The sequence below is a fragment of the Sphaerodactylus townsendi genome, linkage group LG06, assembly GCF_021028975.2.
Source record: "Sphaerodactylus townsendi isolate TG3544 linkage group LG06, MPM_Stown_v2.3, whole genome shotgun sequence".
NCBI classification, from domain to species: Eukaryota; Metazoa; Chordata; class Lepidosauria; order Squamata; family Sphaerodactylidae; genus Sphaerodactylus; species Sphaerodactylus townsendi.
This window is the reverse complement of record NC_059430.1, coordinates 5,393,704-5,464,045: the sequence shown is the minus strand read 5'-3', so window position 1 is coordinate 5,464,045 and position 70,342 is coordinate 5,393,704. Positions and strand designations below refer to the sequence as shown.

General features: G+C 48.5%; 4 protein-coding genes across 4 annotated transcripts; 2 read left to right on the top strand and 2 right to left on the bottom strand.

Moving 5' to 3' along the window:
- The first annotated feature begins 19,223 nt into the window (after positions 1-19,223).
- ATP6V1F (ATPase H+ transporting V1 subunit F) lies at positions 19,224-27,139 on the top strand. The gene is made up of 2 exons (XM_048502469.1): positions 19,224-19,455; positions 26,349-27,139. The coding sequence occupies exons 1-2, from the start codon at positions 19,250-19,252 to the stop codon at positions 26,548-26,550; spliced, it is 408 nt and encodes a 135-aa protein (XP_048358426.1). The 5' UTR covers positions 19,224-19,249; the 3' UTR covers positions 26,551-27,139.
- Positions 27,140-30,436: 3,297 nt separating this feature from the next.
- Positions 30,437-32,460, top strand: ATP6V1FNB (ATP6V1F neighbor). The gene is made up of 2 exons (XM_048502467.1): positions 30,437-30,912; positions 32,094-32,460. The coding sequence occupies exons 1-2, from the start codon at positions 30,456-30,458 to the stop codon at positions 32,201-32,203; spliced, it is 567 nt and encodes a 188-aa protein (XP_048358424.1). The 5' UTR covers positions 30,437-30,455; the 3' UTR covers positions 32,204-32,460.
- A 7,886-nt stretch (positions 32,461-40,346) lies between these two features.
- LOC125435936 lies at positions 40,347-53,698 on the bottom strand. The gene is made up of 5 exons (XM_048502463.1): positions 52,769-53,698; positions 49,531-49,614; positions 47,436-47,582; positions 45,731-45,835; positions 40,347-40,759 (listed from the first exon to the last, which is right to left on the bottom strand). The coding sequence occupies exons 1-5, from the start codon at positions 53,696-53,698 to the stop codon at positions 40,697-40,699; spliced, it is 1,329 nt and encodes a 442-aa protein (XP_048358420.1). The 3' UTR covers positions 40,347-40,696.
- On the bottom strand, positions 53,679-55,722 carry LOC125435933. Its single transcript, XM_048502457.1, has one exon. It carries the CDS (start codon positions 55,713-55,715, stop codon positions 53,679-53,681), a length of 2,037 nt encoding a protein of 678 aa, XP_048358414.1. The 5' UTR covers positions 55,716-55,722.
- Positions 55,723-70,342: the final 14,620 nt, after the last annotated feature.

The following is a 70,342-nucleotide window of genomic DNA, read 5'->3' as shown; positions in this document are numbered from 1 at the left end:
CTATATCCCAAACCACAGGGTCCACCACCTGCAGGACCGATTCAGGGATCGCGGCTGTAGGCGGTGGAGCGACCAGGGCCATGACCCCTTCCATTTTGGGATCTAAGACTAATGAGCAAATGGTGTCTGTGAAAGAGATGGAAGCATTCAATTTGGAGAGGAGGTCCCGACCAAGGAGACAGGGCAATCTTCCATACTAAGAAATGAGTGCACTGTCTAAACGGGACCCACTGAAACCATCGTGGGGGCCAGACATGGGACGAGCTGTGACTGACTGCTCGCCCCAACCACCCGCACCCGCTCCCCCATAGGTGGGAGCATGATTTTAGAGTTAAGGACAAGAACCCAGCATCCGCGAGGCACCCATGTCCACTAGCATTGGGACGGAAAGTCCTCCCACTGACACTGGGAGTACCGAGTCAGAAGAGGAGAGGGACAGGCAATACCGGGGCCACCATGGCGACCTCAGTCGAATCTTCAACGGGCCACGCTGCCTCCCCCAGATCTAGTGGCAAGGGGGCTGCAGGGGCGGAGGGCTCCACCTGTGGGGATATGGGAGGGGAGTTCGGAGGAGCCGAAGCCCCAAACTCCTCCTGCAGCCATGGGACATCCACCAGTGATGGGATGGTCTCCAGCTCTGGCTGTGGGGAAGCGGGTGGGTGTGGGGTGTCGACGTCCCCTCCGTTGCCCTGGGTCGGAGAACCAGGTGGAAGGGATCACGGTGCTGGAGATGCCAGTGGGACAGAAAGGGGACACACTCTCAGCAGTTGGTCGGGACCACCCGACTGGCCGGGCGAATCGGGGGCCCCGGGCTCAGCCAAAGTAAAGTGGACCTTCTACCCCCATGGCTTCGGCCTAGGCGGGGAAGAGAAAGGGGAAGATGTGGCGCCCCCCGCGCCTCCAGCCGTAAGCTGACTTGTAAGGCGGCAGGCATCCAAGTGATCCTGAAGGCTACGGGTGTGCAGACACAAATTCTTAATTTCAGCGTTTCTGCGGCGGAGAAGGTTCTGGAGGTCCTGCACCTGGACCTGCAGGCGGCCGACCGGGTGTTGGAGGGGAAGCGGGGGAGAGGATCCGCCCAAGGGGCGATTGCTGGAGCTGCCAGGGAAGGGACTACCATGGGTCGTGAGAGAGAGGGTCCTCACGTTTTCTACCCACATTTAACAGAGTCTGATATAACTCTCGGAGGAGGGGCCATTCAAAGGATCCTTCCTTCGGCCACTCTGCTGCGACCAGGTTGTAATTGACCCACTCATCCGGACACCAAGCGCAAAACTGTTCTTGGCTAACCTTAGGATTTTTCTCAAATTTTTCCCAGTTAAATAGGACACACGTGAGAGGGGCATCTATGGGCAAGGATTGTGACTCTAGGGATCTCGACTCAGTGACACCCATTTCATTCCTAGAACCACAAAAAACCTAATAATTCTAGTCTTAGGGGATTCTGATCCTGGCCTGAGACCCAAGTCAGATGCAAAACTCTCGGACCAGAGCTTCAGAGGACTTTAACCTCAAGCGAAGCCCAAATCCGATGCAAACCCCAAGAACCACAGTGTTAGGGCCTCTAACCCCAAGCAGAACCTGGATCCAATGTTAACTTAAGCCCCAGAGGACTCCAACCTCGAGCAGACCTGGACTCACAGCCACTTCCCAAGGTTCCCAATTTCCTCTCCTAACCTAAGATTCACGGGGATCTCACCTGTCTTCAAAGTTCAAACGTCGTTCCCCGGGCGATCCTTTCTGTTCACAGACTTCTGGCCTCCGACTCCAGGCCGTAGCTCGTTCCTCCTTGCTCCTTGCTTCTGCGCCTGGTGGTAACAGCTGCCTCTTGCATCAGTCAGGTGAGCTGTCAGTTAGATCACACTGATCTGCTCCAGCACACAATAAGCTCAGTGAGGTATTGCTGTACCCCAGTGGTGGCAAACCACGGCTATACCCTGACAGGTTATCCCCAGACTGCTAGTTGATCCTGACCCTTCTCACATATATAGATGTATAGGCATTTGTATTAATAAAGGATTTGTTTATGTTTCCCATGAAGCCAGCCCATGCATCTGCCAGGGATTATGTGTTTAGATATAGAAATAAGAATATTATTCAAGTAACTCCTTTCTTGTCTTTATTTTTTATGTAGGCATACCTTTAGATACGTTGTAGATTTCTTAGTATTACATTGATAATGCTTTATTTATTTATTTATTTATTATATTTATATACCGCCCTCCCCCGAAGGGCTCAGGGCGGTGAACAACAGAACATACAAATAGAGCACAAAATAAAATCAATAATATCAGAGTTGATTGAATAAGTCATTAAATAAATGGCTCTATATATTAAAACCAAACCCCATTTAAAATGCAGCATCCTAATACCAATTGCAACAGGTGGTGTCCTACTAACAAATCCCCTAAGAGAGAGCGGGGGGGGGGGGACGGCAGGATCCACGGATGTTATAATGGGGCGGGCCGTCAGCGGCTGGCCTCCCCAAAGGATTTTGCTTGCAATGTTACCCATGAACATCCAGAAAATTAATATTCCTACTAATCTCATGTGTGTATAATGAATATTGTGTCCAGATTACTAGTGAAACTATCCCCTTACTTTTATTATACAGAAGAGTGTATGAGATTCTTAATTGTTGTATTGTCACTTATGAACCCAAAAAAACTCATATTCATATATATCCTGTGTGTGTGTGTATTAAATGTACTACTAGTGTTATTGTCTCCCCATATAGGAATAAACTGAGTATTTTGTTACAAGAGTCAGAGATTCTTTGGAGAAAGAAAGACAGAGAGAGAATCAATTTTAAATATTCCTTTTGCTGTATTAATAGAATAAGTTCCTTGGGGTTACATTAGTTTCTATTTTAGCTGATATTAAGTCTCCAGGAAGTAAGCTAGAAAATGCAAAAGGAGCCGACACCCTCTTGCAACCAGATAAACCCATCAATTTAAACAAAGGACCTTTGGGCTTACAGAATAATGGAATAATGGGTGTGCTGCGGCTGTTGGAAGATGCCACTCGACTTCCCATTGGATTATTTGAACTCTCCACTAACAGGATCTCAAGACCCATTGGACATTTCGAATTTTCCTTAGACAGAATCCCAAGGAACTAGTCTCAGGCAAGAAGGTGCAGCCTTTTCTTTTGGGACTTAATCCCATCAGCAAAAGCAAAAGACTGTCTTCCTTCTCTTTGTTTTGGATTGTTTCTGTATTATATGGCAGGGGACTGCCCTCTTCCTTGTTTGTACTGTGGGGATGGGGACTGCCCCCTTTCCCCTCTGATTGGGTGAAAAACTGTATAAAAGCACAGGAGCAGCAGTGGCGTAGGAGGTTAAGAGCTCGTGTATCTAATCTGGAGGAACCGGGTTTGATTCCCAGCTCTGCCGCCTGAGCTGTGGAGGCTTATCTGGGGAATTCAGATTAGCCTGTACACTCCCACAGATGCCAGCTGGGTGACCTTGGGCTAGTCACAGCTTCTTGGAGCTCTCTCAGCCCCACCTACCTCACAGGGTGTTTGTTGTGAGGGGGGAAGGGCAAGGAGATTGTAAGCCCCTTTGAGTCTCCTGCAGGAGAGAAAGGGGGGATATAAATCCAAACTCTTCTTCTTCTTTGTTCTGTGCAGGGCAGTCTGGCCTGGAAAGAGCTTGAAATCACAATAAAGAACCTCTGCTCTAAAGGCAGCCTGTCTCTGCGTTCGCTCATTGCCGCCAAAGCTGAAATCACTCTGAAATCACTATAAAAGTTACCGGGGTGGCCGGTTACACTAACTGACGAGGCCAGGTATGTAAAGTTTTGCCATCTAGCACAGGCAAACTAAAGTTGGCTCCAGACATAGGAAGACTACGAAAGAGAATTTTCAGGGGAAAAGCGAAGAGATTAATCTATAAGTATAACTTTACAAAAGGGTGACAGATATTTCTTTATCTAAACTTATGTTCCCTAAAGCCTGAAAAGAAAAGTTCGCGTATTTTTAATATTTTACTGGAGAGATTTCAATATTATATTTGTTTGATTGGTAAATTGTCCAAGGTAGCCAGATCTGTTTGTAGTCTTCAGCTGGTAGCCCCTTAACCTGAAAAGAAAGTCTATCCATTATGTATAGAGTTTGAACTTTCTCCCTCCATTCTTCCATTGTTGGTAGCTGATCTGTTCTCCAATGTCTCGCTACCACAATCCTCGCCAAGTGAGACGCCATGATGGCCCCATCACAGCTGGAACTGGAAGAATCCGTCTCTTTGCTTTCAATTATTGTTCTGAAGATATAAGAAAACATATTTTTAAATAAGGTTATAGCCAATTTGAAACTCTGTTGTATCTTTTTTTTTTAAAAAAAACCCTATTGTATAGCCGGAATAATTCCATACATACATATACAATATTTTATGTTATATCCAATGGAAAGGAAGAATGAGGGCAAGACTAAACCAAGAGACAAGGAACAAGATTGGCCAACCCCCCCCCCAAAAAAAAACCTTGCCACACAACAGGAATTGCACAAGGAAGTGTTAATACCAACAATGGCTAAAGTGCATATATGCAATATTCACAAAATAACAATCAAGAATGAAATCATTCCATGAGTCCATAAGGTTCTCCCGACCGTAATTCTATAAATATTTCATTCACAGTCCAATGGGAAAAAGGCGGAATCTGGTGGAATCGCGGTCCACTCACCACACCGCCAAATGGCACCGGTTCAAGACACAGCAACCTGCCGCCAAATTGTACAAGTTCAAAGGAGCAGCAGCAAAACGCCTGCGCGCTGAAGTGCGTTTTCGCTAATCTTCTTCAGTGCATGTGCGTCCTCTTCAGTGCATATGTATAGTATTAGTACTTATTTCCATCATTCAAAAATTGCTATAAGCTACCTATGTCCTATGATAATAAATAATGAGATTAATATTGCTAATATTACAATACAAATCATAGTTATTAATACATATTTATTAAATAAATATTACACAAAATGTCTGTTGGCATTAATTTTGTTAAAAATGTTAGAAATACATACATCAATAATTAATAGACAATAAAGTCTGAATAGACATTAGATTATAAATACAAGATTTTAAATTTTAAATATTAAATATAAATATAAAATACAAAATACAACTACACCCCAGGATATATTAAACGTAATTCACAATTCCTATACCATTGAGAAATATCCTCTTACCAAAGTATTTATTTATTTATTTATTAAATTTATAGGCTGCCTCATCCCCGAAGGGCTCGAGGCGGCTCACAACATAACTGTTTCCAGAACAGTAAATCAATATAACATAAAATCTAACTCATTAAAATTCAGCAGCAATTAAAACAATAAATACAGATTAAACAACAAGGTTGTGTAAAAACACACACACACAGGCGCCCGGTCTAAAGGCCAAAGGAGGGAAGGGAGGAGAGGCCAGGGCCCAGGATGTTTGGAATCAGGGCAGGAGCCTGACCAAGGCCGGAAAAAGAGCAGCTTAGTTCCAGTTTCCCTAAGTGGGGGGCAATAGAACCATGACCAGCCCCTCCAAAAGCCGATTGGAATAGCTCCATCTTACAGGCCCTCTTGAATTCACCGAGGTCCACTTGGGAACCTGGACAGCCTGGAGGTAGGAGCAGTGCCACCAGGCAGGAGGCCAGAGCCGTGGGCCCTGGCCAGTGTCGAGGCCAACCGCATCGTCGCCCAGGGCTGGGGATGCCGGCGATTCTGCCGCCAGTAGAGCCATAGCTGACCTATGTGGTTGACATAAGAGTGTCACGCGGTCCACGTAGGTATGAGGGAGACCCCCCCATGTTGCGTGAGGCCTTACAGAGTCAATACCAGCACCTTGAAAGCGATCAGCGGAACTCCCACTGGGAGCCAATTGAAGCGGCATAGCAAAGGGGTGATCCTAGATAATCACCACCCTGTCAACAGCGAGGGCCGCCCACATTCTGGACTCCAACTTCAGCTTCTGGATCAGTCTCAAGGGAAGGCCTAAACTGAGAGCCGAGTTACAGTAATCCAACCTTGAGGTGACTGTCGCATGGATCACAGTGGCCCAGGAGCGGACTGGGAGAGATGGGGAGCCAACCATGCCCGTTGCCTGGCCGAAGATGAAAAGAATACAACCTGGAGTACTTGGCAGGGCCACCTAGGCTTCCATTGATAATAGAGAGTCCAAAGCGGACCCCCAGGCTGCCTGGCTCGGAGACATTAGGGCCAACGCATAGCCCCCCCTCCAAAACAAGCGGCTACTGAATTCCCTGGGTCTCACTCCCCCGGCCAAGCCAGAAGGGACCTCCCGTCTTACGTTGGATTAAGTTTTAACCTACTCTGCCTCCAACCAACCTGTGACTGACTCCAAACAGTGCTGCAGAGGCTGCAAGGGAACTGAAGCTGCACACTACTCCATAAAAACAGAATAGGCTGGGTGTCATCAGCATATTGGTGACAAACCAGCCCAAAACTCCGCACCAGCTGAGCAAGAAGTAGCATGCTTAGATGGTAAAATAAAGCCCGAGGGAAAGCAGAGGCCCCCTGAGGGACCCCACAACTAAGTGGGGCCCCTATGGCAGGCCTCATCCCCCAGCACCACACCTGCTGACCCCGACCCTGGAGAAAGCGAGGCAATCCACTGAAGGACAATGCCCCCGAATCCAAGAGGCAGCCATGCGGTGGATCAAAGGAGTAAGTGATGGAGCCATATCAAGGCACTGCTGTGAGATCCAAACAGCACCAGCAGCGCCGATCACTTCTCAGTCTAGCTGCATCTCAGAATTAGCTATCTGTGATAGCAGTGAGGGCGGTCTCCGTCCCTTTTAGCCACGAGGAAGCTGGACTGGAAGGGATCCGAGCACAGATGCATCCTCCAGGAAGCCACAAAGCTGCTCCCAGCACCACTCTCAGTGCAATTACCTTCCCCAGAAACAACAAATTCTGAAGCGGGGGCGATAATTGGCTGGGTCTTTCAGGATCTAAAGATGGTCTTTTCAAGAGTGGTGAGGACCCATAGCTTGGCCATCAACCCACCTGGAAACACTCCCACTCCGGGAGCAGTTAACTATATTCAACAGGTGCAGGAATTTGTGCTCCTCCCGGTAAAGAGCTTTTATCCAATGGGAGGGGCACGGATCCAGAAGGACGGGTAGTAGGCCTAACCCAGCGGCTATGACCCTGTCAGCATCAGGCACAAGAGTAGGGAAAACCGGTCCAATCACCTTGGACCCGTTGAAGGCCTTGAGGGAGCCTCGGGTTCCCTTACTGTATCAGCATGGCTGGAAGGTCGAAGCGGAGTGACGTGACTTTATCCACAAAAAAGCTCTGAAATGCCTCCCCGGCCAATAGCCTTAATTGGGGAATTTGTAGACTCCTCCTACAGAGAGGAGTGAGAGTTGGAGCCATCCCGAAATAGTTGTGCCGGTGGGAGCTGTGATCTGAGAGAGAGGGGCAGAAATAGGCGCTCTTAGGTCACTCTTTATCGCCAACTCGCAGGCATGCTTAGCGTCCTATAAGTTGTTCACGCCTACTTCATCGTAGGGCTTGCTCCTACGCTCGCTCTAGCCATCCCCACAGGTTCCCTGTTCATTTAGCGTAACTCCTCAGTATACCAAAGGGGCCTGTGGTGAGCAGAGGCACAGAGGGCGCTTGGAAGCAATTTCCTCTGATGGCGCGCCAGAGTCTGGAGTTCCAGTCTATCACCTGCTCATCAGCGAGGGTGCCAGAAGGAGCCTGGGGTCCCGCAGAGCATTCAGGAGACCCTCAACTGTGGTTCCATAAGTCTCCGCGGGCGGACATAAATAAGTCCGTCGCCTAGACAGGGTTGGCGTGGCGAATCCACCCGGACCTTCAGGGCAAAATGGTCGGACCATGGCGCTCTGCTAACAGAGGATACGACCATATTCACTCCTGTATGTTGCAAATCATTCACTAGGTGTTCTTTCTAGGATTCTTAGTAACGTAATGATGCATGAAGCATGAGTCACGTTATAAGTAAGGGTGTAAAATGAGTCACACCTGAGAATAATTACTTCACCTGTGGAGCACTAGAGATAGCACTAAAATCAATATCCCTATTTAAGCCTTTTTTAAAACTATTAAGTAAATATGTCCAGCGTGATTCTTGCTGCAATAAAACTCTTCTGACATTAATCTTATCATACTGTCGAGCCTGTGCAACATATAGGACAACAAATTTAAACTCCCTAGGAGAATGATTGTGTGTTAAGAAATGTTCCGTTAAAGGGGCCTCAACACGCTGAGTTTTAATTGAACTGATATGTTCAGAAAGCCTCTCCCTCAATGAGCAGGTGGTCATGCCCACATATGCTAGACTGAAATGTGAAAATGAAGAAAACTTGTACCAACAGGATACAATGATGACTTCAAAAAATTAGTTCTCCCACTGGAGTAGTCACAAGCCTTTATTGGCATAAAATAAACATACAAAATCCGCACACAAAATTTGCCCATTATTGCTCACAATTATAGACACTGGTACTAAAATACTAAATACTAAAATATATACATGGTCCTTCTGTAACTACAGGACATTCCTTCAGCTAAGTTAACCAACCCAAACGTCATCGGACACTGACAGAAGCCAGCAAAATCACTGCTGGCTATATGCGGTCATAATACATAGACATTGGTTGGTATTCATCTAGACTTACGTCTATTATTGTCTCCCACTGGAGTAGCAATTTACTTTTAAGTAACCAAAATAATTTTATAATTTTACAAACAGTAACCAAATGTTTTGGAAAAATTGTTTACATTCTCCCATTGGAGTAATATATATAAACACAAGTTAGAACAGCACAGCAATGTAATCTAAATATAAATATAACAATGGTGGCTAGGCTGACACCAGTTTGGCTTTAGAAAGGCAGGAAGACGTTTGTACATTTGTGACGGTTTGACATGAAGGCCTTTAAAATAGGTCAAGGTTTTTCAAAGTACAATAATGGTTACAATCTACAAAAAATAAGTAAATAGTTGTAATTATAGACCAAGCGAAGCAACCCAGTTTGATTATTTATAAAGGAGAAAAAATGTCTCCGAAATGTAAGAGGACAAACGTCTGCGAACTGGTTTATTATGTTGTAGAGCTTTCCGGCGGGAATCATGGGTGCTGTGTGGTTTCCGGGCTGTATGGCGTGTTCTAGCAGCATTCTCGGCCCTCAAGTTTAAGCCTTCAATCGCGGCATGTTCTGAAAAGAAAACAAAATAAAGACTTGTTACAAAGAAATTCGGCTAATTTACATGTGAAACTGATTTCCAAAACATAAAAATACTTTACAAAGGCAGGCCCAGAGTTTTCAAAGCACACATGGTTACACCTACAAAAAAATAAGTAAATAGTTGTAATTATAGCGTTCAACCAGTAACAGTTTGATTATTTTATAAAGGAGAAAAAATGCCAAAATAACAGGGAGGACAACGCTCTGCAATTGGTTTATTGTATTGTCGGCGGCTTTCTTAATGCCGATCATTTAAGGGCTGTTAGGCAGAAGCTATCTGTGGCTGGCATCTTCAGAGGAATCCTCTGAAGATGCCAGCCACAGATGCAGGCGAAACGTCAGGAGAGAATGCTGCTAGAACACGGCCATACAGCCCGGAAACCACACAGCACCCAATTGGTTTATTCTTATGCCTCTCGAAATGTCCTTGACCACAAGACAGAAGCAACCTAATTTATACAGAAAGTCAAGGGAGACAGGTGCAGTTAATTAAGGAATCACAGGAAAGGTCTGAAGTCAATGTTTGAATTAAGTCCAGCAGGCTGCATAGTATCCAATCTGAAAATAAAAAAGCTCTCAAACCTGTTGGTACAAGTTTTCTTCATTTTCACTTTGGCGTGTACTTTCCCCTTTTGCTTAGCATGGAGGAATCACATATGCTAGATGGCATGGACATTCTAGCATATACACACATTGTCTGGTGTTGCATGAAGAAAAATGATGAATTTCCCAATAATGAAGTCTATCAGATGGATCTACTATTCTCCTGGTGTTATAGGTCAAATTGCAAAATTACAATGACTGCATTTAAAATGTCCCTTTAAGGAACGGGGTGAATCTGTACATAGCCTAATATCTGTTCTTACTAATTGATTTCTGATATTACTGGTACGTTTGAAGGCTATTCTAGGTGGTAGGCTACAGTCTGCAATATGAGATACTATATGCCAATGCCTCAAAATAATAGATTTAATGGCTACTGCATTAGGTGTAAAGGTAAGAGCCCAGTGGATCCTATTATCCTTATTTCTCTCTTTATATTGCAACAACTGTTGCCGTGGTACATTGTCAGCTCTATCAATTGCTCTTTTTATTATGCCATCCGGATAACCCCATTTCTTAAATTTCTGCACAGTATTTTTTATCTCTGCATGGAAAGTTCCTTGTCTAGAAGAATTGCGCTTTTGACATAATAAATAACTGTATGGCAAATTTTGTACCAAATGAGGATGATAAGAGGTGCAGAATAACGCTCTATTTTTTTCAACGGGCTTATGAAAAGGGGAAAATACTACTCTATGTTCTTCATCAAAATGTATTCTTACATCCAAAAAATTAATAGATGTGCTACTACATTGTCCAGTGAAAGATAAACCCATTAAGCCATTCTAAAAATGGAGAAAACTCAAATCCAGGTCTCATTAGAAACAGAAGTTCATCTATGTACCTTCTGTAGAACATCAAATATTGACTATATGGATTGTCACTATAAATGAATTTGGTTTCAAAAGATTGCATGTATAAATTTGCACAACTGGGTCCTAATGGGGACCCCATACTCAAACCAGATGTTTGTAAGTAAAGATCATTATCAAATCTGAAAAAAACTGTTTTCAAAAATGATATCAAGGAGAGAAATCAAAGAATGTGTAGGAGGGGTCAAATCAGCTCTTGTTTCCAGTATATCAAATAAGATCTTTCTAGTTTCGTCCAGTGGAACATAAGAACAAGCCAGCTGGATCAGACCAGAGTCCATCTAGTCCAGCTCTCTGCTACTCACAGTGGCCCACCAGGGACATTAGTATATAAGGCGGCCACATCCACTGTAATAAGCCAGGAACCTGAGAGGCAAACAAAACCTTCCAAAATATTAATAAGGTGAACCGTATCTTGTATAAATGAGGGCATAATCTTAACAAAGGGTTGAAGGTAGAAATCTATGTATGAAGCCAGGGGTTCTAGAATGGAGAAAGAGGCAGAGACGATATATATCCAAACCATACATTTCCCCCCTTTTTATCCCCTCCAAAAAGTTGATTTCTTCTTCTTTTCTAAACTTAGCAGCAGCAGGTTCATTCTTTCCAGTCTCTTCACCCATCTTCCTTCGATGACTCCGACTTCTCTCGTCCAGTCCTCATAGCCAGTCCATATCTTTATCATATCAGTCTGTCTGTCTTTCCATAATTGATTTCTAGACATTATTTCAAAAATTTCTAACTGTACTTGTTCCTAAACATATTCTTGCCATTTCTGTATTGTCCATATTTTCTTGTCTTTCCAGCCCAACACTATAACTGCATGTACAGCTCTTATCACTATTTTATACATTATTTGTTGTCTTAGTTCTACTCTACTATCCTCCAAAGTACCCATGAACAATAAATCTTTATTTAATGCTATTTTAACTTTCACTAATTTCTCTATATACCTCAATACCTGTTCCCAAGATTGCTCTATCTCCTTACATTCCAACCACATATGCATGTAAATTGCATCTTTCCCCCCACAATGCCAGCATTTTGGACTGAATCCCCTTATCATATATGCCCATTGCTTTGGAGTTCTATACCATTTTAATATTACTCTTCTTTCCAGTTCTAAATATTTTTGTATCATTTTTTTCCAGGATTGCCACTGTCTGCTGATTTATTGGGGCTCTGAATATCGTCAAAAGTAAAATCAGGCCCGATCTCACTGTGGAGTTCCCATCAATTGTAGGGGAAATCCACAGTACTTAGCTAAAAGTAATTAACAGTGAGATTAGACAGGCCTGTCTTTTAAACATAGCAATAGAGAAGACATGACTGTATTCCTAATTCACTGGTTATAAAAGTACATATTTACCAAATCAAAGATTACTGCTGTTAGACCAGTATTTGCCTACACTTGGCGGGTTCCGCCTGGGCCCAAAACAGTGGTGTGAAAACGGTGTAAAATGGTTTAAAATGCTGTAAAAGGGTTTACACCTTTTTCACACCGCTGTTTTTAGCCCATGCAGAATCTTCTCTTGTTAGGGTAGGAATTACAGAGTACACAACACAACACAATACAAGCCTTTATTGGCATATAAAACAGGACAAATTTTAAAACAAAACAAGGTTAAGAAATACAGTTAAAATTACTAATTTCCAGTATAAAATTTGCAACAGTTTCACAAAAGAGAGCACATCGAAGACATTCTTGGAGATTGAGTCATGCTATAACTGCTCACTGCCACTGGAGGTGATTGCGAGAAAATGGAACTCGTGTATTCCATGCGTATCTTATTGTATTTAGGGCATCGAAACAGAGAATGGTCAAGTGTTTCCACCGTAGTCATATCACATGAACAAACTCTTCTAGAACGTTCCATATTCTTACATCTTCCCCCCAGCAGAGCTGATGGCAGCACATTACATCTTGCAGTAGCCAAGGCTCTCCTCTGGGTGGGATTAACCAGCGGAATTACAGAGTAATTTCGGGCCAATATCTTGCTCTAAGGGGGATGTGACGAACCAAAAGTGAAAGCGACCATATGTTTGGATAAATAAGATTAATTTTTAAACTTTCTTTGGCAGATTCCAGGGCTTTCCTCTGAAATATGTACTTCTTGTGTAGCTTATGTATTCTCAAATGTCTGTGTAACACCGTTGATATCCTGATATCCTAAGGTCTGAGGACCTCTCCCCTTGTTTTCCGGAATACAGTAAATGTAGGAAGATATCTGTCTGTGTCCTATTGGTGTGTTTCAGTCCTGGCTGCAGTTGAGACTCTGAGGTTTTGGAATTCCCCAACACAACCGCTTAAATAAATGTAGTGCAACTATGCTGTGCCAAACAGAATTTTTAAAGATGGCATTGACCTGAAAAAAACATAAGCTTTGCTACATTTACGGAGCTTTTCATTGGATATGCTCTCACGCATAATTATATAGTGTATCCCCTTCCAGTGCCCTTATTATCTCAGTTTGCCCATTCAAAGATGCTGTTGGCTGAACAACTTCCAGGGGGTATCTGGGTATGAACCTGTTCAATAACATTTGAATAAGGTCCCAATCTAAATAATCTAAAATAAGCCTCCGAGGTAGTGAACAGGTGACATAATTCCTCTGAGAAATATATTAATCAGTGAAGTAGCGGGAGAGGGGCAGAGGTGGGATCCAGCAGGTTCTCTTTAGGTTCCCGAGAGTAGGTTACTAATTATTTGTGGGTGCCGAGAGGGGGTTACTAATGGGTGATTTTGCCACGTGATTTTGGCCTCAGTTACGCCCCTCCTCTCAGCAGTAGCGCGCAGAACTTGAAACAGTCTAGCAGGAGGTGCGCCGGCGTGCGTGGCAGCCTGCGTGCATTTGTTTCCCACCCAAGGACCGGTGCAGCAGCTGCGTCCTTGCCACAGCCCCGCCCAGGAATGCCCCACCCCTGGAATGCTCAGTCACGCCCCCATCATGCCCCGCCCAGCCCCATTGGCGCTACACCACAGTTTGAATCCCACCACCATGGGAACCTGTTACTAAAAATTTTGGATCCCACCACTGGAGAGAGGGGGTTGATGGGGGTGGGGGCAGGGAAATTGAATGAAATATCTCAGTCTGAGGATATTTAATCAACAATCCAGAAACGCAAAAGATACCATCAGCAGACCACCATCAAACTTACATGACATTTAACTGAAAGTCCAGTTAATTTCCTCATTCAGTCCTTAAGGCATCAACGTTTCCAGTGTGAAAATCCAGAAGGTTGCTCTCATTGCAGCTGTTGGAATAGTTGAAGGGAAGATGTCTGTAACATGACTCAGGAGTGGAAGTCCTTATCAGCATGATTGAAGGCCCCAAAGTGCTGTATGGGAAAAGCTGAAAGTTTCCTTCATCCAATATAGCTTCTGGGCTCACAGATTCAGGTGTTGACGGGTCTGAAAGTATTTATCTGAATGCGTAAGTTAACAAGGGCTCCAGATCACATTGTATCAAAGGGATTGTATCTAGGTGATTAAGAAGCATTCCTAACTTAATGTAATTGCTACAAGATATATGTAACCAGCTTGCTACAAGATATATGTAACCAACCTGCTATATGTTGTCACTGTCGTTCTGGGACGTTTCTTTCCTTGATCTTTGCTTTATGGCTTCACATGCTCTCTAGCTAACTGGGCTCTCCCCCGACACTTTGTCTCATGGGAAATTGAGTTGTTTCTGTTGTCCTGTGGAGGCAGGATGCCAGGTGGCTTTATCTCTATCCATCGCTAGGCCTCCGAGCTAACTCTTTCTCACATTCCTTGGGAAAATAGGATAAAACAAATGGCAAAAGCCAGGTCTTCCAAAACTGGCTTTGTCGAGCTGGGTGCTTTGATGCCTGTCAATAAATGTATTTTAATTAAATTATATATTAAATTATATATACGATGTTTTAAACTTTTGTTCTTGTTGGAAACTGCCCTGAGCCTTCGGGGAGGGCAGTATATAAATGTAACAAATAAATAAAAATAAATAAATGCTGCTGATCAACCACATAGAGTCCGTTTATTGCTTCAGAGTCCAGGACCTAACACATTGATAATAACGTCAGAATTACAATTCACAGAAGAACTGATGGAAAAATGTTCTACCCTTGAATGAGTTACGAAAACACATCGAAAATGAGTTCAACAACACATCGACAACACAGAGTTACGAAAAGTTTGTGTTTCTACAGAGGCAGCACACGCAGAGCAGTGACCACAGTGGAAATTCCCTTTAAGAATAACTCTCACATCAATAGGCTTACTCAATCTGCTTCTAGCTAGCATATCTCTGAGATGTGGGGGTGAAACTATACCAGAAGATCCCAGATAAAAAGGTGCTAGTTTTCTGTATTATATCCCTTACCTGAATGTATAGGTTCTGTTGGACATATTATTATTTTATCAGGGTTCTGTCTGTTCCCCTTGGGAGAGAATAAGGATAGTCTTGAGGGAGTTTTGGCCTTATAAAAGGTTTCTTTTACCATTCTTGTTGCATATACTCTGTCAACAGAGAGAAATGTTTCTCTTTCTCACAATACTAGAACCAGGGGGCTTACATTGAAAATGCTGAGGGGAAGAATTAGGACAAATAAAAGGAAACATTTTTTCACGCAACATGTGATTGGTGTTTGGAATATGCTGCCACAGGAGGTGGTGATGGCCACTAACCTGGATAGCTTTAAAAGGGGCTTGGACAGATTTATGGAGGAGAAATCGATCTATGGCTACCAATCTTGATATTCCTTGATCTGAGATTGCAAATGCCTTAGCAGACCAGGTGCTCGGGAGCAACAGCAGCAGAAGGCCATTGTTTTCACACCCTGCAAGTGAGCTCCCAAAGGTACTTGTGGGCCACTGTGAGTAGCAGAGTGCTGGACTAGATGGACTTTGGTCTGATCCAGTAGTCTTTCTTATTTTCTTGTCCAACAATTCATGTTGGAATCTGTACTTCAAAGGGGAACATAGTACAAGAATAAACAAATATCATGACACAAAACTGTATGCAAACTACAGCCTGGCAGTTGTGAGTTTTCTAGGCTGTGGGGCCGTGGTCTGGAAGTGTTTTGCTCCTAACATTTTGCCCGAATCCATGGCCAGTATCTTCAGAGGCACGTCATGGAAAGAAACCCAACCCAACCTACCTGCCTCTGAAGATTCCAGCCAATGAATCTGGTGAAATGTTAGAACTACCAGACCACGGCCGCACAGTCCAGAAAACCCACAAAAGCCAGTTGATTCTGGCTGTGAAAGCCTTCGACAAGACATTCAAACTACAGTGAATGTCAAATATATACACAGGTTACTCTTACATAAAGATTGGTATTATAAAGTAAATAATATAGAAGAAGAAGAGTTTGTATTTATATCCCCCCTTTCTCTCCTGCAGGAGACTCAAAGGGGCTGACAATCTCCTTGCCCTTCCCCCCTCACAACAAACACCCTGTGAGGTAGGTGGGGCTGAGAGAGCTCCAAAAAGCTGTGACTAGCCCAAGGTCACCCAGCTGGCGTGTGTGGGAGTGCACAGGCTAATCTGAATTCCTCAGATAAACCTCCACAACTCAAGCGGCAGAGCTGGGAATCAAACCCGTTTCCTCCAGATCAGAGTGCACCTGGTCTTAGCCACTGCTCTTAGCCACTACGCCACTGCTGAACATAAGCTCAGCCACAAATAATTACAATCAAACTGTATGTTATGTAGAAAAATTGCAAAGCCCCAGTGATAGAAGAATGGGAGAGGGAGAGACAGCAGATACCCCTATCCGCCATGGAGTAAAGCAGGGATGCCCATCCTATTTAATCTTGCCATGGAAACTATCATGAAAGCAAGCCTGGGAAAGCCAATGCTTGTTTCAGTAAAGACCTGGGTTCTTTTCTCCAAGAACTCTAACCAGCTGAGGTCTCAACAATTTTTATTGAAAAACAGAAATCAAAGAAACAAAACTTAAATGCACGGAGGTTGCTCAGCTGGTTACATTCCTTTTGGGTCTTTGTCCTCATTCCGGGAACCCATGGTCCCCAGATGCTTCCCTGACCATGTCTCAAGATGGAATTCAAAAACCTTTGCTTTCCCCTTCTCCGGAAAACTCTCTTCAGGCCACGAGGTATATTAGGCCTTTGAAGTTTCATCCTGGCACCTCTGCATGGCTTCCTGTCCTCCCTCCAGGAGATCAAAAGGCAAAGATGCTTTTCACAGTCATATGTGACTTCCCCTTGCTGTAGCGATAGCATCATTCCATGACACGCCCCTTTTTGAGATTAAGTCAGAGGTGGGATCCAGCAGGTTCTCACAGGTTCCCGAGAGTAGGTTACTAATGATTTGTGTGTGCCGAGAGGGGGTTACTAACTGGTGATTTTGCCACGTGATGTTTGCCTTAGTTACGCCCCTCCTCTCAGCAGTAGCACACAGAACTTGAAGCAGTGTAGCAGGAGGTGCACTGGCGTGCGTGGCAGCCACAATAGCATAATGTGCATTTGTTTTCCTTGGGTGAGCCTTTTGGCTGCATCATACCACAGCCCCGCTGAGGGTACTACATTACGCTACCGTTGTGTCCCACCCAGCCCCATTGGCGCTACGCCACTGTTTGAATCCCACCACCATGGGAACCTGTTACTAAAATTTTTGGATCCCACCACGGATGAAGTCTGTAAACTCCATGTTCACATGCTTCAGCTTCCTAATAATACTGGCTGCATAATATCACATGTTTCTAGCTAATAGTTCAGCTAACTAATAATAGTTCAGCTAACTATTTTCCATCACAGAAACATCTTCTGTTACATCTTCAATGGCCCAGGTGGGTTCTGGCTACACAATCAAAAGGTGAGTGACTTTGCCTACGCGGAAACCTGGTGCTGGTTGCTGAGAACCCCAGGGAGCTACAAGGATGCTGGACGCTGCCTCTGCTGATGCCGTTGCCTAGATGGGCCTGTGCTTCAATGCTGGGAAGCTCGACTGGTTGCTGTTGGCCCCCTGGCAGAAGATCAGAGCCCTGAATATTGTTTTGCTGCCCTGGATCTCTTTTGCCCTGAGGATCTCTTTTGCCACTGTGGCAAAGATGCCTCTACACGGGGTCGACTGTTCCATCACCGCCCTGCTAAAGAAGCGTCTATTCTTGCTGCCTATTCTTGCTGTTTAAGCGTGGGGAAACATAAATCCTTTTTGATATGTGCAGCATTTAAACACTGGATGGGAATGTCCTGCTGAACTTGCTTGCAAGTGAGTGTAACACACGCCAGCTGGGTGACCTTGGGCTAGTCACAGCTTCTTGGAGCTCTCTCAGCCCCACCTACCTCACAGGGTGTTTGTTGTGAGGGGGGAAGGGCAAGGAGATTGTAAGCCCCTTTGAGTCTCCTATAGGAGAGAAAGGGGGGGGGATATAAATCCAAACTCCTCTTCTTCTTCTTCTTCTATCTGTGGGTTCTGTGGGGCAGAACTTGGAATGAGTTTGCAACAACAAATTAAAAAAAAAACAAAATGCTTTACTTTCTTAACATATAACATCAACATTTAACATCACACTTCAAGGTCCTGTTCAGGTTGCATTTTCAAGTCCTTCTATTTACAGTCCACTGATACTGCCAAGTCCAATTCTTCTTTGCAAGTGGGTTGGCTCCTGAAGACTCCAAGGGCTTGGTGGACAGGATTCAACATGATGAAGGTTTCCAGGAGAACTCTCACCCGTTACAAACATAAAAAGAAGCCCTGAAACAATAAACTCCAACATTTACAACATAGCAAAAATAAACAACTCCCTTCCCACTAGTTCCCAACAACATTGCGGTTACCTTAACAAGGTGTTCAGGGCTTATACAAACCAAGGTCCGAGTCTGGTAGCCTCGTCTCCTCCAAACTACATGAGCTCTGCACCCCTTTCTGGGTCAACCCATTCTGAACATGGGGGTTACATGAGCATGGTTAGGATTGAATTCAGGGGACCTCCGAGCGGCATTGCTTCAGTTTATTGCTACATAGTTTACCTGTTAATCCATTTTTAATCTTGTCCTTTCCCCCAGGATCGTAAATGTAGTGACTCTCCTCTCCTAGATGTTAACGGGCAGGGTTTTTTAATTGGTATACATGAAGTCTATATTTTTGTATGTTTTATATTTTGTTTAGCCACCCTGAGCTCATTTTTGGATGGGAAAGGGTGGTATTTGATTGATTTGATTGATTGGATTTATATCCCACCCTTTCTTTCCCCAAGATAGGCTCAGAGTGGTTAAAACACATAAAAGTATACAAAACAGGAGAAGATTAAAATGTTACAGTACATCTAAGAAAAGAAACAAGCAACGAATCCCATAATTTTACATTCACTGAATTCCAAGATTGACCTCCCACCGCCCTGTTCCAGTTTTCTCTGCCTCCAGCTTGATAAAGCATTTAAAAATAATTAAAAATAGGTCCCAAGTGAAGCGCGCATGCTCCGATAGCTGCCCGGTTTAAGCCTGTCCATTTGGGAGTCATGGCGCGGTGTGCGCATGCTCATTAACCGGGAGGCGGCCTCATGCCCTTTTAAAAGCGCGCCTGCGCGGTCGTCTGCCCTTGAATGTTTGCATTGGACGGTGGCCGCGCAGGGTCCTCCGTCGTTCCCGTGATGGCTGGCCGGGGGAAGCTGATCGCCGTGGTGGGCGACGAGGACACCGTGACCGGCTTCTTGCTGGGCGGCGTCGGGGAGCTGGACAAGCATCGGCGGCCGAACTTCTTGGTGGTGGAGAAGGACACGGGCCTGACGGAGATTGAGGAGGCCTTCAGGTGCGGGAGGGAGGCCGGGGAGGGGGCTGCAGGGGGCTGGTTGTCGTGGCAACGGAGGACGAGTCCACTTCCCCGGAGGAGGGGGCTCTTAGTCGCGTTGATGGGGGACGTACCATCTGGCTTTTCCCACGGGGGGGGGAGTAGGGACGTTGCTTAACATCCTATCGGAGAGTCCATTTCTCTATACGGGGGGAAAGACTCGTTGGGACAAACCAGTGCAATAGTGGGGGGGAATTAATTAAAATGGAATTAGTGTCAATGGGGGGCTACCTTGCTGGGGAGTCCATTGTCACGGCGTGGGGGGAGGGGAGTGGGAGGCAGGAATGACCCGGCCCCTGGTGGAGGGCGGAAGAGCCCATTCTTGGCCAGCTGGGGGAGTCCATTGTCACGGCGTGGGGGGGGGGAGGAATTAGGAGGCGGGCCGGCCTCGTGAGAAGGTGGAGGGCGGAAGAGCCCATTCTTGGGAGGGGGGACAAAATAGGGGGGTGGGGCTCCAGCAGTGGGGAACAGGGGAGAAAGGGGATCTGGCATTCTTTTCTAAGTTTTCTTTATGTTTTCCTTTGTGTAGTTCAGTTCTTCCCTCGTTCCCTTCCATTTCATCCTAACAACAGCCCTGCTGGGTAGGGGAGGCTAGGAAGGTGGCCCAAGTGCACCTGTCAACCTTCTATGGCATAGGTGTCAATCCCGAACCTCCAGATGTGGGACAGCCTCCCCGATCATCCCAGTGCCAGCATCATGCTGGCAGGACTTAGATGGTCTGGAGGAGCTGCCATATATGGTTGAGGGGCAAGTATTTTTTGGGGGGGGGATTATGCCTTGATTCCGAAGGGTCCCCCCCTTGTTGGTTCATCCACCTTTCCCCTTGTTAGACAGACCATTTGTGTGACTTTTGAAGGGTTCCTGGACAAGCAAGTTGTTTGGGGTCCCGTCTTTGGTGGCTCAGGGTAACTGGGTTCTGGGATGGCTGGGGTGTGACGCTGGTGATAAGGAGGGTTTTTGCTGGGTGGGCAGAAGTTCAAAAGAACAGGGGCTTCCTGCAGTCCTGTTTTGGCCGGCCTCTCCTTGCTGGTAGGTCGGTTGGGTGGGGGCTTGGGACAGGGGTGTGTGTGAGCAGATCTAACTTTTATGGGATCTCCTGCTAGTAATGTCCAGGAGGAGGGGGGGTCAGTTCAGTGGGCTGAATCTGGACGTTCCCTTTAGATCAGGGGTGCCAAGCTCATTTGTGACATCAATTGGATATGAAGAAGAAGAAGAGTTTGGATTCATATCCCCCCATTCTCTCCTGCAGGAGACTCAAAAGGAGACTGGCTAATCTCCTAAGCCAGCCCTCTAACAACAAGCACCCTGTGAGGTGGGTGAGGCTGAGAGAGCTCCGAGAAGCATGGCAGACTAGCCCAGGGGCTCTTGGCTGAAGCGTGTGTACCAGGAGTAGCCACCTGGCTAATCCTGAATCCCCCAGATCAGCCTCCACAGCTCAGGCGGCAGAGCTGGGAATCAAACCCGGTTCCTCCAGATTAGATACACGAGCTCTTAACCTCCTACGCCACGGCTGCCTTGGTTGGAACTGAAGGGAGGGTAGTGGCTGCCTTGGCTACTGAGCCCCCCTTGCAGGTTCACCAGCCCAGATCAGCACTTGGGGGGGGGGGGGTGTAGCTGCCTCACCTGGTGAGCCCCCTCTTCACGCTTTCCAGCACTGGAGGGGGGTGGGAATGGCTCACCAGGTCAGATTGAGAGTGAGGGCATATGTGTGTGTGTGAAGCTGTGACAGGCTTGCCAGCCCAGAATGGCACAAGAAGAAGGATTTGGATTTATACCCCCTCCCCTTTCTCTCCCGAAAGGAGATTCAAAGGGGCTTATAATCTCCCCCCCCCCACTCCCCCACAACAAACACCCTGTGAGGTGGGAGGGGCTGAGAGCGCTCCAAAGAACTGTGACTAGCCCAGGGTCACCCAGCTGGCGTGTGTGGGAGTGCACAAGCTAATCTAGCTCACCGGATAAGCCTCCACAGCTCGAGTGGCAGAGTGGGGAATCAAACCCGGTTCTCCAGATTAGAGTTAACTTGCTCTTAACCCTTACCTGCACGCTGGCTTTAGGAGAGGTGGTCAATGCTGGGGGTGGGGGGGACGGCTGCCATGGCTGGCAAGCCCGCAACAGGCTCGGCAGGCCCGATTGGACCTGAGCAGGATTGTCGCAGCCGGCTTCTGGGCCTGCGACAACCTCCGAAGGAGCTAAATCTGGCCCACCTGCTTTAGATACCCTGGCTGGTAGACAACGATAGACCTGCCCTCTGTGACTGTGGGCTGCTGCCTCTGCAGATAAGTTTGCGAAGCTTCTTAATTTGGGGAAGGAAGAGACGGCGCTGGGTTTCTGCATGCAGGCAAAGGGCCAATCGCTGCCACTGGTGTTTTGCTTTCCCCACCCACCCTCCTCCCTCCCTAAGAAAGAAGAGGGATGCAGTTGCTCCCCAAAGCCTTTAATCCTAAAATTAGCAACTTTTTAATTTCTAATTAGCAAATTAGAAATGTTTCTCTCTTTCTCACAATACTAGAACCAGGGGGCATCCATTGAAAATGCTGGGGGGAAGAATTAGGACTAATAAAAGGAAACACTTCTTCACGCCAACGTGTGATTGGTGTTTGGAATCTGCTGCCACAGGAGGTGGTGATGGCCACTCACCTGGATGACTTACAAAGGGGCTTGGAGGCAGATTTATGGAGAAGTCAACCTCTGGCTCCCAATCTTGATCCTCCTTGATCTGAGGTTGCAAATGCCTTAACAGTCCAGGTGCTCGGGAGCAGCAGCAGCAGAAGGCCATTGCTTTCACCTCCCTGCATGCTGAGCTCCCAAAGGCACCCTGAGTTGGAGCCCACTCACGAGTAGCAGAGAGCTGGACTAGATGGACTCTGGTCTGATCCAGCAGGCTTGTTCTTATGTTCTTATGTTTTATTTCTGCAAGTCACCCTGATGTTCTTTGTACTGCTACTCTGTGCAAATCAGAAAAATCGGAGCGTGCTTAATTTCTGTGGTCGTGTACAAGTGGGGTGGAGGTTGTATTGGAGCCCCGTTGATTTTGCAGCTTCAGTTACGCAGCTAATACTCCTTTTGCAAGTCTCCTGGCTGTAGCATTCTCAGTTTCAGAATACGTGAGTCAGAATTGGCACCACAGCTCCACGGAAAAATGAAGCTTCTTTCACAATAGCGCTTCCTGTGTCCGGAACAACCTGGGTCCGGCCAGGTTTGTGTTTATGCCCAAACAGCCAGGCCTGCCCGGGCCCCAGCCCCACTGGCCTCAGCTGCCTTCCACCAGCTTCCGCATGACTTTCAAAGGAGGCTTCTGCTTTCGCGGTGACCTTGGGGGAGCTTCTCAGAAGGTCGGAGCTTTGAATTGCTGGTAGAGGATATGATCTGCCGGTGGTGTTTCCGCTATCTCCAGGAGGGCAGAAACTGGTCCCAGGAATTTATGGGGGGGGGGGGGGGGCTTGCAGGATGTGCCCCGGTTGAGTGCTGTGGCCCCTTCCTTCCAGAGAGCCAGCGTGGTGTAGTGATTAAGAGCAGGTGCACTCTAATCTGGAGGAACTGGGTTTGATGCCCTGCTCTGCCACTTGAGCTGTGGAGGCTTATCTGGCCAGACTAGGTTGGCTTGTGCACTGCCCTGACACCTTCCAGCTGGATGACCTTGGGCTAGTCAGTTCTTCTGAGCTCTCTCAGCCACAGCCACCTCACAGGGCTGTTGTGAGGGGGGGAGGGAAAGGAGTTTGTAAGCCCCTTTGAGTCTCCTTACAGGAAAGAAAGCGGAGGATTGACTTCTTTTTGATTCTTCCGTGCCTCTGTCCTCGAAGTCAACAGCAGGTGATCTGAATGGAGGCGGTATTCAGAGCCCGATTATGCTTAGACGTTCACCTTTACCTCTCTGTGCTGTTAGTTGGATGTCAGAGGAACCAAGTTAGAGCAGACAAGAGTTGACGTTCTAGGACTGATGAGCAAAATTTAAAAGTCCTGTGGTCCATCGGCTCCAGCATCCTGTACCACACAGTGGCCGACCACTTCCTCTGGAGGTTGTTAGGAAATATCCAGGCCCTCTTGGAGTCTTGGGAGAGTTCACTTGGGGCCTGTAAGACCGAATTGTTCCCACGGGCTTTTAGGGAGGGCAGGCAGCTGATAAGGCATGCCCCTTCCCCCCTTTCCCTTCCCCCTTGTACTCTGAGTCATAATACTTCTGGGGGGCCCTCCACTCTCTCACATCTTGTTTCCTTCCAGGGTAGGTTTATGAGAGTTTTTTATGCTGGGCCTTCAATGTAATTTTGTTAATTTGTGCTGTTTAATGGGGGTTTTAATGGAAATTGTTGTTTTATTGTGCTGTTCACACTTTAGAGCCACAGCCGGGGAGGGGCGGTATGTAAAATTAATTAATTATAAATAAATAAATAAATAAAAATAGCCAGTGACCAGATTTAGGGGGCTTCCTCTCCACCACCCCGGGGGTACTTAAATCAGCTGTGAAATTTAGCTAACGTTGGCCTCTCAGAAGACTGGAAGGTATGAGAGATTAGTCGCGCCACTTTGTAGTGGGTTCCAGAGGCAGTGGTGACCCAGGCCAGCTTGGCTGGCATGTGGTGGGGGATGGTGAGGGGGAAATCCATTTATTAAGCGAGTGAAGGAGGGAGCGAAGCAGCAGTGGGGTGCCTGTAAAGGGAAATTCTTGGCTAGCAGATCATCGTTTGAACGGCAGACAAAGAAGCATGTGAGCATGAGCGGTCTGGTAGACAGCATGGACTTCCCGAAAAGCTCTTGACTAAGTCTGACAAGACAGGTGCCTGTGTAAATTTTACAGTTGTGGGATAAAAGGGCGGGTGCTCTGAAACAACACATAGCTCACTTTAAATGGTGGTGGGAGACTTCCTCATGAGGAGAGGCTGCAGCATTTGGTGAGCAGGAGGTTTGGAGACTGGGACGCCTGAGAGGGGACAGGGATTGGAGTTCTGGCGATAAAATGATGCCTGGAGTGGAAAGTCTGTGGGCAGAGAGAACATTCTGCTCTGTGCTGGAGAACCAGGGGGCATCCACTGAAAATGCTGGGGGGAAGAATTAGGACTAATAAAAGGAAACACTTCTTCATAAGAACATAAGAACAAGCCAGCTGGATCAGACCAGAGTCCATCTAGTCCAGCACTCTGCTACTCGCAGTGGCCCACCAGGTGCCTTTGGGAGCTCACCTGCAGGAGGTGAAAGCAATGGCCTTCTGCTGCTGCTGCTCCCGAGCACCTGGTCTGTTAAGGCCTTTGCAATCTCAGATCAAAGAGGATCAAGATTGGTAGCCAGAGATCGACTTCTCCTCCATAAATCTGTCCAAGCCCCTTTTAAAGCTATCCAGGTTAGTGGCCGTCACCACCTCCCGTGGCAGCATATTCCAAACATCAATCACACATTGCGTGAAGAAGTGTTTCCTTTGATTAGTCCTAATTCTTCCCCCCAGCATTTTCAATGGATGCCCCCTGGTTCTAGTATTGTGAGAAAGAGAGAAAAATTTCCCTGTTGACATTTTCTACCCCACGCATAATTTTATAGACTTCAATCATATCCCCCCTCAGACGTCTCCTCTCCAAACTAAAGAATCTCAAACGCTGCAGCCTCTCCTCATAAGGAAGGTGCTCAAGTCCCTCAATCATCCTCGTTGCCTTCATGCAACGTGTGATTGGTGTTTGGAAGATGCTGCCACAGGAGGTGGTGATGGCCACTCACCTGGATAGCTTTAAAAAGGGCTTGGACAGATTTATGGAGGAGAAGTCGATCTCTGGCTACCAATCTGGATCCTCCTTGATCTGAGATTGCAAATACCTTAACAGACCAGGTGCTCAGGAGCAGCAGCAGAAGGCCATTGCTTTCCCATCCTGCATGTGAGCTCCCAAAGGCATCTGGTGGACCACTGTGAGCAGCAGAGAGCTGGACTAGATGGACTCTGGTCTGATCCAGCTGGCTTGTTCTTATGTTCTTAAGCCAAAGAGGAGGAGCAGGTGGGCCTATTCTCACCGTGGGGGGAAGGACTGGATGGCCAGTAGATTCTGGGGAGACAGCAGGCAGTTCTTCCCTTGAAAAGTTATCCCCCTGTGGACTTTGCTGTGGCTGGATGGATGCAGCAACGGCCAGCTGACTTTCGAAGAGGAAAGGGCTGGTCTTATCAATAGCTTACATTTTCGAGGGCAGAATATTTCTAAATGCCAGGTCCTGGCGGGCATCAATAGGGTGCCGTTTGCTATGGTATATCCCCCGCTATGCACCCCCTCCCTCGAAGAGCCAGCGTAGTGTAGTGGTTAAGAGCAGGTGGACTCTAATCTGGAGAACGGGGTTTGATTCCCCACTCCTCCACCCGAGTGGCAGAGGTTAATCCAGTAAACCAGATGTGTTTCCGCACTCCGACATTCCTGCTGGGTGACCTTGGGCTAGTCACAGTTCTTTGGAACTCTGTCAGCCCCACCTGCCTCACAAAGTCTGTTGTGGGGAGAGGAAGAGAAGGAACTTGTAAGCCACCTTGAGTCTCCTTACAGGAGGGAAAGGTGGGATATGAATCCAAAGTTGTTGTTGTTGTTGTTCTCCTCCTTCTTCTCCTCCTTCTTCTCCTCCTCCTTCTCCTCCTTCTTCTCCTCCTTCTTCTTCTCATTCTTCTCCTTCTCCTCCTCCTCCTTCTCCTCCTCCTCCTCCTTCTTCTCATTCTCCTCCTCCTCCTCCTTCTCCTTCTTCCCCTTCTTCTTCTTCTTCTCCTTCTCCTCCTCCTCCTTCTCCTCCTCCTTCTTCTCCTCCTCCTCCTTCTCCTCCTCCTCCTCCTCCTCCTCCTCCTTCTTCTTCTTCTTCGGTTTTCAGTGCTGGCAAGTACCCAACCTGTTGGTCTCTGTCCTCAGGGGTTTCTTGAACCGCGACGACATCGGCATCATCCTCATCAACCAGTTTGTGGCAGAGATGATCCGGCACGCCATTGACGCGCACACCAAGTCTATCCCGGCTGTGCTGGAGATCCCCTCCAAGGAGCACCCCTACGATGCCTCCAAAGACTCCATCTTGCGCCGGGCCAAAGGCATGTTCACCGCGGAGGACTTGCGATAGACGGAGCGCAGGCGGCGCGCTTTGGGTCAGCTGCTGACGCATCTCCCCTCTCCTGTAAAGACTTTGTGTCTGCTTTCCGTGTCATATATTACTTCGAGAATTTTCTCCAATTACTTCGATAATTAGTACCCTTCTGGCTGTGCTTTAAGGATAGTGCGCTATTTCACCCTGGACTTTTGTTACCCTGAGAATTGACCGGGTTCTTCTGCATTCCCAAAATTTGGCATTATTTGTTCAGCATCTGTTGTGTTTTCCATGGGGGGTGGGGGGGAACACCTCATGTTCATCCCATGCTCCCAGTTCACTCCAGTCGGTAGCATTAACTGGCCCCCTCCTGCCCAACCGTAGCCAGGTCTGTGTTGGCTTCCTCCCGTTGCTGAGATTGGGAATAGCTGGCTGTTCGCCATATTCTGCCACGATTCTTGTGCCCGTTTGTCACACCATTAGGTGATAAAAGTGATCTTTTTGGCCAGTCAGCTCTGTATCCGTTGGTCCTTGGTACTTGTGCTTGGTTTGGTGGTGTGTGGCATACACCCCCTCCCGTCTATCTTGTGTTCCAGAATCCTGGATGATAAATTAATCCAACTGACACAGTTTCGGCTGATGTGTTTTTGTGACCAGGGGCAGTGATGTTGCTCACGTTTGAGGTACTTGCATCTTCAAGATGCCAGCCACAGATGCAGGTGAAACGTCAGGAGAAAATGCTACTGGGACACGGCCATACTACCTGGAAAACCCACAGCACCCTGGTGATTCCAGCCATGAGAGCCTTCGACAATAAATTGCTGGGACTTACGGGGACAAACATCCACACACTCGGGCTGCATTCAGGAGGGGGATTGGGCAATCCGTGCGTCAGAGGGAAAGTTAGTGGGAGCCGTTCTTCTATATAAGTGATAGTGACCACTGTTTTGTAGAACCTGTCTGGGGCCTTCATGGTTCCTCCACCGACCCTTTCTGCCTTCTGGAGCCTTCAGTTCAGGAGCAAATCTTGAATTGTTGGAGTGAAAAGCTGCTGGGCCACATGCTAGGAAGCTTTGGTGTGCAGGTTGGTATGAGCAGATGCCAGTGGTATGCCCCTGACGGTCAGGAAGTTCTTCCTGATGTTTAGGTGGAATCTCCTTTCCTTCACCTTGAACCCATGACTCCTGGTCCTAGTCTCTGGAGCAGCAGAAAACAAGCTTGCTCCCTCACCAACATGACATCCCTTCAAATATCTAAACATGGCTATCATGTCACCCAGAGGTCTTCAAACTATGGCCCTCCAGATGTTTAGGAACTACAATTCCCATCAGCCTCTGCCAGCAGGGCCAAGTGTCACCTCTTGACCTTCTCTTCACCAAACGAAACATCCCCAGCTCCCTAAGCCTTTCCACATGGGTCAGTGATGGCGAACCTATGGCACGGGTGCCAGAGGTGGCACTCAGAGCCCTTTCTGTGGGCACACGTGCACAGAGTTCATCATGGAGGGGGTGGAAAATCACCCCCCCCTACTCACATCTAGGCTAGCCTGGGCACGATCCTTTACCTGGGAGTAAGTTCGTTGCTGGCAATGGGGCTTCTGAGTAAACCCTCCTAGGGTTGTGATTCACCCATTTGAAGCATTGCACGGTTGCTTCACCAAGCTTACTCCCGAGTAACGTGCGCCTCGGAGCCAACCATTTTTTCTCAACTAAAACCTCAGCATTCGGGTTAAATTGCCGTGTCAGCACTTTGCGATAAATAAGTGGGTTTTGGGTTGCAGTTTGGGCACTCGGTCTCGAAAAGGTTTGCCATCACTTTCATAGGTCATGGATTCCAGACCTTTTGCCATTTTGGTTGCCCTCCTCTAGACCCATTCCAGCTTGTCAATATCCTTCTTGAATTGTGGTGCCCAGAACTGCATGCGATGTTCCAGGTAAGGTCTATAACCAGTGCAGGTTAGGTACAATTACACCCCTCGATCTTGACTCCATACTCCTATTGATACAGCCTAGAATCGAATTGGCTTTCTTGGCCAATGTTTCTTGGAGAATGAGCAGGTGGATGCTTCCGATGTGCTAAACTACCCTGTTTCCCCGAATATAAGACATCCCCTGAAAATAAGTCGTAGTCGAGGTTTTGCTGAAGTGCGAAATATAAGGCATCCCCCGAAAGTAAGACGTAGCAAAGTTTTTGTTTGGAAGCATGCCCGACAAACAGAACACAGAAAAATAAGACATCCCCTGAAAATAAGACAGCATATCCTTGGGAGCAAAAATTAATATAAGACACTGTCTTATTTTCGGGGAAACACGGTAGATCAAAGATTCATTTAATGCACGAGGTTGGAAAATGAAGAGTTGTTCAATGGGGTTGCCAGCCTCCAAGGTGGGGTCTGGAGTTCTTTGCAGTTACAGCTGGTGCTGGATTTAGATGAAGAGAAGTCCTTGGGTATTCCTTTTGGGAGGCCCCTCCCAAACCCCTGCCCTCACGGCTAGAGGAAGATGGAAGAGAGTTTCAAACACAATTGAGTAAAGCCGAGGATGATGACGGGCGTTTAAAAATCCGCAGTTCACAAAATCAATACGGAAATTGATGCTAGTGTCGAGTAATGAGCTTCAGACAGTGTTATTAAGAACATAAGAACGAGCCTGCTGGATCAGACCAGAGTCCATCTAGTCCAGCACTCTGCTACTCGCAGTGGCCCACCAGGTGCCTTTAGGAGCTCACGTGCAGGAGGTGAAAGCAATGTGAAAGCACTTTATTCTAAAGTGGAGTGCAAGGAAAATTACCGAAGGTTGTTTCAGAGACTACGGTGTGTTATGGCAGCATGTGTAAGAAAGGCCTATGGCGGTGTCAAAAATATTACGCGCCTCGGTCGAAGGCTAGATTTTGAGGCCCTCGACTTCAGTTGGCCAAGCCTATAGGGAAATCCAGCAGTGGTACTTCAGACAACAGGTTAATTGTCTGAAATGATTAGGATTCATTAGATTAATTCCCCTGGAGGAAATAGCAGCTCCGCTAAGCAGACTCGTATGGCGCACATCCCAGCTGAGATTCCTCACCAAACTGCCTAGAAGAAGAAGAAGAGTTTGGATTGATATCCCCCCTTTCTCTCCTGCCGGAGACTCAAAGGGGCTGACAATCTCCTTGCCCTTCCCCCCTCACAACAAACACCCTGTGAGGTAGGTGGGGCTGAGAGAGCTCCGAGAAGCTGTGACTAGCCCAAGGTCACCCAGCTGGCGTGTGTGGGAGGGCACAGGCTAATCTGAATTCCCCAGATAAGCCTCTACAGCTCAGGCGGCAGAGCGGGGAATCAGACCTGGTTCCTCCAGATTAGATGAGCTCTTAACCTCATACGCCTACCTCTCACCTCTGGGCTGGGGAACTCCTGGAGGTACGTGGGTAGAATTTGGGACAGAGAGGGACTTCACCAGGGTGTGATGCCATCCACGGCCCACCCTCCAAAGCAGGCGAGTGGATCTGTGGACCTGTGCCATGCCATACTGGCAGGGGCTGGTGGGAATTGTAGTCCATGAACTTCTGGAGCGCCATGAATTGTAGTCCATGAACTTCTGGAACGCCATAAGTTGGCCACCCCTGGGTAGGCAAATGCCCGCCCTCATCCATGGCTCAAGGGGGTGGGTCAAGTTGCCCACTCTCCCCATTTGCCCCAAGCTCCTATGCCCTCTCCAAGCACGACCTTATGAGCTCACAAGGGGCTGCCCCGGTGGCCACCAGAGGACCTTGGCCAGCTCAAAGGTCACACCTGAAGCAGGTGAGGGAAGAGCAGCAGGGCTTCTCTTGGGGTCTTCGGGTGTCTCTTCCTTGGCAACAGGCCGGTCGGGGCAGGGTGCCCGGGGAACAGAAAGGCCCGTGGACAGCTGCTGTTGGTGCTGTAGCTTCAGGTTTCGGATAGGAGCGAGGCCCGTCTCCGTCCAACCATGGCCCGGCCACTGAACATGGATGCCTTACAGCAGAACTTCTGGAAAGAGGAGTACAACAAGGAGCTAATGCTGCGTTTCGGCTGGCACCAGAAGTACGGGGCCCTCGTCAAGGCCAAGCAGGAGCGCCAGCGGGAGCGGCGCAAGAAGGCCGTGGAGACGACCCTCAAGCTCCCCTCCATGAAGCCCCCGTTGCTCCAGAAGCCCAAGAGTCCTCCCCCCTCTCCGCCTCCTCCTCCGAAGCCACCCAAGGAAGACGAGCTGTTGGGGATTGATGTGCGGGTGCTGGAGGCCGAGATGAAGCCAGCCTTTCGGGAGGTGCGCGCCCTGCTGTACCAGGGCACCTCCCACGAGGACGAGGGGCGCTATCGCTACCTGCAGACTCGGGCGCTCCTCCGGCCGGAGGACAAGTACACCTTGCCCATCACCACCAACTTCAACTACGGCTGGCAGATGGGTAAGTGGACGCCCCAAAGCGAGGGAGCCTGTTGGGCTTGCCAACTTCCAGGTGGCGCCTGGAGATGTCCCAGAGCTAGAATTGACCCCCAGAGAATAGCGATCCCATTAGAAGAAGAAGAGTTTGGATTTATACCCCCCTTTCTCTCTTTAGCTTGGAGAGGAGACGTCTGAGGGGGGATATGATTGAAGTCTATAAAATTATGCATGGGATAGAAAATGTTGACAGAGAGAAATTGTTCTCTCTTTCTCACAATACTAGAACCAGGGGGACTCCATTGAAAATGCTGGGGGGAAGAATTAGGACTAATAAAAGGAAACACTTCTTCACGCCAACGTGTGATTGGTGTTTGGAATCTGCTGCCACAGGAGGTGGTGATGGCCACTCACCTGGATAGCTTTAAAAGGGGCTTGGACAGATTTATGGAGGAGAAGTCGATCTATGGCTCCCAATCTTGATCCTCCTTGATCTGAGATTGCAAATGCCTTAACAGTCCAGGTGATTGGGAGCATCAGTCGCAGAAGGCCATTGCTTTCACCTCCTGCACGTGAGCTCCCAAAGGCACCTGGTGGGCCACTGTGAGTAGCAGAGAGCTGGACTAGATGGACTCTGGTCTGATGTACGGAGTTCTTATGTATGGAGACACAAAGGCTTGTTCTTATGTACGGAGACACAAAGGGACTTACAAACTCCTTTCCCTTTCCCCCCCACAACAAACACCCTGTGAGGTGGGTGGGGTTGAGAGAGCTCCGAAAGGCCCAAGGTCACCCAGCTGGCATGTGTTGGAGCGCACAAGCTAATCTAGCTCGCCAGATAAACCTCCACAGCTGAAGTGGCCGAGCGGGGAATCAAACCCAGTTCTCTGGGTTAGAGAGCGCCTGCTCTTAACCATTACGCCACTGCTGCGTTACCATGCGGAAAATGGCTTTTTGGGAGGGTGGGCTTTATCGCATTACAGCCCACTGAAGTCCCCACCCAAATTCTGACCTCTTTTGGCTGCCCCTTCAAATCCTGAAGCTGCAGGTGATACTGAGGGGAGCTCTGAGGAATCCCCCCGATTAGTCCCCAATGTGTGGGACACATGGGTATTTGCCACTGCAAGTGTTTGGGAAGAGATGTGTGCCCGTGTTGTGAAGCTATGCCTCTCCATTCTTGTTCCCTCCACCTTCTTGTCTCTCCAGGAAACATGGCCCACACCTACGTGGCCCCCACACCCAAGTGCCGCATCGACAGCTTCTTCCGCAAGAACGGGGCCTTCTCTCTGTTGCACCCACGGGACGTGGCCCTCTGAGCAAGGCGTTCCTCTTGTGGCCGTGGCTGCAAACAGGATCCTACTGCCCTACCTTTTGAAATTCTGGCTTCCTGTTGTGACCTTTAACCTTTAAAAACCTTTAATGGCATAATTAAGAAAGACACTGTTATAAATACAATTACCAATGGAGTTAAGGTAGTTTGCTAATAACAGAACACCAAAAGTTAGCCGGCGCTTCCAATACTTCCGCAGTTTCATGATCTGATAGTTACCATAATGGGTGAATCCCAGAGGTGGGATCCAGCAGGTTCTCACAGGTTCCCGAGAGTGGGTTACTAATTATTTGTGTGTGCCGAGAGGGGGTTACTAACTGGTGATTTTGCCACGTGATTTTTGCCCTAGTTACGCCCCTCCTCTCAGCAGTAGCGCACAGAACTGGAAGCAGTCTAGCAGGAGGTGCACCGGCGTACGTGGCAGCTTGTGCCTGCGTGCATTCGTTTCCTGCCCAAGGACCAGCGCAGTGGCTGCCTCCTTGCCACAGCCCCTCCCAGGAATGCCCCGCCCCCGGAATGCCCGACCATGCCCTGTCATGTCCTGCCCAGCCCCATTGGCGCTACGCCACTGTTTGAATCCCACCACCATGGGAACCTGTTACTAAAATTTTTGGATCCCACCACTGATGAATCCGTATACTCAATGCAAGTTCTCAGCAACGGGTCTACAAATGCGAATGCGATTTTGGGCTGTATCAATGTGATTTAGGGCTGTATCAATAGGGGTATCGTGTCTAGATTGAGGGATGTAACTGTGCCTCTCTATTGTGCGCTGGTTAGACCTCACCTGGAATATTGTGTGCAGTTCTGGGCACCGCAATTCAAGAAGGATATTGACAAGCTGGAACGGGTCCTGAGGAGGGCAACCAAAATGGCAAAAGGTCTGGAATCCATGCCCTATGAGGGGAGACTTAGGGAGCTGGGGATGTTTTGTTTGGTAAAGAGAAGGTTAAGGGGGGACCTGATATTTGAAGGGATGCCATGTTGGTGAGGGAGCAAGCTTGTTTTCTGCTGTTCCAGAGACTAGGACCAGAAGTGATGGGTTCAAGGTGCAGGAAAAGAGATTCCACCTAAACATCAGGAAGAACTTCCTGACCGTCAGGGCTGTTCGACAGTGGAATTCACTGCCTCGGAGTGTGGTGGAGTCTCCTTCTTTGGAGGTTTTTCAACAGAGGCTGGATGAACATATGTCAGGAGTGCTTTGATTGCAGAAGATTGGACTTGATGGCCCTTGGGGGTCTCTTCCAACTCTGATTCCACGATTCCAGTCAGAAAAGGAACCCCCAAGTTCAAGAATGAGCTCTTTCATATTTGAAATGGCGAGAAGCAAGACAGGCCGCGAGCAGCGCTTTTGGGAGGAGCGTATGGCTGGGATCCACGGTCCGACTGAGCATTTAGGCCACCAGCAATACCCCGTTCAGGATAAAGATGACAGGAGGTTTGTGATTTCATCTACTGCTTCCTGGACTGTCTTTGTTCTAGAACGCTCCAGTTAGGTCCTGGTTCCTGCCTAGCTCTGTCCCCAAGGCACTCGGACCGAAGCGGAGCGTTCTAGAACAAAGGCGGTCCAGGAAGCAGTAGATGAAATCACAATCCTCCTGTCATCTTAAGGTATAAGAAGAAGAGTTTGGATTTATACCCCGCCTTTCTCTCCTGTAAGGAGACTCAAAGGGGCTTACAAACCCCTTTCCCTCCGCCCCTCCCCACAACAAACACCCTGTGAGGTGGGTGAGGCTGAGAGAGCTCAGAAGAACTGTGACTAGCCCAAGGTCACCCAGCTGACAAGTGTTGGAGCGGACAAGCTAATCTGGTTCACCAGATAAGCCTCCGCAGCTCAAGCGGCAATTCCTGTCCTTCACAGGGTCCATCCTCAAATCACCGGGAATTTCCCAACATGAAGAAGAGGAGTTTGGATTATACCCAGCCTTCCAGTCCTCTAAGGGGACTCAAAGGGGCTTACAAACTCCTTCCCCTTCCTCTCCCCACAACAGACACCTGGTGAGGCAGGTGGGGCTGAGAGAGTTCGGAGAGAACTGTGACTAGCCCGAGGTCAACCAGCAGGAATGTGGAAACACACCTGGTTCACCAGATAAGCCTCAGCCACTCAGGTGGAGTGGGGAATCAAACCAAGTTCTCCAGATTAGAATCCACCTGCTCTTAACCACAACACCAGGTTGGCTCAGCAGGCTTCACGTGGAGGAGCAGGGAAACAAATCTGGTTCACCAGCTAAAGAGTCCGCCAATCACGTGTGGGGAATCTAACCTGGTTTTCCAGATTAGAATCTGCAGCTGACGTGGAGAAGCCGGGCATTGAATCCACTTCTGCAGACAATTAAGAGCCAACTGCTCTTAACTATGACACCACGAATGTTCAAAATCTCTTTTCAGACGGGCGTGTCGGGCGGAGCAGGCTCCCCTGCTAGGCAGCCAATGCACTTCCTTGCTTGAAGCGGGGAGAAACACCTGCCAAGCAACACTGACAGACAGCCCTGCTGGTATAATGCCGGTCTCCCCATCTTCTCAAGTAGGCCCGCACCCTTGCAGCTCTGACGTCAGGGGCGTAACGAGGCAAACTGTAGCCCTGGGCAAAACCTGAGTTGGATGCCCCCCCCCCCATGGGCGGCCACTCCACCACGACCAAATTTCTTTTGCACCAGGACATTGGTGCCTGCAGGGGGTGCATTTTCAGACATAGCAGCACCAAAATTTCAGCATATCATCAGGAGACTGCCCTTATGCTACCCCCCAGGTTTGGTGAGGTTTGGTTCAAGGAGTTCAAAGTTATGGACTCCCAAAGGGAGTGCCCCATCCCCATTGATTCCAATGGGAGCTAATAGGAGATGGGGGCGACAGTTTTGAGGGTCCATAATTTTGACCCCCCTGAACCAAACTGCACCAATCCTGGGGGGGTATCATTAGGGAAGTCTCCTGATGAGACCCTGAAAGTTTTGAGACTGTGCCTTCAGAAATGTACCCCCCCCCCCACAGCCTGCAACCCCCATTGACAGCAATACAGAAAACTCAATGCAGAACAAAGATTCTTGGGCAAATTTCTGGGATGTTCCTGCAGGGGGCGCATTTTTGGATGTATCAGCACCAAAATTTCAGGTGTTATCTGGAAACTGTCCTGATGGGACCCCCCAAGTTTGGTGCAGTTTGGTTTAGGGGGTCCAAAGTTATGGACCCTCAAAGGGGGTGCCCCATCCCCCATTCTTTGCTAAGGAGATAGGGGCTACCCTTTTGAGGGTCCATAACTTTGGACCCCCTAAACCAAACTGCACCAAACTTGGGGGGTGGCAGAAGGACAGTCTCCCGATGATATGCTGAATTTTTGGTGCTGCTAGCCTAAAAACTGCGCCCCCTGCAGGCAACAAACGGAAAACCACTAAAAATACCCAAAAACGAACCCTGCATTTTGATGCCCCCCACAAGGTGGTGCCCTGGGCAGCTGCCCACCTTGCCCAGTGGGCATTACGCCCCTGTCTGACATGGTGGGGAGAACCACAAAACGGCTGCCACAGGAAGCTCAGTAACTTCAACCACACCGTTGTGGTGTGGCAGTAGCTGCTGCCAAAGCAATGTTTATTTTAAAATCTGAATACAACCAATGAAATCTATGTCAACACATCAGAAGCCTTGCTGGGCAAGAGCCTCCACGTCCCCACTCACGTTCTAAAAACACTTGGCAGAAAAGGTGTTGGGGAAGGCGGCATCGTGCCCAGGAGCACTGTATCAATGTGTTGTTGGGGACTTCTGTATTAATGTACGGCTAGGCTCCAAAGAAGAGTGTGTATCACTTATTGCATGTACCCTGTTTCCCCGAAAATAAGACATCCCCTGAAAATAGGACGTAGTAGAGGCTTTGCTGAAGTGCTAAATATAAAGCATCCCCTGAAAGTAAGACGTAGCAAAGTTTTTGTTTGGAAGCATGCCCGACGAACAGAACACCAGAGCATGCAGCTGTGGAGCGGAAAAATAAGACATCCCCTGAAAATAAGACAAAAATTAATATAAGACACTGTCTTATTTTCGGGGAAACGCGGTAACACCCTGCTGTGATTTGGGCAGACGGAACAAGGGCTCTGCTACTTCCCCCGCCTTTTGCCGGAAACCTCCGAAGAGCATTTAATAACATTCTTCCAAGGTGTTGTGGGGTTTCCGGGCTGTATGCAGAGGTGGGATCCAGCAGGTTCTCACCAGTTCCCGAGAGGGGGTGACTAATTATTTGCGTGTGCCGAGAGGGGGTTACTAATTGGGTCTGCTTTTCCGTTAGAAATCCCATTAGGTCCAAAAATCGTAAAGTCCTGTTGTTTCCTATGTGGCTGGTTAGCGAAGGTAGAAAACGGGATAATTCTCCCTGTTGGGCTGTTTTAGAAACATGTTTTAGAAATATGGTAAAGTTCCCTGTTTAAGGAAAGTCTCCTTCTTTTGATTTCTAGAAACAAAATTAAGTATTTGAAAGTATTAAGTGTTTGACAGGCAGTCAATTAGAGAAGTAATTGTTTTTGTTGGCAGTAGACAATAGGACTTGCTATAATGAGTTTAAATTATGGACAGAAAGATACCAGCTGGAAATCAGGAACTTTTTTTTACAGTAACAGAGAAATTATTAATGCCCCGCCCCCGGAATGCCCAGCCACGCCCCCGCCGTGCCCCGCCCATCCCCATTGGCGCTATGCCACTGTTTGAATCCCACCACCATGGGAACCTGTTATTAAAATTTTTGGATCCCACCACTGGCTGTATGGCCATGTTCCAGTAGCATTTTCTCCTGAGGTTTCGCCTGTATCTGTGTCTGGCATCTTCAGAGGTGCTTGAGGCGCAAAGTTTGGTGAGGCTCTAGGGGGAAAGGAGAAATGGACAGCCCTGCACCTCTCTGTGTATCTGGTGTGGCAGGAGCGTCACTGTTAAAAAGGCACTCCTTGGCAGACAGTGGCCCTTTCTGCACCAACTTCTTAGAACATTTCGTGGCAGTAAAGAAAACATTTTCTCCATGGAGTTCCACATCCCCCCCCCCTTTGGTTCCCAAAATGTTTTATTTCCAGCTTCAAAATATCTTCATTGAATCCCCTTTAAAAATAATTCTTTGGGCTGCAACATTTTCAAAATGTCTTCACTCCTGTACAGTCTCTTTAAGACGTTTTCCACGCCTCTCTGCCATTCCTGAGCTTCCTCGTGTGAGCTCCCAAAGGCACCTGGTGGGCCACTGCGAGTAGCAGAGAGCTGGACTAGATGGACTCTGGTCTGATCCAGCTGGCTCTTTCTTATGTTCTTAAGGCCATTGCTTTCACCTCCTGCCTGTGAGCTCCCAAAGGCACCTGGTGGGCCACTGTGAGTAGCAGAGAGCTGGACTAGATGGACTCTGGTCTGATCCAGCAGGCTCTTTCTTATGGTCTTATGTTCTTATGAGCCGTTTTCTGAGTTCAGTCCCCCTTCTCCGCCTGTTTTTTGCTCATTTTTGTAAGGTTTTTTTTAATTGGGGCGGGGGGAATGTTCAGGACACCAATTATAGGCGGTATGGAGAAGTGCAGCACGAAGCGGCGTTGAAACATTGATTCATCCAACTAACTAAACCAACTAAAAAAAAGGGAAAAATGTAATGGTGGCCATGAATCATTTGGAGGGGGTTAGTGTAGACATACATTGTGGTAAAGGGGTGGTGGTGGTTGAAAATGTTTTCCAAAAGCATTGTCGAAGGCTTTCACGGCCGGAATCACTGGGGTGCTGTGTGGTTTCCGGGCTGTACGGCCGTGTTCTAGCAGCATTCTCCCCGGGCGTTTCGCCTGCATCTGTGGCTGGCATCTTCAGAGGATCTGATAACTTTTCCAAAAGTTTTTGGGTGATTTGTACAGAAAAGGCCATTATGGGGTCCTCTAAAGGCCAAATCTGCCCCTCAGGAGGTGTGTCCCACAATCTACCCCCACACCTGCCCCTGTTGGCATTTCACCTCTGGGTTTCCCATGCAATAAGAAGTGAGTTTTAGGGTCTGGTCTGGAAAGATGGGCTCGGTGGTGCCCTTTCCTGTTTTTCCCAATTTAGGTACATATTATAGTCGGCCATTCTCACTGTGATACAGGACAGATTACAAGAAGAAGAAGAAGAAGAGTTTGGATTTATATCCCCCCTTTCTCTCCTGCAGGAGACTCAAAGGGGCTGACAATCTCCTTGCCCTTCCCCGCTCACAACAAACACCCTGTGAGGTGGGCGGGGCTGAGAGAGCTCCGAGAAGCTGTGACTAGCCCAAGGTCACCCAGCTGGCGTGTGTGGGAGTGCCCAGGCTAATCTGAATTCCTCAGATTTAAAACAGGTTTAAAGGTTTAAAGAAAAAGACTAGACATTTCAGTCCATTGCTGATGCTGGGCTTTTATTTATCTAACCCGGACATTTGTCCTCTCCTGCCAAGTTCCCTGATCTATTCGGCCAAAGTTATTTTTAATATACATGTTAAAAATCTGGCTTCTTTATGATTCCTTCCCCTCCCTTTTATTTTTGGCGAGCTGCGGATGTGTAAGAGCGCACCTTCCTGTAGAGTCACAAAAGCATTTTTCTTAAACCTGCATTTTCAATCCTATCAGAAGACGAAACACATCTGTCTGGGAACACCATAGAACTCAAAATCTGTGCCGAAAGAGTGCTGTCTTTGGTTCTGCTCAAAGTCCTGGGGGAAATGATGGGGACTGAATGGGGGACTCCTGGCACCAGAGATTCCGCACTTAACTGGAATCGAGCTGAGTTTGAGCGTGGTTCCCTGAAAAAGTAGGGTGAAGCTGGTACAAAACCACGTCGATCCCAGTGGTTGTGCGGAGCACTTAGGTCGAACGCAGCTCGAACTTAGGTCAATAACTCAAGTGCAGAATCGACCCAGGTGCTCAGGAGCAGCAGCAGCAGAAGGCCATTGCTTTCACATCCTGCACGTGAGCTCCCAAAGGCACCTGGTGGGCCACTGCGAGTAGCAGAGAGCTGGACTAGATGGACTCTGGTCTGATCCAGCAGGCTCGTTCTTATGTTCTTATGACTTGTGCTTTAGTTTGTCCTGAACTACCCGGTCCATATGTAGTGGTGGAAGAAGAAGAGGAGTTGGATTTACACCCCCCCTTTCTCTCCTGTAAGGAGACAAAGGGGCTTACAATTTTCTTTCCCTTCCCCCCCCCCCACAACAAACACCCTGTGAGGTGAGTGGGGCTGAGAGAGCTCTGAAGAACTGTGACTAGCCCAAGGTCACCCAGCTGGCATGTATTGGGAGTACACAGGCTAATCTGGTTCCCCAGATAAGCCTCCACAGCTCAAGTGGCAGAGCAGGGAAATCAAACCCAGTCCTCCAGATTAGAGTGCACCTGCTCTTAACCACTGCACCACGCTAGAAGTGGCTACACAGCACGCTGTCACCTTTGGGAGCCCCAGAGGGTCACACACAACTTGTGAGTGCAAACTCCTCCTTCCTTGCTGTGCAGAACTTTCAGTTTTGCCTGGAGCCAAATGCGCAAACCTCTGGAGGCAGGAGGTCAGTGTTTTAGATGCGTGCGTTCTAAGTCAAAAGCGGCATCCATCTCCTGGAAGCCAAGTCTAAGAAGTTCTCTGTCAGGCTGGAGCCTGGCAACAGAGGGATCTGGGTTTGCAGGAACGGGAGGGGGAGTTGGCAGGGGCGGAGCAAGGGGGAACTGCACCTGGGACACGTGTGCGCCCCGCACCCCTGCCATGCCCCCTAAACGCCCTTGCCACACCCCTGCAGGGGCACATGCCTGGTGCGTGTGCACCCCCTGTCCCCTTGGCGCTACGCCATTGGGAGTTGGGAGACAGTGGTGAACAGTTACTTTCACTTTGCCAGGTAGGGGTGCCCGTGGCCAAATGACTTATCTCAGCAGTGGCGTAGGAGGTTAAGAGCGCGTGTATCTAATCTGGAGGAACCGGGTTTGATTCCCAGCTCTGCCGCCTGAGCTGTGGAGGCTTATCTGGGGAATTTAGATTAGCCTGGGCACTCCCACACATGCCAGCTGGGTGACCTTGGGCTAGTCACAGCTTCTCGGAGCTCTCTCAGCCCCACCCACCTCACAGGGTGTTTGTTGTGAGGGGGGAAGGGCAAGGCGATTGTCAGCCCCTTTGAGTCTCCTGCAGGAGAGAAAGGGGGGATATAAATCCAAACTCTTCTTCTTCTTCTTCTTCATGGCTGGCCTTGAGTCCATGATGATTATGTTCCTTCCAGCTATGCTTTGTAGTCGAGGATAGAACACGGGAACCGAGGGGGGGAGGGCGAAACTATGGGTTGATGTATTGCGAGTGGACAAAGACCATTTCAGAATCGGCTTTGAGCTTCTTGCCTGCGCTGTCTGCCAACAAAGACTTTTGGACCAAGTGTTACAGAGTCTGAACTGAGTTTCAGATCCAGGGCTTGAGACGCTCCAGCTAGGTCCAGATCTGGAAGGGGGCAGGTAGAAGTGGGGGGGCCGTCTTCTCTGTTCAGTCGCCTCCCGGCTCTCTTGGCTCAGGACTCTCCTCCCCGGGGGCCACCAGCGGATCCAGCAGCTCCTTGAAGCACATTGTGTTCCTGTGGAGGGGGGAGAGATTGGTGATGGTTAGCACAGCGCAGCGACAGCCACTCACGGAGGCGACTTTACAAATGAATATGAGAGACATCTGTCAATGGCTATTAGTTAAGACAGCTAAGCGTGGTGTAGCGGTTAACAGCGGGTGCACTCTAATCTGGAGGAACCAGGTTTGATTCCCCATTCTGCCACTTGAGCTGTGGAGGCTTATCTGTTGAACCAGATTAGCTTGTGCATTCCAGCACATGCCAGCTGGGTGACCTTGGGCTACTCAGTTCTTTGGAGCTCTCTCAGCCCCACCTACCTCACAGGGTGTTTGTTGTGGGGGTGGGGGAAAGGAAATGAGATTGTAAGCCCCTCAGAGTCTCCTTAGAGGAGAGAAAGGAGGGATATAAATCCAACTCTTCTTGAGGTCCTGAGATCGAACAGGTAAGTAGCATCCCAGACTAGGTAGACCATGGGGTCTGATCCAGCAGGGCCCTTCTTACGGTCAACCATAATTAAGGCTAACATGTTGTGATGGAATAGTACTGTAAAACTAGCAAAATCACACATGACTGTGAGAAGCATCTTTGCCTTTTGATCTCCTGGAGGGAGGACAGGAAGCCATGCAGAGGTGCCAGGATGAAACTTCAAAGGCCTAAATTACCTCGTGACCTGAACAGAGTTTTCCCGAGAAGGGGAAAACAAAAAGGTTTTGCAATTCCATCTTGAGACGTGGTCAGAGGAGCATCTCGGGGCCCATGGGTTCCCGGAATGGGGACAAAGAACCAAAAGGAATGTAATCAGCTGAGCAATCTCTTAACTGCATTTATGTTTTATTTCTTTGGTTTCTGTTTTTCAATAAAAATCGTCGAGACCTCAGCTGGTTGGAGTCATTGGAGAAAAGGACCCAAAGGATTTTACTGAAACAAGCGTGGCTCTCCCAGGCTTGCTTTCATGATATATGTCCGTGGTGGCGAACCTTTGGCACTCCAGATGTTATAGACTACAATTCCCATCAGCCCCTTCCAGCATGGCCAATTGGCCATGCTGGAAGGGGCTGATGGGAATTGTAGTCCATAACATCTGGAGTGCCAAAGGTTCGCCACCACTGAATACGTTAACCTGAATGACCTCATAATGGTTGTTGAGCTACATTTCCCAGTGATGGGCCAAAGGCTTTTGGAAAACTCTGACTTTCCTCTCTGATGAGTTGGAGGCAATTAAAGAGAGAGGACACCTTTTCTCAAGGCTGTTGGCCCCCTCTAAGTGAAATAGCCAACGATCTTGCTCAGCATAAGACAGCAGTTTCTGCACTCAGCACAGGCTTTTGAGTACTCCTCTAACTCTGGCACCTGAGGCTAATGCCCAGCGGTCCCAACAGCGTTGACTGCACCTTACAAGCTGGTCTGCATAGCTGTTCCATTATCTCTATTCAAAAGATATTTCAATCCGGAAGATAGAGATAGAGTTCAACAAGATCTGAACGCACTGGAAAAGCAAGCAGAGGTGAATAAGATGCAATTCAACAAGGACAGGTGCAGCCTTCTATATCTGGGTGACGAAAATGAGGATCGTGCAGACTGAATGGGAATTTCTTGGTAGCTGTGAGTGCGAACAGGATCTTGACGAACGGGTGGACAGTAAGTTAAACATATGCAGACAGTTTGATGCAGCAGCAGAAAAGGCTAATGCGATCTTGGGGGTGTATCAACAGGGACATAACATCCAAATCACAAGAAGTCATAGTCCTGCTGCACACGAAATTGGTCGGGCCTCACCTGGAGTATTGTGTACAGTTTTCAAGCCTCACAGCAAAAAAAAAGGACGTAGATGGAATGGAGCAGGTGCAGAGGAGACCACGAGGACGGCCAGGGGCCTGGAGCAAAGGTGTAATGCCCACTGGGCAAGGTGGGCAGCTGCCCAGGGCATCACCTTGTGGGGGGCACCAAAAATGCAGGTTTTGTTTTTGGATATTTTTAGTGGTTTCTGTTTTTGGCCCGTAGGGGCGCAGTTTTAGGCACTAAAATTCCCAGTGTATCATCAGGTATCTGTCCTTATGCTACCCCCCCCAAGCTTCGGTGAAGCTTGGTTCAGGGAGTCCAAACCGTTGCGGACTCCCCAAAGGGTGTCTTCTATCCCCCATTGTTTCCAATGGGAGCTAATAGGAGATGGGGGCTACACCTTTGAGGGTCCATAACGTTGTCCCCCCTAAACCAAACTGTACCAAAACTTGGGGCTAGCATAAGGACAGTCTCCTGGATGCATACGCTGAAATTTTGGTGGCACATGTCTAAAAATGCACCTTCCTGCAGGCACCAATAATGACCTGGTGCAAAAAAATTTTTTGGTCGTGGTGGGGTGGCCATGGGGCAAAATCCAACTCAGCTTTTGCCCAGGGCTCCAGTTCTGCTCCTCGCTGTTACGCCCCCCCCCCCCCCCGGCCTGGGAGGAAAGGCTGGGGTGCTTGGGTGGATGCTTCAATCGGAGAAGAGAGGAGGCTGAGGGCTGGACTCTCCTGAAGTATTTAGTAGTTGGTGTGCTGGGAGCCTTCCCGAGCTAAAGCGGTCAGAATTCTGGTAGCAGTCTTCTCCTGACGCTTTCGCTTCTGCACCGCATTCAGATCCTCTTGAAGATGCCAGCCACAGATGCGGTATGAACGCCAGGAGAGAAATGCTGCATAGAACACGGGGCCATACAGCCCGGAAAACCACACACAGCACCTAAGGCGATTCCGGCCGTGAAAGCCTCTCTACAATATATTATTTAAAGGGCCGTCACTCAGAGGAGGGCAGGGAGCGGTTCTTGTTGGCAGCAGAGGATACGACTTGCAATAATGGGTTTGAATTATGGAAAGGTATCAGCTGGATATTAGGAATCATAGATTTACAGCAAGAGTAGTTCTGCGGTGCGATGGGCTGCCTCCAGGGAGTGTGGTAGGAACCCTTGTCCCTCGCTCATCATTGAGCAGGGGGCTCAGACTAGGATGTATTCTGTTTGAATCCCCATTCCAACTCTTTAGTTTGGAGAAGAGACGTCTGAGGGGGGGATATGATTGAAGTCTATAAACTCACGCAAGGGGTAGTGAAAATGCTGACAGAGAGACATTTTTTCTCTTTCTCACAATACTCAGAAACCTAGGGGGCATCCATTGAAAATGCTGGGGAAGAATTAAGACTAATAAAAGGGAAACATTTATTCATGGAACGTGTGATTGGTGTTTGGAATATGCTGCCACAGGAGGTGGTGATGGCCACTCACCTGGATAGCTTTAAAAAGGGCTTGGACAGATTTATGGAGGAGAAGTCGATCTATGGCTACCAATCTTGATCCTCCTTGATCTGAGAGATTGCAAATGCCTTTAGCAGACCAGGTGATCGGGAGCAGCAGCAGCAGAAGGCCATTGCTTTCACATCCTGCACGTGGAGCTCCCCAAAGGCACCTGGTGGGCCACATTGCGAAGTAGCGAAAAGAGAGCTGGACCAGATGGACTCTGGTCTGATCCAGCAGGCTAAGTTCTTATGTTCTTATGTTCTTATGGATTTGCAATTTGTAAACCAGCCTTGGCATTATTATGGATAGCCATGATTCTGCCCCTCAGGAGATTGAGGGGAGCAGCCCACCTCCCAAGCCATCTCTCCCTCTTGACTGCATGACATAATGCTCGTTCTGCCAGCTTCACAGTCTCCGCAAGTGCGCTCACGGCCAGTCTTCATCCAGCCTTGTCCTGCTGGGGCCAAAGCGTGACCATCAGCTAGCTGCCACTGGAGCCCACCACGGCCATCGGACTTCTCTGACCCCCCCTGCAAAGGTCTTGTATTTGCCTGGCGCAGTGCGGGATATCCTCAGAGAACTGCCTTTGGCTGCTAGGAAGGATGGCACTTGCCTTTTGTGTTAAAGCGGACACCTGGACAATAGCTTGGGTATGTGATTAGTATATTGTCCACCTAACGCACCAGCTGATACCTTGCCAAACCTATTGGATGCTGCAAACCATTGCGGCTCCCTGAGAGCCAGCGTGGTGTAGTGGTTAAGAGCAGGTGGATTCTAATCTGGAGAACTGGGTTTGATTCCCCCCACTCCTCCACCCGAAAGTGGCAGAGGCTTATATCTGGTGAACCACAGATGTAAGTTTCCCCACTCCTTCAGCATTCCTGCTGGGTGACCTTGGGCTAGTCCACAGCTCTTCTGAACTCTCAGCCTCGCCACAAGGTGTCCTGCTGTGGGGGAGAGGAAGGGAAAGGAGCTTGTAAGCCACCTTGAGTCTCCTTACAGGAGAGAAAGGTGGGGTATAGATCAAAAATCTTCTTAATAATAATCCTAGATAATTTTGATGTTGCCTCTTTTCCATGGTGACCTTTGGGCTCTCACAGCTTGTAACAAGTCCCACACATGAAAGGGACCATACTCTGAGTTTGATCTTCACTATAGGGATAGATATTGGCCCAATACAAATTGAGAAAGTGCCATGGTTGGACCAGCGTGCCTTGGAGACCTGTCTGTGCATCCCACGCGTGCTCTGTATAGGTGGCGAGTGGGTTTTACTCGTGCGTGAGTCAGAGGGATCCTTTGCTCTCCAGAACGCTTCCGCATGGGATTCCTGGATGCCTCCCAGTGACCTCCTTAAAGTGGCAGGCCGGCTCTCGAGAGCTCCTCTACTGTAGATCAAGCGCCCGGCGTCCCTCCGCCTAAATTCTGGTAACGTCCAGCTCCCTGGTATACCAGGGAGCTGAGGAGGAAGAAACGAGAACTGAGACCACTAGAGCAAACTTGGAGGAAGTTTCACAGGGGGAGTCACACAAACAACGCAACTATGACTATTGAAGTGGGTTCCAGGCTTTTGCAGTTGGGTGGATTGGGAGAGAAAAAGGCCCACAAATGTGGTCCCCAAGTGCCTGGGAATCGCTGCTCAAAATTATCAAGGGGGAGACCCCCTACCTTCCTTCTCCCCCCCCCCCGCTGCAGATACATAAGCAGATAAGGGATTCTACCTGGTCCAGGTGTTCCGTGGGGGATGGCCACCGCTCTGCCGGGCTGCCTCCCAAAATGTCATCCTCAGATTTGCGATGCTTGGCAATGGACAGTCTCTCCTGGAACTGGAAACAGAGAGAGGATTGTTCTGGAAGGCTTTCAAGGGTACGGACCTCCACTGGTTCTGGATGGCTTTTCCGGCTGTGTGGCTGGGCCGGGTCTGGCGTGGTCTTGTTCCTAACTGCTCTCGTCACTTCTGCATCTGTGGCTGGCATCTTCAGAGGTGTATCACAGAAGGAAGTCTGTTCCTGCGCTGTGTCCAGGTCAGTCTCAGAGTGGGTTTCCCTCATGGATTCACGATAAATATATACAATACAATGCAAATATACAAAAATACAATATAGGAGCAGCAGTGGCGTAGGAGGTTAAGAGCTCGTGTATCTAATCTGGGGGAACCGGGTTTGATTCCCCGCTGTCGCCTCCTGAGCTGTGGGAGGCTTCTCTGGGGAATTCAGGATTAGCCTGGGCACTCCCACACACGCCTAAAGCTGGGTGACCTTGGGCTAGTCACAGCTTCTGAGCTCTCTCAGTCTCCGCACCTACCTCGGCTACAGGGTGTTTGTTGCAGGGGAAGTGCAAGGAGATTGGTCAGCCTCTTTGAGTCTCCTGCAGGAGAGAGAAAGGGGATATAAATCCAAACTCTTCTTCTTCTTCTATAATCAGTCGCAGGGTCTAGAAGCAACTCCAGCAAATATTGAGCTAGTGCAGGGGTCTGCAACCTGCGGCTCTTCAGATGTTCATGGACTACAAATCCCATCAGCCCCTGAGCTAGTGAGAATTTAACAGAGACCATTTGACCGTCATATCAACCAAATAGTCTGAAAAGGGATAAGGAAACTAAGGCAGGCCGGCTAAGCTGGATAAATGCCGCCATTGCCTTTGACCAGTGGTGGGATCCAAAAATTTTAGTAACAGGTTCCCTTGGTGGTGGGATTCAAACAAAGTGTATGTGTAGCCTCTAATGGCGGTTGGCGGGCTAACGACACGGGCGTGGCCGGGCATTCCAGGGGCGGGCATTAATAATTTCTGTTACTGTACAGCAAAACTCTTACTGTAAAACAAAAAAAAAAGTTCCTAATTCTCCAGCTGGTATCTTTCTGTCCATAATTTAAACTCATTATAGCAAGTCCTGTCGTCTCCTGCCGACAGAAACAGCTACTTCTCCTCTAATTGACTGCCTGTTAAATACTTAATACTTTCAAATACTTAATTTTGTTTCTAGGAAATCAAAAGAAGTTGAGACTTCTTTCCTTAAACAAGGAACTTTTACCCTATTTCTAAAACATCATGTTTTTAAAACAGCCCAACAGGGAGAACACTTATCCCGCTTTCTACCTTCGCTGCCAATCCAGCCACATATAGGAAACAACAGGATCTGTATGATTTTTGGGAACCTACTGGGATTTCTAATGGAAAATGCAGACTCCAGTTAGTAAACCCTCTCGCACAATAACAAATAATTAGGTAACCAACTCTCGAACCAAGGAGAACTCCGTTGATCCCCCCACCTCTGCCTTTGACCGTTGGCCGGGCGGCATAGTGCCATCTTCCAGGCCCTGCAGAACCGTGACAAGCAAAGGAGAAAAGCAAACGACCTCTAACAAGGGCAGGCTGGGCATCGTCTGCATTCAGAGGCGGGCCAAGGCAGGGCAAGGACGAACTCACCCGCAGGGACTGCCGCTCCTTATCGCGTCGGTGCCGGAGCTCTCCCTCGGCCCGAAGTTCTGCCAGCTGCTTCAGCGCCTCCTCTTGCTCCTGCCGAGAGAGCCAGATGAAGGCTTTCTCCCGGCGCGGCGGCCGAGGGGACGGCAACTACAGGTGAGGAAAGCAAAAGGTGAGCCAGGGCAGGGGCGAGGGCACAAAATGCTGCGTGTTCGAAAGCCACATTGTGGTGTGTTGTCGGATCAGATAGGGTCACCATTGTCTTCCAGAAGTCCTGTAGCCTGCAGAGGGATCATACCGGTTTCATCAGACCCTGCCAGCAAATGGCCATGCTGGCAGGGTCTGATGGGAATTGTAGTCCATGGACATCTGGAGAGCTGCAGGTTGCAGACCCGTGGACCAGGTTTGGATCCCTGCTCTGATTTGGAAGCTCGCTGGGTGACCTTGGGCCCGTCACATGTTCTCAGCCTAAGCTACCTCACAGGGCTGTCGTGAGGAGAGGAGAATGATAGAAGCTGCTTCCGGTCCTCGCTGAGGTGAAAGATGGAGTGTAAATAAAGTGAATGAAATAAATTACTAGGCCGAAGGAATGGGCTTTAGCCGGGGTTGCCAACTCTGTCTTGGGAAATTCCTGGAGATCTGGGGGTGGAGCCTTGGGAGGGCGTGGTTTTGAGAGGGGAGGAGTCTTAGCGGGATACAATGCCACTGAGTCCGTCATCCAAAGCAGCCAAGTTCTCCAAGGGAACGGATCTCTGTAGTCTGACAATCAGTGTAATTTCGACAGGAGTCTCGGCCCTACATGGAGTTTTGCAACTCCAGGCACCAGAGGCGTTCCTCCCATTGGGCAAAGTGGACAGTTGCCCAGGGTGCCCCCTTGTGGTGGGCGCCAAAAATGCAGGTTCGTTTGTGAGATTGTTTTGTATTTTCAATGTTTTTTCTGTTTTAGGCCTGCAGGGGGCGTGCAGTTTTAGTTAGTGAGTTAGCAGCACCAAAATTCTCAGGGATTTTTCAGGAGATTCATCCTGATCACATCACTTCCAGGTTTGGTGTGAGGTTTGGTTAGGAGTCCAAAGTTATGCGGGCTCCCAAAGGGAGTGCCCTATCCCCCCATTGTTTCCAATGGGAGCTAATAGGAGATGGGGCTACACCTTTGAGAGTCCATAACTTTGGGACTCTACTTAACCAAACTTCACCAAACCTGGGTGGTATCATCAGTAGAGTCTCAATGTAAGATACTCGTAATTTTGGTGCTGCTATCTTAATAATCGCGACTCCTGGACAGCAGGCACCCCCCTGCTGTGTTCAGGGATTTGGAAGCTTGGGGCATGTTCTATAATGTGATGGTGACTTTGGAACAACCTGGTGGAAAAAAATCATTGTTTGGTCATGGTGGGGGAGGGTGGCCGCCTATGGAGGGGCATCAAACTCACGTTTTGCCCAGGGCTCCAGTTTGCCTAGGTACACCACTGCCAGGCACCCAGTGAATTAAGACGAGAGCTGATCTGACCACTAGACATCTTTGTCTGAGTCCAATCCGACATTGGGGTCACCCACCACCCTCCTTTTCCCATGTCTCAGGGCGTAGCCCTGCCCATAACTTGCAGCCTAAGACTTCACTGCTCTGTGGGGGCTGGAACTGCAGGTGAGGGAAAGGCACCTTGTGCATGTTCAGAGGAGCTCTTGCCCTTATGTCTCATTCGGCCTTGGGTTCGGGCACCACACACATTTTTATAATCTTATTGTTATATATACTGTACTGATGCTGCTAGTTTTACGAATTTTGTAATTTGTTTTAACCTGCTCTAATTTATTTTATTTTGTGTGGATACGAGCTTTGGCCATTGTATGCAATACCGCACCGGTTTAGTGTATACCGGCCTCGAGATTCTTCTGGGTGGGCGGCTATAAATCTGATATATAAAGAAATAAATAAAATTCAACATGATCAGCGTTTTGGGCCATTCGACCATCTGCCTGGCAATTCCTTCTTGGCTTGGCCAAGCCGTTCCTGACTGTTCTGCAGATCAGCAATCTCTGCGGGTCAAAAACAGAACGTCACAAATCTAGGACCCCGGCCCTGTGTTTCCAGCATCCTTACCGGCCGGGCCCTGGGCTCCTCCTGACCCTCTGGCTGGGTGGGCTCCGGAGCCCCTTCTGTGGGCACGTCCTCATCTTGGGCCTGCTGCGAGGAGAGAATCAAATGCATGCGCAGGATTAGGTTGGGATGGAGGCAATTTCTTCTCCCGTTGCCAGCACTGTGACAACAAACCTGAAGGAATTACAGTGGAACCTCGGTTTTCATTGGTAATCCGTCCAAAAAGAATCGATGAAAACCGAAACCGATGAAAACCGAGGCAAACTTTTCCATAGGAATCAATGTAAATCCAATTAATCCGTTCTGGGCACTCCAAAAAACAAACCAAAAACACATTTTTTGGTGAATAAACCTAGTGTTTAATGCTGAAAACAGGAACAAACGATCACACTAGGACCAGCTTCAGAGCCAGTGGACCAACGTCGCACCAGAAAGCTGTCCAAAGAGGTCTGTTTCTGACGCCTCTTTCAGATTTGTCTGAAATGGGGCAAGACATTGCTTCAGTTAAACAAGTTGCAGACACGGCGTGCAACAGCTTTGTCCGGGTGATTTTTCTCCACAAACCCCTGCACCTGACTGCAAATCGATGAAAACCGAGGCAAATCGATGAAAACCGAGACAATTTTCACTGAAAAAATCGATGAAAACTGAAACCGATGAAAACTGAAGGCAATGAAAACTGAGGTTCCACTGTATTCAGCTTTTCCCCTACAGACAATTAGCTTAACGTAATCCATCAAGGAGGGAATTGATTTCTAGCATTGCTGTGAGTCGGAACCTGGCCACACCCAGCCATAAACTGCCCCCCCCCCCCATACTACATGTGGCATTGGGTGGGGGGAGGCACAGCTCAACGCTGGGCAGTTCTTGCCCTGGGCACCATCCCTGATTGGATATGGTAAATGTTTATCAGAATTTCAAAGGATCATCAGTAGACTTTCCAGACATTAGGGGCACGCCGGTCCTTGATAGCTCTTCATTTCTACGGCAGGAACAACCTGAATAAATTATGCAAAATGAGCAAACAGACAAACTTGCTATACATGCATATTTCATTCAAGTGGAAGAAGGCAGGCTTTCTTTAGAGAGCTCTGAAGTCAGCTTGGCGTTAGCCTTTTAGGTGTCCGGTGGCGATCATATCTCCAGAGCGGATCATACTCTCCACCAGTTTCGCCAGCATACACTGGGCTGCCAAGCAGGGGCTGATGGGAATTGTAGTCCATAACATCTGGAGTGCCAAAGGTTCACCACCACGGACCTAGGTCATTCTGGCTCCACCTGCGGAAAGTCCCTGGTTCGGTCTCTAGCAGCTGTGTTTAAAGAGGAGCAGGTATGGGCAAACAGGTGTTTCTGCCACTGACCCTGCAGGGCAGCTGCCAGTTGAGTAGACAATACTGACTTTGATGGAATAACGGTCTTAGTAGATATAAGGGAGGCTTCGTGTGATCGGTTCTAGCCACCTGCAGGACTGGGCAGGCATCTGGAAAGGGTCAAGGAGTTAATTTTCTTGCCTTGGCAACAATCGCTCCAGGACAAAGTGTCGGAATATGCAAGTGTCAGTCACAACTCAAACATGAAAGAGTTAACTGTGTGTATGTTAATTAGTCACTGAAGTCACAGTTTTATGACCAGTCTATTGATTAGCTATTGGTCAGCAAGTCAGACCCAGGTATTGTGCACCGGTCACCGTAGGCAAAATTGATAAAGTATGTTTCTTTGTTAGAAGACATGCTCTCTCTTAGACACCACGATGTGACCACAGGAGATAATCACTATGTAACAGGAGAAGTCGATCTATGGCTCCCAATCTTGATCCTCCTTGATCTCTGATTGCAAATGCCTTAGCAGACCAGGTGCTCAGGAGCAGCAGCAGCAGAAGGCCATTGCTTTCGCCTCCTGCCTGTGAGCTCCCAAAGGCACCTGGTGGGCCACTGCGAGTAGCAGAGTGCTGGACTAGATGGACTCTGGTCTGATCCAGCTGGCTTGTTCTTATGTTCTTAACTAAGGCCCCTTCTGCACACACAAAATAATGCGTTTTCAAACCACTTTCACAACTGTTTGCAAGTGGATTTATTATTCCAAGACAGCTTCAAAGACACCTCGAAAGCAGTTTGAAAGTGCATTATTCTGCATGTGCGGAATGAGCCTCAGTATAGTGCTAGCATAGAAAAGTGTTCTTATTTTCTTTCCATGCAACCCTCCCTAAATAGTTAGTGAACTCATTTATGGAATGGAATTTACTCATTATTCCATTATGGAATGGAATTTATGGAATTTACTAATTTAGTAAATTTAGTAAATTTAGCAGACTAGCAGAAAAGAAGACCAAAACACAGACTAGTGTATTGGTCTTCTTTTCTGCTATCCTGCTAAATTTATATAACACAAAACTTGTGAACACCACGAAAACATGGGAAAAGTCCATTCCACACTGCTCTCTGACACCCATTCCAACCCCTGGTTTTCCATAATTGAAGAAAAAATTGCCTCTATTGGACTGTCAGTGGATTCACTTTGCCCTTTGTCCTATTCAGAAGCTTATAGGAAATTAAAAGGTCAACTATTGGATAGAGAGTTCTCTACCCTAATCACCGCAGCCAAGAAAACGTGTTCCCCCCTGTATTTTTCTCTCCCATTTGAATGGGGCCACTTGACACACTACCTGTATTGCTTAATAAACCCCGTTCAAAGGAGAGCCATAATGCTCGCCAGGTTTAATGTTATGCCTTCTGCCTTGTTGCATGGCAGATTTAATAAGCAAGAAAAGGCTAAAAGATTGTGCCCATCTAACAACGGCTCAGTTGAATCTCTGGCCCACCAATTACTTCACTGTCTCAGATTCAAGGAAATCAGATCCAAGTATGTGAATCTCTACCCTTTACATTTTTTACCCGATCTCCCCGATTTAATTAGATTACACTACTTGTTGGACAACCCTGATCCTTCCCTCTGTATGATAGTGGCAGACTTTCTCCTGGAAATTACCAAACGCCAGTAGATTTCCTTCGACCTAACATCTATTTCCTGTTTTGTATATGCTTTTTAATCCATTTTTATTATTGTTGTACTGTTGTCTATGCCAATAAAGGCTTGCTCGCATTTCCCCCATTTCCATTCCACACCCTGCCTTTCCACAAGTGGATCAGCCATGCTTTCCCTTCTCTTAATATACATTCATTGCCCCCTTCCCATTGCTGTACCCACAACCCAGCCCCCCTCGCAACAATTCACACCTCCTTACCCAGGACTGCTCAGAAGGTCTCCTAGATGGGACCTCGCAGCTGGAGTTCTCTCTGGACATGCCCACACGGAGAGCTGCCGGCTCCCACGCGATCTCCTCTTTGTGTCTTCCAGGGCTGGGTGGAGAAAATGCAGTCACCACGGGGGGTTTCTTGGTCTCAGTGGTCTCCTGTATCAGCTCTCTATGCTCCTCATGTTGAGCATGTAGGCCATCTGTTCCCCTCTGGCCCCACGTCCTGGACAACTTCCGGGGGTCAAGAGATTTTGACTTCCACTGCAAGGTCCCAGGGAGATGTTCCTGGAGTTCTGAGTGTCCCAAATCCATCTGTATCTCTTTATCTTCAAGAGGCTCCCACTCAATTTCTGAGGATTCCTGGGGACAAAAGATAGCCGGGTCCATGAACTCTTGAGAATTAAGGGGATGGAATACCCTCACCATGGGCACCACAGGAGATGTTTCTGGCAAGCATTCTTGCCGCTGGGATGTCTGTGGTGCCTCCAGTTTTGGTGAGCCCCTGCTTCCAGACTCCATGTTGAACATCTCTGGGGATTCTTGATTCTCCTTCTCTTGCCCTGGCAGAGGAGATATCTTCTGTTCTACCAGTGGCAGCTGGTGGGACTGCTTTCTTTGCCTCTCTAAATCCTGTGGGAGATGAGGTTCAAGTTCAGTGGCCCCTCGTCCCTCTGATTCAAAGAACTCTTGAGTTTCTTGGGCATGGGCGGCCTCCAGCTCCTTCCAGTCTTGGGGTCTACAAGTTTCTCGTTCCATGTGCAGCCTCCCCAACTCTTGGAGGAGCTTATCCCCAGGCTGTGGCCCCTGGTCAGGAGGAAGAGCCTGTGACCCCTCTGGAGATGTGAACGGTGCTTCACCCTGATCTCGCTGGACGTCGTAATCGATGGGACGAGATCCCTCATCCATGGCCACCACCATTTTCTTTGTGGAAGCTTCTTAGGAATTCCACCTTCTCTGTTCCAGGGGGTTCCAGGGTCCCTTCAAAATCCTCCAGCATCTCCTGAAACTCCTTGCTTGGTCCCTGGATGCTAGGTGACCCTTGACCCTGAAGCGGAGTCATTGGAGTATGCTGACCAGGTGACCCTTGATCTTGAAGCGGAGTCATTGGAGTATGCTGGCCAGAATGGCTTTTTCCAACACTCTGGACATTGAAACTATCTTTCCTGGCCCTCTGGGATCCAAAAGTCTTGGACTTTCTCAGCAGACCTTTTAGGAGAGCAGGGCTTTCTACATACCTGTTTTCTTGAGGTGCGAGAGGTTTTGGTTCCATCAGCCTGTGAGCTTCAGCATCTTCTGGTACAGGGGGTTCCAGGGTTCCTTCAAAATCCTTCAGCATCTCCTGAGATTCCTTGCTTGGTCCTTGAATTCTAGGTGACGCTTGACCCTGAAGCGGAGTCGTTGGAGTATGCTGGCCAGAATGGCTTTTTCCAACGCTCTGGACATTGAAACTATCTTTCCTGGTCCTCCTCTGGGGTCCAAAAGTCTTGGACTTTCTCAGCAGACCTTTCAGGGGAGCAGGGCTTTCGACATCCCTGTTTTCTTGAGGTGTGAGAGGTTTTGGTTCCATCAGCCCCTGAACTTCAGCAGCCTCCGGATGTCTCTCTGCAGCTCTGGAAACTTGAGAAAATTCCTCCCCGGCCTCGGTTCCTTCACATCTCTTCGGGCAGAAGATCTGTGCGTCCTCCAGTTCTTGGGAAGAGAGGATTTCTCCTTGAGTTCTCAGGGGCTCTTGTGCTTGGGGAGGTGCCAGCTCCATCTCTTGTGGACCCTCACGGTCTCCTCTGTCCTGTGGCTGGCGGATCACTTGGTCTTTGAGGATAAGTCCATGGATCGGAAGAAGTTGAGAATGAATATCCATTGGATCATCCGGCGGTTTCCTTTGGGGTTGCCCTATCTTCGTGCTGCTCGTGTCCGGCAGCTTGGAGAACTCTGACTTTCTCAGTGCCTCAGACTGGAGGAACTGAAGCTCCCTCGGGTCAAGAGACTTTGACTTTCCCACAATCCTCCAGAATTCCCAGAGTTCGCTGTATCCAGGAAACAGCCAAGTGGAGGGCTTTCCATCCGCTGTAGCCTCCGGTTTCTTAGGTGGTGTTTCCTCAACCTGAAGGTCACGGCTGTGCCTTGGATCTGTGGCTCCAAAGCTCATGGGCGTATGCTCTGTCTGAGGGGCTCCTGATGGCTGGAGATCGTCTGTATCTTTCTGATGGACGCCGATATGGGCATGTTCCGGGGGATCACTGGGCTTGTTTCCCTCTATTTCCTCTTGAGGCTGTGAGATGTCTTGGTGAGTTGGTTCCTCCTGTCCAGCAGATTCATCCTTGGACTCCGACACTTTTGAGTCCTCCAAAGGGTTTGTCACCATCTGGGTGGTCACCTGAGGAGCAAACGTTTCGAGCATTTTCGGGGCTTCATCCTCAGGGCCCCGTGGACAGCCACGTGCTTGCTTTTCCTGGATCTGAGAGGAGCCTCGTTTTGACTGTTCCCGGGGACCAAAAGACGTTGAGTCTTGAAGCAGATCGGCCTGAAGCTGTGCAGTTTCTTGGGCAAGACGGTTCTGAGGAGTCTTTTGCGTGCTTCTTTGAGTCTCCGTGGTCTTATCTTCTACCCGGGACTCGCGTCCTGAACTTCCTGCTTCCGGATGTCCTTGGGGATAAATTGGCATGGAATCAAGATGCCTCTGGAATTTCAGGACTTCGGGGTCCACCTGTACTGTTCCTTGCACGTGCATCACAACCAGTTCTTGGGGCTTCAAGATGTGTGGCTCCGTCAGCTCAGCTGACTTTAGATGCAAGCTGCTTGGCAGAGGGAGATGGATTTCTCCACCTGGTCCCTGAGGCTGAAGAGGGCTTTGAGCTCCATGGGCCTGCAAGTCCTCCAGGTCGCTCTCCTCCTGAGCCTGGGGATGCTCGGGCAGTTGTAGCTCCCTTGCCTTCATCTGGGAATCTTCCTGGACCAGAACGACTTTTGGCCCTCCCTGGGCTTCGGGGGACTCCAATTCACGCAGTTCTGGTGGCTTGGGGGGCCGAAGCTCCCGGAAGTCAAAAGACTTTGATTTCTCAAATCGTTTTCCTGGAGGCAGGAGAATGTTGGCCTTATTGTGTCCTAGAGTCTCAGGGGGCGGACAATTGGCTGTCTCGATCTTTCCTCCCTCTGACAAGTTTGAGCAGCTCAAACCTTCCGGGTTGCATTGTGGCACCCCTTGGGCCTTCATAGGGTATGGATTGCCCGGTGCCCCCAGTTCTCCAGTTGGAGAACCACAGCAGCAACTGGCTTTGTTGGGATTACAACCTTCTGTCACGTTCTCCTGTGTCATGGAGGTCTCTGAACCTTTCCTGTCCTTGGGTCTGCAAGTATTTTTCCTGCCCGGGGACGTGTCCTGGGGTTCCAAGTGCCTTCTTGTGCAGATTCTCGCGGAAGTGCGCCCAAGCCCACCTCCTCCTCTCCACATGCCGGGTGGGGCTCAGCCCGCTCAGCCTGCCCATCTCCAGAACCCACCACATAAGAGGGGGGAGTTTCTGGACTTCTCAGTGCTCTGGCTCTTGTTTCCATCTGTGGAGCCTCCCCCGATCCCTGAGGTGTGTACCTCCTGCTTAACTCTGAGATTTTTTGGTGTCTCTGTGGGCCAGGGTTCCTCAGTTCCTGGGGATAACAGTTCTTCGGGGTGCCATATTTCTGGGGCTCTGGTTCCATGTGTGGGTCTCCCCATCGCTGGGTCATTTCTAACCTCTTCATTGCCTGACTGGCCGGAAAAGATGGCTCCAGTTTCCTGACCTGTTGAGTCCGGAAGGCACGTGGGCCTGTCAGCTCGAAAGATTTTGCCTTCATCCCTAGAACCTTCCACAGCAGAGGAGGCGTTTCTGAATCTCTGCTATCCTGGGGGTGAAAATTGCCTTCAGACTCTGTCTTGGCCTGTGAGGTTTCTGGACTGGACCACCTGTGGGATGCCACCATTCTTGCACGCCAACGGCTGCGTCTTTTAGTCGTGGCCTTTCCTCAGGCCGAAGTCTTTATCTGTGGAGATCCTCAAGGTTGCCCTGAGATGTTTCCCCACCTTCCTCTTCGCTTCTTGCATCAGAGGGATGCTTTCCCCTCAGGATCTTTTGGCTCCCGGAGCCACTTTAACCCCTGGTTCCATCTGTAGGTCCTCCCTGTTGTAGCTGCCTGGGACTTATCAATCCATCCTCTCTATTTCCTTCGGGCTTCAAAGGCAACCCATTTCCTCACCCCTCAAAAGATTTCGACTTCTGCCACAAGATCCTCCACAGAAGCGGAGGAGAGTCGGGGCGCTTGTCTTCCTGCAGCTTATGAAGCTGTAGCTGGGCCATGGGGGACCCCCTCATCTTCTGAGATGTCCCCTGAGTCAAAGCTTCTTCTAGTTTCCTCAGTTTTTGGATCGGAAAGATGTAGGGATTCCCCACGTCAAACGATTTGGCCTTCTGCCACAAAACCCTCCACAGAAGAGGTGGGCTTTCCGGCCTTCCATATTCCCGGATCTGGGGTTTGCCACATATTTTTTCCTCAGGTGGAAAGTCCTGTCTGGCCTTCATTGCTTGAGGCCCCATGATCTCAGGCGCCTGTGGTGCTGTTCCTTGTTTCCGAGGGAGTTCTTCACGCTGATCGCTCTGCGGTTTCTGCCTCCATTTCTGGGACTGAGAGTCTTCAGGCTGGGTCTCGAAAGCCCCCGAACCTATCTGTGTAGGTCCTTGTTGGCAAGAGACCTTCACGTCCTGGCATGGAAAAGCAGGTGGCCTCCTCGGCTCGAGAGATTTTGATTTCCTCTGCAGGATGTCATAATGGTTTGGAGGCTCCTTCTGTTCTTGGATGGTTCCTAGACTCTTCTTTTCCGGAGTCTTGTGGCCTTGTGCAGAGGCCTCATGTGCCCTCTGAGGAAAATCCTGAGGCCTCCTTCCAGGCTTTTCTTGGGCCTGAATATTTCCCGGAGGAATCGTATCCTGAGACTTCGACATTTCTTTGGGCTTCTCAGATTTTGTCTTCCTCGACAAAGACACCTGGGTGTCTGGTTCTTTCTTAGCCTTCTTACTCTTGGCTCGAGGCCTACTCAGATTTCCTCTCGCAGCTTGTTGTCCTGACTCATCTAAGGTCTCCGCCTGACAGGCCTGGTGAAATCCTCAGTTCCTGTGGGCAGGACTCCTGTGTCTTCTTCGATGGACCATCAACCTTCTGTTGATCCTGACTCTTCGCCATTTTGGAAGTTTCTGGTTCTCTTTCTGGGACCTGAACAGCCTTCTGTTCTCTCCCTGGGTGCTCTTGGGTTGTTCTCTCTTGATACCTTTCTGGCTGATCATCTTGGTGTCCTTCAAGGTTATGACCTGCCTGAGGTATTTGTGGGAAAATTGCTCTATTCCTCAGCTCTTTGGGCATCAGAACTTGGGGTTTCACAAACTCCGGAGGCCCCCAAGACTTTGACTTTGTGTGCAACAGGAACATCTCCAGACTTCTTTGCTGCTCTGCTGTGCGGTTCTCGTTCTCGTCTTCATCTTCTCCATCCTGATGCTCACAGGTCTTCAGTTTCTTCAGCAAGGGACCTTTCGGACCATCTTCCAGATCTGCTGCCGACAGCTCGTTTGCAGAAGTCTCTGGGCCCATCTTCAGCGGCTCCTAGAAATCAAAACACTGTTCAAGGCCTTCGAAGTCCCCAAATGATGCCCCCGCTTCAAGTTCTACAAAGGCAATGTGTGAACGGAATTTTTGAATCTCTACCATCTATATGCCAACATTACATAATAAATTAACTGGACTTATTTAATTTGGGACACCATTTCCTTCTTTCTCCTTCTGTCAGGCTAAACCAATCCCTCTGTGAGGGCTTTTACCATGAGGGGTTGCCAATGACAGCTTGTGAAATTCCTAAAGGATTCAGGACAGGGTCTGGGTGGGCAAAGTTTGGGGATGGAGATCAGCCACTAACAGGCGCCATAGTGCCCACCTCCAACTGGGAGGTCTCCAGGCCCATTATAATGAAAGGTGGTAGGTGCACCAAAAGGTAATATGAAAGTCCACTCTACACCAGCAGCTGTAAGTACTAATATAACCAAGGTCAGAGTGTGAAGGAAACCCTAGTAACACAAGCGAGTTCACACCCTAAGAAACTGAATGGTGCTATGTGTTTTGAAAATATCTAATATTTTTTAGCATTTGAACAGGACCCACAGGATAATATTATAATGACATGAAAACATGTAATTTCCTCGACTTGGAAATTATTTTCATATAGGTATGTATTTTCCTATTGCTCGCTAGGAATAACAAAAAATAAACAAAAAAATTTCCTTTTGTACCCAAAGTTATACAAACCTATTGCTTCATAGAAGAATTGTATACAGAAAAATCATTTCATAATTAACAACAAATGTTAGGTAACAAACAATATTTTAGTCACAATGTAACACAGCAATTTTCAGGTCTCATTCATAGTATTTTACTGTGGTATAATCCACAGCTAAATTCCCATTCATAATACTTTTGTCCAAGTCAAAATAGTCATTTCATTCATTCATAATAGGTAACAACTCTTTGTAGACTCAGTCCATTCATGAAATTGGCTCTCCAGCTGACACTATCCAAGAAGTTGCTGGAGAGCAACTCCAGAGACCTGAAAATTGCTGTGTTACATTGTGACTAAAATATTGTTTGTTACCTAACATTTGTTGTTAATTATGAAATGATTTTTCTGTATACAATTCTTCTATGAAGCAATAGGTTTGTATAACTTTGGTACAAAGAAATTTTTGTTTATGTTGTTATTCCTATGAAGCAATAGGAAAATACATATATATGAAACTAATTTCCAAGTCAAGCACATGTTTTCATGTTATTATACTATTATCCTGTGGGTCCTGTTCAAATGTTAAAAAATATTAGATATTTCAAAACACACAGCACCATTCAGTTTCTTAGGGTGTGAACTCGCTTGTGTTACTAGGGTAAGTACTAATATACCAAACAACATCCACTTATTTTTTTTACATCTGTTTAGATATTTGCCATTCATAACTTACAATCAATAAAAGAATCAATAACTCTCTCAATTTTTGTTCAACAGGTCAAAACCTGCACAATGATGGATTCCGGACAGGAAACGTATAACAGGTTGCAGTCGTTATTGTCAGTAGGACTTTATACTCCAGATGCGGATCATAATTTTATCAGCTTCTTCCAGCATGGCCAATTGGCCATGCTGGAAGGGCTGATGGGAATTGTAGAAGACCATTGTAACATCTTGGAGCACCTAAAGGCTCACCACTGGGTTATAAAGGAACCTGTTTTCCTTTTTCCTGTCCGTATGCATGCTGTCCTGGCAACAATTGGAGCTCATGAAAACAATCTGGGTTGCTTTCACGCCTTCGCACAGAGACACTATATACTTTTCAATTTCAAGCATATTACGCATAGCTGTGCAGGCACACGAAACGTAACCCCTCCAGCCATGCCAATCGCCCTAATAATACGGGTTGTATTGCCTGCATAGCTACACACGTGCAACATGCAAATGAAAAGGAAAAGAAAGGACCTCGCTGCAACATCAGGGCGATAAGGAACGATAAGGCATAAACCCAAACTCTTCTACTTCACCATACCCATTTTCTATAATTTTCAACGTTTTCCAAGCTGGAGCAGGATTTGCAACTAGCCATAGTAGCAAATCCTGGCCTAAATGGATTCGTGGTCTGACTCAATATATGTCAGCATCCCACACACTGCTGGAAAGGATTTACCAACACACCCATGTGTTCTCTCTTATGGCGCGAGTATCAGGTTGGCAGGTTCCTCGATCAGGGACATCAGCAGGGAGCCCTGGAGTCGAAAGCGAGTTTCTCGTGAGAGGACGGCAGGCCTCTCCTCCGCGCGATGGGGCTTAAAAGAAGAGAATCTGCTGCTTAGCCATCAGGCTACATTTTAAGCAGAGCAGAACTTGGAGCCTTGCTAGGAAGTCTTAATCTAGAGCAGTGATTCCCAAAGTGGGCGCCACCGCCCCCTGGTGGGTGCTGCAGCGATCCAGGGGGGGGGGGCGGGGATGGGCACCGGTAGAAGCATTAATACATAATATCTTCTGTTTAACTGTTCTTAAAAAATTTTAAAATTAACTTCCAGGGCTAAGTAACATTTTTTTTCTGAAAGGGGCGTAGGCCAAGTTTGGGAACCACTGCTCTAGAGCAATCCTATTGGACACAGAATAAAATCAGCATCCTGTAGCACCTTACAGACCCACAAAACATTTTCAGGGCAGGAAATAAAACATTTCCTCTATGGAGTTCCACAACGTTTTTAGCCCAAAATGTTTTATTTCCAGCCTGTAAGCATGCTATTGGGATGCTGTTCCCAAGCGATTCTTTGGTGAAAACGTTTTGAAAACGTTTTCACTTGCCGTGCAATCTCTTTAAGAAGTTCCCCAGGCCTCCTGAACTGGGGGCGTGGTGAAGAGCAGGTGCGCTCTAATCTGGAGAAGTGGGTTTGATTCCCCGCTCTGCCACTTGAGCTGTGGAGGCTTATCTGGTGAGCTAGATTAGCTTGTGCACTCCAACACATGTCAGCTGGGTGACCTTGGGCTAGTCATAGTTCTCTCAGGACTCTCTCAGCCCCACCCACCTTACAGACTCTGTGAGAGTAGAGTACAGGGGGTTGAAGTGACCACCAGTGCCCGCTGCTCCCCATCTCACCCGGCCGCTGAGGATGCCCACGAGGTCCTCGATGGTCTGCCGCAACTCCTCCCTCCCTGAAGCTGGTAGTATCCCGCCTGGAAGCACGGGCGACGGGCACTGGTCTCTTGCCAGGAGGCCTCGCCTCCCTCGGCCACTTCCCAACTCGGGCTTCTGCGCGAGAGCCAGCATCTGGCCGATGGCTTCTCGCAAGGCTGGTGACGCATCGTCCCGGCATCCTGTTCAGGTGCAGAAGGAAATTGCCCGGAGACGGGGGAAGCTACTGCAGGTGTAACCCCCCATGCTCAGAATGGGTTGACCCAGAAAGGGGTGGAGACTCACAGCAGCAAGAGGCTGCAGAGCTCACGTAGTTTGGAGGAGACAAGGCTACCAGACTCGGCCTTTGATTGGAGGCAGCCAGTGATGGCAGATCATATCTCCAGGATGTTGAGCCACTTCATCAGCCCCTTCCAGCATGGCCAATTGGCCATGCTGGAAGGGGCTGATGGGAATTGTAGTCCATAACATCTGGAGTGCCAAAGGTTTGCCACCACGGGTATAAGCCCTTAACACCTTGTTAAGGTAACTGCAATATTGTTGGGAACTACTGGGAAGGTAGTTGTTTGTTTTTGCTATGTTGTAAATGTTGGAGTTTATTGTTTCGGGGTTTCTTTTTGTGGTTGTAATGGGTGAGAGTTCTCCTGGAAACCTTCACCATGTTGAATCCTGTTCACCAAGCCCTTGGAGTCTTCAGGAGCCAACCCACTTGCAAAGAAGAATTGGACTTGGCAGTATCAGAAGACTGTAAATATAAGGCAGAGGTCTTCAAACTATGGCCCTCCAGATGTTCATGGACTACAATTCCCATCAGCCCCTGCCAGCATAGCCAAGTGGTAGGACTCATGGGAATTGTAGTCTATGAACATCTGGAGGGCCATAGTTTGAAGACCCCTGATATAAGGACTTGAAAATGCAACCTGAACAGGACCTTGAAGTGTGATGTTAAATGTTGATGTTATATGTTAAGAAAGTAAACCATTTTGTTTTTAAAAATTTGTTGTTGTAAACTCATTCCAAGTTCTGCCCCACAGAACCCACAAGCTGAGGTTACACAGGCACTGATGCATGCAGGGGGGCATCGGTGACATTCTCCCCCATTATCTAGGACAGTGTTTCCCAACCTTTTCAACGTCACAGTACCCTTGACCTCGCTCTTCATATCTCAGGGTACCCTTGAGGTTCGTTTGAATTTATTTTTGCATTTTTTAGGGTTTTTTCTCCCATTTTTGGCCGGGGAGGGGAGTGGCAAGCAGGGGGAGGGGAGGGAAAGCAGCGTTGACAGCCGCATTGTTTGTTTGCCTAAATTTGGCGTGGATTGGGGGGGGGATTTAAAGGGAGAGCTCCCTTTAAATCTACCTCCCCCCAATCCACGCCAAATTTGGGCAACTAAAACAATGCTGTTTTTCAATGTTTTTTAAAGGGAGCCCATGAGGCTTCCAACCCGCTCCCCCTCAAAATCCATTTGATTCCAGTGGGGGGGGGGGGGCAGGTGGTAGCATTATCATGGTACCCCTGGGACGTGCTCATGGCACCCCAGGGTACCAGGGAATCCAGGTTGGGAGTCACTGACGAAGGGCTTCCTCCCATCCTGTGCAGATGGGAGCTGCTGCCACTTTAGACACACTGCAGGTGGGAAAAAGCAGGGTGACCAACCTCCAGGCAGAGCCTGGAGATCTCCAGAATTACAACTCATTCCCCGTACGCAGTCTTATGTTTAGAATCTGGCCAATATTCTATAGAGGCCACTATTTGGCTAATCATTATAAAATTCTGGTTAAATATTCACTACCGAAGCTCCAGAAACTCATTGACCCAACTTACCTTGAGTGAACTCCATCGTTCAAAATGGCGCACAACGGTTACAGCAAAGATCGGGGAACTGGGTTATGACAGTGACTCCTTCAATATGCTAACTTTCACTGAAACTTTTGCCCTCATCAAAGGGAGGCTGTTAGCAATGGACTATCAACAACTGCAGAGCTTGGCAAATAAATCTTGTTCGCCGACGAATATGTCAATTCCTTTCACGCAGGGATACCCAGCCTATTATACAATACAGCTACTCACAAATCCCATACACATTAGAGAGCCTATATATGCTGGCTAGATTTAACATCATGCCATCTCTCCTATACATAGAGGAAGACTTAAAGGTCTTCCAAGCCGCATAAGTGAGTGGTTCTTGTGCCTGTAGCTTAGGACAGCTGGATTCCATCCCACACATTCTCCTGAACTGCTTATTATACCAAGAACTCCGATCCAGCCTGTTATCCCAAGCTATAGACCCTATGATTGATTATACTGAATCAGATAAAGTAGTTATGCTTTTAAATTGTCAGGATTTTCATTGTTGCCTTATAGTGGCAAAGTTTTTGTCAGAAGTTTGTAAACTGAATGTATGACAAACGCGAAGTTTTTTACTATTCACTTTTTAACTGGAACTGTATTTTTATACTATCGTGTATATGCCAATAAAGGCTTATTGAATTGAATTGAACAACTCATTCGTCCTTCATGGCAGCAATTTGGAGCTGTAGCCACTTCCCTGTATTAAGAATCCGAAGGCTCGAAAAGGTTGGGAGCCCCCTACCCTGGGCCATCTCCACGGTCTCACGTAGAGGGAACAACGGCAGGTTCGGATATTCACCTGGCAGATGGCACTGGGCGGGATACCCCGTTTTACATCCCGGCTCAGGCTTGCTGGCATTTATTCTTACCATCCCATAGAGGACTAAAGGCGGGGTGGGGGGAACAGATCACAGCCCTGCTCTCAGCCGTCCTTCTGTACCTGCTCCCGGGAGGCTCAGCTGCTGCCCTCCAGGGGTGTGTTCCTCCGCGGTTTCTGCCCCTGCAAGGGTTAACAGAACGTGGACCAAACAAGCTCTGTCCCTCTCGTGCTGCAGCAGCAACCGGTCCAGCAGAACTTGCTGCGGAGAGAAAAGGACGGAAGCTGCATCAATTAGCACATAATGCAGGCTGGCAAGCAGTACAAAAGTACTAAATAATCTCTGAAACAAATGAAAGCTATTCTTGACACAAACCGTGCTTTACAATCTCAGTTTTAAGAACATAAGAAAGAGCCTGCTGGATCAGACCAGAGTCCATCTAGTCCAGCTCTCTGCTACTCGCAGTGGCCCACCAGGTGCCTTCGGGAGCTCACATAAGCATAAGCATAAGCATTTTATTGTCATTGTGCACGCATTAAATCTAACTTGCGGTTAAAGCATTCCCGATGCAGTCAATAATTTCTCGGTGGACTTATATTACTCATCTCCTTCATCTTTCCTCTTCTCCGACTCTGGTCCATACACAGCCCCAAATATTATCAATAAGCAGCGGAGTTTAGGCATATTTACAGCTCTAGAAGTTGCCCTAAGCCTCTTTGTCCTAGTTCTGAGGGCCCTGTATCGCCTTCGCCAGATGGTAACAGTTTAAAAAAGAGAGTGTGCTGATGAGACGGGTCCCTCAGAATATTTTAGTTTATTTAGGCTTCGAATTATAGATTTCTTCCAAGGAGGGAAGAGGGCAGCCTATAACTCTTTTGTGCAGTAGTGGATCACCCTTTGAGCCTTCTTATTCGCTTAATTGTGCAACTGGAGAACCACATACACAGATGCAGTAGGCTAAGACACTCTATAGCACAGCTGCAAAAGGACACCAGAAGTTTCCATCTAGTTAGCTTCCCTTTAAAAGTCTCTGTGAAAGTACAGTCTTTGCTGGGCTTTCTTAACCACCGCGGCAGTCTGTACGCCCCAGGTCAAGTCCTCTTTAATCATAACGCCCAGAAATTTAAAACTAGCCACCCGCTCACGTGCAGGAGCTCACGTGCAGGAGGTGAAAGCAATGGCCTTCTGCGGCTGCTGCTCCTGAGCACCTGGTCTGCTAAGGATTTGCAATCTCAGATCAAGATCGGGAGCCATAGATCGACTTCTCCTCCATCAATCTGTCCAAGCCCCTTTTTAAAGCTATCCAGGTGAGTGGCCATCACCACCTCCCGTGGCAGCATCTTCCAAACACCAATCACACATTGCGTGAAGAAATGTTTCCTTTTATTAGTCCTAATTCTTCCCCCCAGCATTTTCAGTGAATGCCCCCTGGTTCTAGTATTGTGAGAAAGAGAGAAAAAAAATCTCTCTCTCTGTCAACATTTTCTACCCCATGCATAATTTTATAGACTTCAATCCTATCCCCCCTCAGACGTCTCCTCTCCAAACTAAAGAGTCCCAAATGCTGCAGCCTCTCCTCATAAGGAAGGTGCTCCAGTCCCTCAATCATCCTCGTTGCCCTTCTCTGCACTTTTTCTATCTCTTCGATATCCTTTTTGAATCAAAGTACAAGCTCCTGTTCCAAATGACTCAATCTTGTCCTTGAAGCAAACCGTGTCTCACCATCCCAACGAAGTCTGAAGTTGTGGTCTAAACGAACCCGAGTTGATATACATAGATTTCCCACTATTTGATGCTTCAGCCACAGGTGTCAAACTCGCGGCCCTCCAGATGTTATGGACTACAGCTCCCATCTTCCCCTGCCAGCATCATGCTGGCAGGGGATGATGGGAACTGTAGTCCATAACATTGGGAGGGCTGCGAGTTTGACACCGATGCTTCAGGCTATTCAGTCACTGGTTTACGACGCCCCTCCTCTTACCGTCATCGATCTCCCTGGCATCATCTTGGCTTCCTGCCATGCCGGCTCCGATCCACGGCCTGCCGCAAGTCGCAACTTTGCCAACTCCTGGTGGCATGCTTCAGGCACGATGGGCTTTGAGTCCCAAAAGCTGGTGAAAAAAGCATCCCATAGACTGTGCAATGGATACACTGTGGGTTTTGATCTGAATGAGCAGCTACCTGTTAAGTTTGCACTAGTAGCATATCTAGGGGAGGCCAGAGGGGGCAGACGAACCAGACGCCATTCGCCTGGGGTACGTAGGAAGTCATTTTGGACACCCCTTCCCTCTCCCCCCTGTGCCTAGCCCCCAGCTGAACTTCCCCTGCCCCCACCGGAGCCCCTGCCGAACTCCCCAGAAAAATCCTTGGCCTTCTCCCCCTACCTCAGTGTGCTGCTGGCACCCTCTGTGCGCTAGCCAAATGGTTTGTAATTCTTTTTTTGTTTTGCTGGTGAGGGCGTGGAAGGGGGTATGGGGGGAGTTCAGCTGGGGGATGGGCGCAGCACCCAGGTATGAATACACCTGGCATAGCCCCGTTTGGTACAGATATGTCCCTGGTCTGGTGCTAGTGGGGCTCTCAGGAGGCCAGAAGGGTCCTATTTTCCTCCACCATTTCAACCTTATGGTAAGGTAGACCAGATGGTCACCTTTGTGAACCGGGACAGGTGGCCGCAGGAGCGCACGACCTTGCGCCCCAGAAGGCAGTGCGGCAGCCTTCCAAAAATCGGGGCACTTGAAAAAAAACCCATTGGACGCGGGACAAATTGTTTTAAGGTGGGACTGTCCCGCCAAAAGTGGGACGTCTGGTCAGCCTACCTTATGGACATCCTGGATATGTCCTAGAACAGTGATGGCGAACCTTTTCGAGACCGAGTGCCCCAACCGCGACCCAAAACTCACTTATTTATCGCAAAGTGCCAACACGGCAATTGAACCGGAACACTGAGGTTTTGGTTTAGAAAAAACAGTTGGCTCCGAGGTGTGCGTTACTCGAGAGTAAGGTTGGTGGTAGTCGGTGGCGTTGCGTTGAAACCACTGTGCAACTCTTCGAACGGGTGAATCATGACTCTAGGAGGGTTTACTCAGAAGCAAGTCCCATTGCCAGCAACCGACCTTACTCCCAGGTAAAGGATCACGCTTTAGTTCTTGCATGAAAATCAGTGGGGTTTAACAGCGCTTAACAGGGTTACCTATACTGCTTCCCCAAAACTAGGTGTTAGGTTGAACGCTAAAAATCAAGCCCAGTGGCCCAGGCCAGCCTAGATGTGTGTGTGTGTGGCGGGGGGGACTCTATTTGAATGTGCCCAGTGGTGGGATCCAAAAATTTTAGCAACAGGTTCCCATGGTGGTGGGATTCAAACAGTGGCGTAGCCCCAATGGGGCTGGGCGGGGCACGACGAGGGCGTGGCCGGGCATTTCGGGGGCGGGGCATTAATCATTTCTCTGTTACTGTAAAAAACTCTTACTGTAAAAAAAGTTTCTAATTTCCAGCTGGCATCTTTCTGTCCATAATTTAAACTCATTCTAGCAAGTCCTATTGTCTCCTGCCAACGGAAACAACTACTTCTCTTCTAATTGACTGCCTGTCAAATACTTAATACTGCCTTTCAAATACTTAATTTTGTTTCTAGCAATCAAAAGAAGGAGACTTTCCTTAAACAAGGAACTTTACCATATTTCTAAAATGTGTTTTTAAAACAGCCCAACAGGGAGAATTATCCCGTTTTCTTCCTTCGCTAACCAGCCACATAGGAAACAACAGGACTTTATGATTTTTGGACCTAATGGCATTTCTAACGGAAAAGCAGACCCAATTAGCAACCCCCTCTCGGCACACACAGATAATTAGTAACCCACTCTCAGGAACTGGTGAGAACCTGCTGGATCCCACCTCTGCATGTGCCCACAGAGAGGGTTCTGAATGCCACCTCTAGGACCCGTGCCATAGGTTCGCCACCACTGTCCTAGAATTATAACTGAACTCCAGTCTAGCCGGCAGCTCCCTGAGAGAAAACGGCTGCTTTGGAGGACCGACTCTATGATATTATACCTGGCTGAAGTCCCTCCTCTCCCCAAACCCCGCCCTCCCCAGGCCCCACCCCCAAGACTCCAGGAATTTACCCAGCTGGAGTTGGCCATCCCAGCGCACACTGACTGGGAGGACTTGTCGTTTCCTGAGTAATCACAGTCCGCTCGCCTACCTCATAGGACTGTTGTGGGGAGTAAACAGATGAGGAACCATGCTCACCTTTCTCAGCTCCTCAGAGGGTGGACATAAACAGAGGCAGAATGAATTTTGCATTGGGGAGAGAGAGGTTCTCCAATGCTTAATCCCCCCTCTTCGTTCTGTTCCCTTCCCAGCCAACCCAAAAGCAACGCTGACTACTGGGTAGAACCCCTCCCTATCCAGCTGTTTCCTGAGCCCCACCTGAGGACTTACCTTTCCCCTTGGAAGAGCTCGGTGATGAGCACAGCTGCCTGAAAAGACGCCTCCTGCTGGACAAGCACAATTTGTGCGTGCAGGTATAGCAATCGACGGGAGGCCTCCGGGTTACTGGAGACAGAGAAAGATGAAAGGGTCTGTACTGCTGGGCCAAGAGTGTCCAGCCGTGGCCCTCCAGATGTTCATGGGCTAGTGGGGTGCCATGGGGTTCCGTCCCAGTGCTATTCAATATTTTTATCAATGACTTGGATAATGAAATAGAGGGCATGGTAATCAAATTTGCGGATCATACCCAATTAGGAGGGGTAGTTAGTACCCCGGAGAACAGAGTCAGGATTCAAAAGGACCTAGGCCAAAAAATTGGACCCTTATAGGATGGACGACACCTGGCTTGACAACAGTACATGCGAAAGGAATATATGAATCTTAGTAGACCACAAACTGGGTGTGAGTCAGCAGTGTGATGCGGCGGCCAAGAAAGCCAATGTGATTCTGGGCTGTATCGATAGGAGTATAGTATCTAGATCAAGGGATGTAAATACCACTGTATTCTGTGTTGGTCAGGCATCCCCTGGAATATTGTGTCTAGTTCTGGGCACCGCAATTCTAGAAAAATATTGACAAGCTGGAATGGGTCTAGAGCAGGGGTGGGCAATTATTTTTTCCATGGGGCCGCATAAGAAACAGAAAATATTGTGGAGGGCCGGGCCAAAAGGCAGGGGGGCGAGGCGCTTTTGAAAGCCCCGCAGAAGCCGGCAGCCTAGGCAACAAGGAAGGGGGGGCCAGTCAGGGTCATCCGGCGGGCCGGATGTGGCCTGCGGGCCGTATAATGCCCAGGTCTGGTCTAGAGGAGGGCGACCAAAATGGTTAAAGGTCTGGAATCCATGCCCAATGAGGAGAGACCTAGGGAGATGGGGATGTTTAGTTTGGTGAAGAGAAAAGAGCTAACATGATAGCCCTGTTTGGATATTTGGAGAGAAAGGCAAACTTTCTCTCTTTGGAGAGAATCCAAACTCTTCTTCTACTTCACCTGCCAGCCAGGAGATGCTGCTGGGCTAAAACGGCCGCCGTTTCCACCTGCCTCCGACGCCGGAGCTCCTCCAGGGCTTGAGCTGCGGTTCCCTCTGTGCCCGTGGGATTGTTGCACTGGACGCTCTCCTCACTCTCAAATGCCTGAACCACAGATCTGAAAAGGTGGGGAATAGCTAGGCTTGCCCTGATTCTCCCCCTTGTTCACAATCCCTAAAACCCCCTCTTGTCTTCCCCAGCTTGGGCTCCCTTCCTTCTTCTTGGATCGGACCTAAGGTCCTAAGCCCACCAGGAATCTCTTTGTCACTCTCTAGCTCTAGGAGCAGCAGTGGCGTAGGAGGTTAAGAGCTCGTGTATCTAATCTGGAGGAACCGGGTTTGATTCCCCGCTCAGCCGCCTGAGCTGTGGAGGATTATCTGGGGAATTCAGATTAGCCTGTACACTCCCACACACGCCAGCTGGGTGACCTTGGGCTAGTCACAGCTTCTCAGAGCTCTCTCAGCCCCACCTACCTCACAGGCTGTTTGTTGAGAGGGGGGAAGGGAAAGGAGATTGTCAGCCCCTTTGAGTCTCCTGCAGGAGAGAAAGGGGGGATATAAAACCAAACTCTTCTTCTTCTTCTTCTTCTTCTTCTAGCTTCAAGGGTCTGCAACCTGTGGCTCTCCAGATGTTCATGAACTACAATTCCCATCAGCCCCTGCCAGCAC

Coding starts and splice junctions, on each gene's coding strand:
- LOC125435936 (XM_048502463.1), bottom strand. CDS start 53,698: ATGGTGGTGGCCATGGATGAGGGATCTCGTCCCATCGATTACGACGTC. Junction 47,583..49,530: donor AGGAGCCCAGGGCCCGGCCG/GTAAGGATGCTG, acceptor CCTCACCTGTAG/TTGCCGTCCCCTCGGCCGCC. Junction 45,836..47,435: donor AGGAGCGGCAGTCCCTGCGG/GTGAGTTCGTCC, acceptor CTCTGTTTCCAG/TTCCAGGAGAGACTGTCCAT.
- ATP6V1F (XM_048502469.1), top strand. CDS start 19,250: ATGTTTGCATTGGACGGTGGCCGCGCAGGGTCCTCCGTCGTTCCCGTG. Junction 19,456..26,348: donor GAGATTGAGGAGGCCTTCAG/GTGCGGGAGGGA, acceptor CTCTGTCCTCAG/GGGTTTCTTGAACCGCGACG.
- ATP6V1FNB (XM_048502467.1), top strand. CDS start 30,456: ATGGCCCGGCCACTGAACATGGATGCCTTACAGCAGAACTTCTGGAAA. Junction 30,913..32,093: donor CAACTACGGCTGGCAGATGG/GTAAGTGGACGC, acceptor TTGTCTCTCCAG/GAAACATGGCCCACACCTAC.
- LOC125435933 (XM_048502457.1), bottom strand. CDS start 55,715: ATGAAGGCAAGGGAGCTACAACTGCCCGAGCATCCCCAGGCTCAGGAG.